The sequence below is a fragment of the Arvicola amphibius genome, chromosome 12, assembly GCF_903992535.2.
Source record: "Arvicola amphibius chromosome 12, mArvAmp1.2, whole genome shotgun sequence".
Classification (NCBI taxonomy): Eukaryota; Metazoa; Chordata; class Mammalia; order Rodentia; family Cricetidae; genus Arvicola; species Arvicola amphibius.
The window spans coordinates 150667645-150738975 of record NC_052058.2 but is presented as its reverse complement, the minus strand read 5'-3'; the positions used below and the strand labels follow the sequence as shown (position 1 = coordinate 150738975).

The 71331-nt window shown below is 49.8% G+C and overlaps 1 protein-coding gene across 1 annotated transcript; it reads left to right on the top strand.

The window, feature by feature from the left end:
* Nucleotides 1-11239: 11239 nt before the first annotated feature.
* Nucleotides 11240-32703, top strand: Rhcg (Rh family C glycoprotein). Its single transcript, XM_038314156.1, has 10 exons — nt 11240-11426; nt 21037-21223; nt 23894-24044; nt 26256-26403; nt 27226-27392; nt 28118-28255; nt 28427-28563; nt 28830-28954; nt 29177-29250; nt 32521-32703. Exons 1-10 carry the CDS (start codon nt 11240-11242, stop codon nt 32701-32703), a joined length of 1497 nt encoding a protein of 498 aa, XP_038170084.1.
* The last annotated feature ends 38628 nt before the right edge of the window (nt 32704-71331 follow it).

Sequence of the window (71331 nt, the reverse complement as noted above, 5' to 3'; positions counted from 1 at the left end):
GAGCCTCCCGGAGCAAGCAGAGCCACAGTAAGTGTGATCCAGGATGACTGGGGCTTCCTTCGAGGCTCTGGGCTGAACCCCATAGCCCGGATGAGTTATTTTCTCTCTCTGGGCCTCAGTTTCTCCAACTGGAAAGGCTGTGGTGAGAACAGTGCTCTCCAACTAAAATCCTTTTAAGGGTGAATGACTTGGTGGCTCATGGCTTTAAACCCAACCTATCAGGAGGCAGAGGCAGGTGGATCTCTGAGTTCGAGGCCAGCCTGATCTATAGAGCAAGCTCCAGGACAACCACAGCTACACAGAGAAACCCTGTCTTGAAAAGAAAAGAGTGACTATGTTGTCCACTGGCACAGCCCTATTAGATTTGTGACAAGTGTTTCATAGACACATAATTTTATAAATTAAATATTCTTCATTATATGATTTATAATTATGCACAATTATATAGTCCGCACACACATAGCTATATAGCTTATATTGTTTTTTCTTTAATTAGAAATTTTATTTATTTTTAAAATGTAAATTTTATTTTAAGCGTATGGATGTTTTGTTTGCATGTATATTTGAGAACCATGTGGGTGCCTGGGACCTGAGGAGGCCAGAGGAGGGCATCAGATCTCCTGGGGCTGGAGTTACAGACAGTTAGGAATCACCATCCATGTGGGTGCTAGGAATAAAAACCCAGGTCCTCTGAAAGAGCAGCCAATGCTCTTAACTGCTGCTCCAAATCTCTCCAGCCCCAAATGTTATATTTTATTTAAAAAAAAAAAACTTATCTATGTACTATCTTAGGGTTTCTGATGCTGTGATGAAACACCATGACCGAAAGCAAGTAAGGGAGGAAAGAGTCTAATTGGCTGACACTTCCACATCATAGCACATCACTGAAGGAAGTCAGGACAGGAACTCAAGCAGGGCAGGAACCTGGAGGCAGGAGCTGATGCAGAGGCCATGGAGGGGTGCTGTTTATTGGCTTGTTCTCCTGGCTTATTCAGTCTGCTTTCTTACAGAACCCAGGACCACTAGCCCAGGGATGGCACCGCCCACAATGTACTGGGCCTTCCCACATCAATCACCAATTAAGAAAACGCCCTACAGGCTTGTCTGTAGCCAACCTTAATGAGGCATTTTCTCAATTGAGGATCCCTTCTTTCCAATGACTCTAGCTTGTGTCAAGTTGACAAAAAAAAAAAAAAAAAAAAAAACAGCCAGCACATATACTTATGTATTAAATATAATTGCTTGCTTTGGTTAGAAACAGAAATCAGGCCTGGTGGCACGGACCAGTCATACTGCCTACTTGGGAGCTTCAGGCATAAGGATGGGAAATTTAAGGCTGCCAGGTGAGTTAGCTACAGGCTAGCAAGACCCTGTTTCCAGATATGAAGGAAAGAAAATGGGCTGCGCATGTAACTCGGAGGTAGAGCATTTGCTTAGGAGCATCTGAGAGGCCCTGGTTCAAAACCCAGATAGCTCAGCAGTTCAGAGTGCTTGCTGATTCTAGAGAACCAGAGTGCAGTTTGCAGCGCCCACATGAGGCAGCTCACAACCACCTGTAACTCCGGCTCCAAGGAGCCTGCCGCTCTCTTTGGGCATCCACACATGTGCCATACACACATGTTTGTTTGTGTGTTTTAAAGAAATGCTTACAAAACCATGCCCTGCCATCTCAGGGAGAATCCCATCCATTGCTTAACAGGAGGGACAAAGGAGGGCAGGGCGAGGAAGGGATCCCGTGTTCTCTGCGGTGCCGCACACTAGGATAGTCAGTGGTCTTTGCAAATGGTGTACCTGAAGACCTACTGCGGAACAATTAAATCAGAACTCAGTGTGGACCCGGCGGGTGTGGACTTTGGTATTCCCAGGTTCAGATGAATCTGCTGTGCCCTGAAGGTCGAGAACCACCCTTTGAGGTCAGAGCTTCCCACTCTTAGGTGCTTCTGAGTCCCCTGAAGAGCTGTGCCCTGGGTCTCGTTGCAGACTTTACTGCTTATTAAGACGATGCCAATGCATTTCTCATGGCTACATTCACAAACCACCGTTAACTTCGTCGCACAACACAAATCCTCTTCTATTCTTACCGTTCACAATAAGCCTCACTGGGCTAATCTCACTGAGTGGGGCTCATGCCACATCCGGAGGCTCCAGGGATTCTCAGGGAAAATCCTGAGTGTCTATCTGATGGGGTTTTCTAAGGTCACATGCTCATTCCTAACCCACCACTATGGACTAGACTATAACATGTCCTAACCCTGACCAGTGGGCCCAGAATGAGCTTCTTGTCAGGGAAAAGGGGGGTAGAGCAGAAACCCTCGGGCTTTAGGAATCTCCCAGAACCCAGTTAGCTCATTCATTCATGAATTCAAAGCACTGGAGACCTTAACCAGTGTAAATTCCTAAAAGTTAAAGCCTTCAAAAAGTATGTAATGAGCTTGCTATGGTGTGAGCCCGGAATCTGGGCTGGGCTCTGCTGGCACAGGCCATCTTCCAGATGTTTCCACAGTGACCTGGCTTCCAGGCCAGGAGTGACAGGTTTCCCAGACCTCTACCCTGTTGCCTTTTGGTTCTTAAAAGGGCTTGCTAGTCACACCCCATAGTGATGATGGCTTTGGTTCGGTGGGTATCGCCAGCGAGAGGCACCTGGAACTAGAGTTGCGTGGGACTTGGCAGAGTCCTTGACCTCGAATAGGCAGGAACGGGACAAATGGAACGCCTCTGTTTATGTATCCACAGTTACAGGTGGGGACAGAGCCAGCTATGGAGCAGCCAGTTCTAGGCACCCTGAAGAGCCCGGGAAGGCAGGACCTTCAGGGTTCCTCCATGCTCTGGCTCCTTACCTCATGAGGAACGCAGTAACTAGTTCTCAGGTGTCTTAGGCCATAGGTTCCAAAGAAGCTTTCCTAGAGTCTAGTGGGTGGCAGTCAGCTGTCACGCCAGAGAGACCGTGTGTCCCATTTGCCTGGGGCAGTGCTGTTTGCACCTGTTGTCTCCGTGTAATTATTAATAGTTTCCCTCTTCTTTCCGCTTTAGATGTTGCAGGCCAGGGGTCCCTAGGTGAAGCCCTTGTTCATTCTAAACTGCAAGAAGCTGACAGGAAAAGCTCGCCCAGGAGTTGGGGACAGGCATCCTTGGCTTGTCCTGTTGCTGCCAAACTGGGGGACTTTAAGCATGTCCATTTTTCTCTCTTGTGTCAGTGGCTTCACGTCTAACTTGGGGGGTTAGGTCTGATAGCCCATTATAGGTGGCTTGAGAGTGAGATGCTATCCCAGGGGCGGGGTCCACTCAACCCATAGGCCAACGAGCCTTTGACTCACTGTCCTGCAGGAACCCACGCACCTCTCTGTGTCACGACTTATTTGTGTCTCCCAGTTTCTCTCTGTCTGGGGCTCCAGGCCAAATGGGACCTGATGCCTGTCCGCCCACCTCTCCTCCCCTTCGCTGTTCCAGCCAGACTATTTTTTTTTTTTTAGCCTGCACTGCATAGCTGGGTGTAGTCAGGGACAAATAGCTAAGTCTCTAGCAATTTTCTCTCTGTATCCTAGCAGGTGATGGAGTCAGGGCTGTCACTTCAGGGATGTTGCATTAAGTGCCTGGCTCATGTAGAGATTCTCCAAGGCATTATGACATTTACTTCTCTGTCTTGCTATTGACTACCTGGAAGAGCCCAACCCCGGTCCTCACAGGGTCATTTGAGAACTAAGGGGAGTGATTTGCCAACGTGAAGCTTGGAGGCGTCCTTCCTCTAGCTCTCTGTTGCTGGAAGTTTCTGTGAAAACTCATTGCTTAGTTCCACCTTAAACTCCATGTTTTGCTGGTCTCAAAACTAATATGTAGGATGCAGCAGTCTGGACGCTTTGAACCCTTTAAACACAGCTGCTCTGGAGATCTCTATCCCAGAAAGTCCAAGCTGCCAAGCTGACCTTGAACTTCCTTCTCTAATTCCCAATCCTTCAGTCCTGATTTTAGGAGTTTTCCCTCAAGCAGAGTATCAGAGAACTTCAGCTTTATGATCTAACCCTCAACTAAATGGAGTCTTATTCCCTTCTGAACCAAGACATTTTTTTTCCTGTTTGAGAGAGGGTCTCACTATGCAGCTGTGGCTGGCCTTGCATTTACACAGATCAGCTGGTCTCTTCCTCCTGAGTACTGAGATTAAAGGTGTTCTCCACCACATATGGCCTGATACGTTCTCTCTCTTTCTCTCTCTCTTTCTCTCTCTCTCTCTCTCTCTCTCTCTCTCTCTCTCTCTCTCTCTCTCTCTCTCTCCCTCTCCCATTGTTTTTTGAGACAGGGTTTCCCTATGTAACTTTGGAGCCTGTCCTGGAACTTGCTCTGTAGACCAGGCTGCCCTCTAACTCACAGAGATCCACCTGCCTCTGTCTCTTGAGTGCTGGGATTAAAGGCATGCGCCGCCATCACCCGGTGATCTTCTTTTTGGCAAAGGAGCAATTGTCTCTGATTCTCAGAACCTGAAAGGCTTTCTGAGGTGGTATGCAGAAAGGCTCAGGCCTGTGAGAGGAGTCAACAAATGTTGTGTCCTTGCTTTTTATACTGTTCTCTTCCTGGTTGCTAAGGATATACAATTTACTGTGGGGCAAAATAAACAAGCTAGCAAGAGTCTTTAGTTTGACTGTGCATAAATGAGTCCAAGGCTGAAGCTGTGGCTTGGTCTGCGAGTCTTCCCCTAGTGCATCCAAAGTCCTGAGTTCAGCTCCTAGCACTATAGAAACAGGCATGGTGGAACCTACCTGTAGTACCAGCACCCAAGAGGTAGAGGCAGATGAGGTTGTAGAGATGGCTCAGTCTGTCCTTCCCAAAGACCTGGGTTCGACTCCCAGCACCCACATAGCAGTTCACAGTGGCCTGTAACTCCAGTCCAAGGGAATCCAATGCCATCCTCTGACCTCCAAGGGCACCGGGCACTCACGTGGTATACATACATGCAGGCAAAACATATAAACATCAAATCAAATTTAAAGGTTAAAAGAAGAGGTGGTGGCAGGAGGGTCAGGAGATTGACATGCTTCTTTGCTACTCTGTGAGTTTGAGGGTCACCTGGGATACAGGAAACCTTGTCTCGAAAAGAACAACAGCGCCTTAGCTGCTTGGAGAAATCATGTTTATGTTCATGATCTCAAGGGTCAGAAACCTGAAAAGGAACCCAGGGCAGTTACAGTCAGATGGTGGCTGTCATCACCTGAAGACTTAACTGGGCTGGGTGTACACCGTGACTCACATCCATGACTGACAGCTGATGCGGGCTATTGTCTGCAGCTCCATCCGTGACTGGTCAACCAGACCCCTGCAGAGGCCTCTCCAGGATTCCCTCCCGTTAGTTAGATTTCTTATTGGGCTTACTATCTACAATCAAACCCTAGTACTCAAGTGGGTAGGGGTTAACCCGAACTATACTTCCCTTTGGAGGGAATGACAAAGTTGCCATTGGCTGTCGTGTGGGATAGAGAAATTATTGAGTCCCTCCTCATCATATCTCCCAAGTCTTCTGAACTTGGGCTTTTGTAGCTGTCAAGATTCTTGTGCATAAGCCAGACAAAAAAGTGCTGGTTAGTGAAGACGCCATGTGGGGTGGTTTTTGGGTTCCCAGAATTAACAGAGGCTGGAAAGCCAGGATGGAAGCTGGGCCAGGACTGAGGAGCTTCAGAAGGCTGGGCAACAGGTACCCCATAAAGGAGAAAGTTTATGAACTGTTCTGTCTAGCACAGACCTATACTGAGGGACACTGATGGTTAGCAATGTCTATGACCCCAGGGCCCAGCTTTTTGACAGCAGTCTATAATGAGGGAAGCTGAAGAAGAGCAAACTGACTGGTTCGTGACAAGCTGCATTTTAACTGGGTAAGTCTGAACAGAAAGGGGTACCACTAGGACCTCTTAAAAGTTCTGTTGGCCTACTGTGGAGACTGGGTATTGTGGGAGACACTCCAAAGAAGGTGCTCTAAGGGGCCCAGAGAGATGGGCACCTGGATATTTGCAAATCTCTGTGTTCCCTAGACAACCTGCAGCCTCGGCCAGCTCCACCCCCACCTCTCCCCAATCCCCATAGCATATGGTCCTAATGGCCGTGTGTGCTAAAGGCACAGTCCCTCAAGGAACACTTCATGGAGGTACGACAGCTTTTTTTTTTTTTTCTCTCTCAAGACTAAAAGAACTATTTTTAAATTTTGTAATTATAGTTTTAATGTTTGACTAGGCAATACGGCCACTGAAAGAATATTAAAAGGAACACAGCGAGGCGGTCTGGCTCCCACTTCTGTTCCCTGCCTGCCTACTCATTTAATCCTCTTTCTCCCCTACCCGTCCTGATCTTGGGTATGTTCCCTTCGACATTTTTCCTTTTGAGGTTTTATGGAACTCTCTATGTAGACCAAACTGGCCTCAGACTCACAGAGATCCGCCCACCTCTGCCTTCAAGTGCTGGGGCGAAAGGCGGGCACCACCACGCTCACACTCAGGTTTAGGTTTTATTTTAGTAAGTCAGCATTGAGTTCATCGTTTCTCACCACCACCACCCATCTCCAGAGCTCTTTGCCCTTGCAAAGCCAAGACTCTGCAAAGCAAATCACTCCCCACCTCCTCCTTTCCCAGCCCCTGGCAACCACCTTTCTGCTTTCTGGCTCCATGGATCTGATGACTACGTGTACCTCATATAATAACACCATACTGTGCTTGACCTTTGGTAATGGCTTCCTGCACTGAGCACAGCATCTTCAAGGTTCGTCCTTGTAGCATGCTGGAATTCCCTCCGCTTTTAAGGAGTGATATTCCCTTATATGTATAAGCCACAGTCTGTCCGTCCAATCCTTCTCTTTATCCAGATGTTAGTGGCTAGCCCTTTGGCTGATGTGGATATGTGACCCATCAACACTCAAGAAGCTTCCCACGCCATTGCCCAACATTGTCCTTTCTCCTGTAGTAGTTCATTTCATCATGTTGTACATTTATGTATGTACTCTGTGTGTGCATGTGCACACATATATGTCACAGTGCATCCGTGGAAGTCAGAGAACAACTTGAAGGAGTTTGCCCTCTCCTTCCACTGTCTGGATTTGTGGGATAACCAGTTGTTCTGCTTAGAGGCCAGTGCCTTTACCCGCTGAGCCGGCCTATCTAAGCAACCCTAGTCTTCTGTTTTGATTCAGGACCCATCAAGACTTAATCAGGTATTTATGTAATTTTTGTTTAACCTCAAATGGTTCCACTCGTTTTTTTGGGTCTTTATTTTATTGACATCTTTATTTATGACGTCTTTAGTTTATTTATAGTTTCTGTTTTGTTTTATTTTGTTTTGAGACAGGGTCTCATGTAGCCCTGGGCTCTCATGATCTTGTTCTGTAGCCCATGATGACCTTGAACTTCTGATCTGCTTGCCCTACCTCCCCAATGCTATGATTATAGACCTGTGTCTCTATGCTTGGTTTATGTAGTACTGGGGATGCTTCCCAGGGCTTCAAGCATGATAGCTGCTCATACTACCAAGAAAGCTACATGCCCAACCCACACCTACAATGTTTGGAGAATCCAGGCCCAGCTGTGTAGTGTCCCTCAGTCAGAGTTTAGCGTCTTCATAATGGCATCTCGGATGCACCCTTTGGCAGGATGAGCACAGAGGCCAAGCTGTTTTCCTTGGAGCAGTGATCAGCCAGCACATCACATCCAGGGTCCTGAGGTTGGTGCTTTGACCTTTGAGCCTCCATAGCCCTTAGAAGACAGCATTCTCACTGGACAAGCCACCCACATTGCAACTGGAAGTGTGGGGAAGGGGCACTCTCGGTCACTTCAGGGGACTTCAGGGGCTGGGAACAAGACCAGGAGTCCCTGCCATGTGGCCCTGAGGCCATGAGCCTGGCTCTCCTGGGTCCACTTACTTTCCACAACTCTTCAAGAGTTCCAGAGGAGAACCCTGCTGCCCATTACCACAGAAGCCGCCCTAATGAATAGCCGAGGCACGTCTCTAGTTGCAACGGATTTTCCCATTTATTTCCAGTTGCACATATCAAGAGCTTTTGCTTCATCAGGTGTGCAGCGTTAAAGGCATCACGTGACCAGAGTACCATTGCCATTCTCATTGCATAAACGTGTAGAGAGAGGTTCAGCCAGAGATCACCACTGGAGGATGGGCACTTTGGTTCCTTAGTCAGAGTGCTAAATGTCATGCTGCATGGCCCCTTGGAGTGGTGCAGGGCAGACACGGAGGTACCAGAGCCTGGTGGTGTTGGGAGCAGTGAGACCCCAGATCTTGAATTTCTTGTAATCCCCTGATCTGAGTGCCTACAGCTGCTCTAAGCACGAGACCTTCAGGAGTTCCTGATGGCAGGAGAGTGGTTTCTGGTGGGTTTGGCTGGGGCGTGGCTATCTCTATATAATCTGCCCCTGAACACAATAAAGGGGGCATTCTTGGGGAATTCAAGGATGACCCGTGTCGCTGTCTTTCTGTCTGTCTGTGTTTGTGTACTTTACCCTCCTGCCCCTTGCCCGAAGCTCGGGAACTGGGTAATCAAGCATAGAGCACAGACATGGGGGCACGGTGCGCGGCATGGTGGGACTGTTGACCAGCCTGAGAATGTCTGACCCCCAGCCTAGTGCTCCTGCACAAGCTTTGGCTTTATGGGGATCCCAGGCAAAAATACAAGAGTGGCAATGGCCTGCAAGAAGGCAGAGCCACAGGGGTGACCAGTCCTGTACTACTCCCCCAGCACAGCCACACCGTTGAAAGAAGACAGTAGAACCGACTTTGCTCACTAAACACATCTTCCCTGCTCCCTGCCAGTGTGGAGCTCTGCCCTGCCTCTCCCTGGCTGTGGACAGAGTCATGCTCTTCCCACAGTTCTCACTGCTCAAGGCATGCCCACCTGCAGAAGAAGTTCCTCCAGTGAAGTCCTACCTGCCTGGCAGACCTGAGCAGATTCTTGAACCCTGGTCTCTAAGAACAAGCCCTGAGTTCCCGCCTACAGGCGGTCAGTAGTAGTCCTAGGCTGGAGAGAGCTGTGGGGAAGGAGGTCTATGGTGGAGGGGGCATGGGGAGGAGGGGAGTGTGTGGGTGTGTGTGCGCGTGCGTGTGCGTGCGTGTGTACCCATGGAAGCCAGAGGTGTCAGATCCCCTGGAGTGGGAATTACAGATAGTTGTGAGCTACCTGATGTGGGTGCTTGGTTTTGAACTTAGATCCTTCTGGAAGAGTAATCCATGCTCTTAACTGCAGAGCCATCTCTCCATCCCCTTCTTGAACCCCAGCTAAATGCAGAAAGGGACAACACAGATAGATGAGGTTACCCCACTTAGTTACTATGTTCATGTTCTGTCAGCCTTCCCCACTGTCCCTGGAACGCTGGCTCCAAGGACAGGCAAGTTGGTCTCTTTCATTCCCTGCTGGACCTTGGGGCGTAGCATGGTGCCTGGCACACAGTAAGTGCTCAGAGAATATTACTCCTTCCTCCCTCCATCCTTTTGAGCACTCCCAGGTACTTACTTAGTCACTACCCTGTGCTGAAGATAAGAAAGAGACTTGAAATAATTCATCACTGCTGGGAGTGAGGGGTGCTGGAGAAATGGCTCAGTGGTTCAGAGTGTTTCCTGTTCTTCCAGAGGACCTGAGTTCAGTTCCCAGCACCCATATTGGGCGACTCATAACCATCTGTAACTCTATCTCCAGGGGATCTGATGCCTTCTTATGGCCTCCATAGGCAGTCACTCCCCCGACTCGTATAAAAAAAAGACACCATCCCTATTTTTTTAAAAAAGGTATTTCAGGCCAGGTAGTGTTGGAGCACACCTTTAATCCCAGCACTTGGGAGGCAGAGGCAGGTGGATCTCAATGAGTTCGAGGCCAGCTTGGTTACAAAATGAGTTTCAGGACAGGCTGCAAAGCTACACAGAGAACAACCACCAGAACCAAAGCTAGAATTTAATTCCAGTGCCCAGGAAGCAGAGGCAGGCAGACTCTCAGAATTTAAGGCCAACTTGGTCTACATAGCAGTTCTAAGACAGCTGGGGCCACATAGAGAAACCCTGCCTCAGAAACAATGAAATAAAAAAAAAAAAACAACAGCAGAAACCCAGGTTTGGTGACAGAATGCCTGTAATTCCAGCACTTAGGGAGCAATGACAGGAGGTCAAGGCTAACACAGTGAGTTCCAAGTCAGCCAGGGCTACACAGAGAAACCCTGCTTCTACAAAATCAATCATCAATCAATCAATGTAAATAAAGACGTTGTAAAGAGCCAGAGAGATGTTTATTTATGAACTGCTGAGTAACACAAACTATCTATGAATATTACAGAGTGAAACAATCTCTCCTGAGTCGTCTCTAACAAGCTTGAAAGGCTGAACTTACATACACACAGACACCAAAATTCCAGGATTGCTTCTGCATGGCAGAAAACTGATGGTTTCAGTTTTCTTCCCTATGCTTTTCTGTACCTTCCCCCAAACTGCCGTGGTTTGCGACAGTTTCTCATAATTCCTTTGCTTTTCATTTATGCATCCCCTTTCTATTTTGTGAACTGAAAAAAAGAAAAGGATGTTAAGTGGCGGTGCTTCAAGCCGGTAATCTCACCATTTGGGAGATTGAGGCAGGAGGACTGCCAAGTGTTCAAAACTAGCCTAGATTATAGAGGGAGAGTGTCTCAAAAAGGATGGGAGTGGCTGGGTTGTGTTGGTGCATGCCTTTAATCCAAGCACTCCCTGGTGGGGTGGGGGGCAGCGGCAGGCAGATCTCTCTGGAAGTTCCGAGGGCAGCAAGTTACTGGACAGCCAGAGCTACTCAAAGAAACCCTGTCTTGAAAAAAAACAAACAAACAAAACAAACAAAAAACAAAACAAAGCAAAACAAAACAAAAAAAAAAGGATCAGAGTGGTGGCGATGTGGGTAGTGATTCCAGTCTTGGAATTCTTCGTCCTAATGTGGATGAGCGGTGAAGATCTTCTCGCTCTGTTCACCCAAACAAGGGCGAAAAGATTAGGCATCGACAGGACGCGCGGAAGTTGGGACGTTCTACTCTCTTCTTTCCGTCTGCCTTTGCTCCCATCACCTAGAGCTTCCAGGGGCGCTGGGCTCGGGGCGGCCCCGCGGGCCTCTTGCCGGTTGGGTAGCGCCCGGGGCGCGAGGGCGGTACCAGGGTCAGCTGTTCCGCGTCCGCCCCGCCTAGTGCCCGGGTCCTATAAGTGTCGCCCCAGTCTCCCGAGCCTCGGAGCCCGGCGTGCGGAGCAACCGGCAGTGCAGAGCATGGCTTTGAACACCAACCTCCGGGTGCGGCTGCCCGTCATCTGCCTGGTCCTGCAGGTGGTGATGGTGGTTCTCTTCGGTGTGTTCGTGCGCTACGACATCCAGGCGGATACCCGCTGGTGGTTGGAGAAGAAGCTCAAGAACATCTCCAGCGACATTGAGAACGACTTTTACTATCGCTACTCAAGTAAGTCCTATGGCTGGCAGTCTCACCTGTAGAGTCTCCCGGTGGTTCCTATTGGATGACCGCCTGACTGCTCTCCGCTTTAGGTCTGCCTCTGCCTCTGGTACAGGATGGAGATGAAGGGGCGATACTGGCCCACAGTTCCAAGCTGGCTCCAGAGTAGGCTCCGCACCAGGGCACTCTCCTACCTCAGACTGGGAGAAGTGGTCATATGTGCTCACACTTGCTATGGAAATCTGATTATGGGCACTCACCTGGGAGAGGTGGGCTGTCTTTTTTTTTTTTTTTTAATTGATGTTTGGTTAGTTTGGGTTGTTTCTCTTTTTATTTAACTTTCATCTCTCCCAACCATCAGACGCTCCTATGTCCCTGTCCTTCTTGGTCCTCAAAAGCCAGCGTTCCACCTCCATCAACCAACCAGCAGGTGACCTGGCTCCCATACACTTCAAATAGGGGGTTGGTCCGTTGTCAGCGGTCATAAGGATGGCATGATAACCCTCCACTTTTGTTATGGAGACAGGTTTCATGGGCCACAGGTGGTGTTGGGCCAGGAGGTCATAACACCCACCCTCTTTGGCTTTGAAGAAAAAGCTGGATACCCTTCCCTGCCCTGGGATTGTCTGCATCCATAATATTGTGGTTAAGAATGTGACTACATAGGCTGGAGAGATGGCTCAACAGTTAAGGGTGCTGGATACTTTTCCAGAGGACAAGGGTTTGATTCCTAGCACTTATGTAGTGGCTCACAACCATCTATAATTGCAGTTCCAGGGAATCTGATGACTTCTTCTGCCTTCTGTGGGCACCAGGCACACATGTGGCACATAGACACTCACGCAGGCAAAGCACTCATACACATAGAAAAGAAAAAAGAAGAAGATGACGAAGAAGGATATGGTCCTGGAATGACAGATTGTTTTTTTCTATCATGGCTTTGCTGCTTTGGGGGTGCTCTCACGCAGATGACAATCATAAAGGACCCTAACTTCCTTCTCTACTGACTAGGGGTGCTGGTGGGAGCCACCGCACAGGAGGGGTGTACAGAAGAAGTACTGGGAGTGTGATCCTCTATAACAAAACCATCAACCCCAAGAGCACTAAACACAGGCACCTGAGGACTTCAGGCACCTCTGAGGGCACAGGGAACTAGCCCAAGGTCATCCCAGGCAGCCTGACCTTGGACTGCCAGCCCAGAGTCTGCCAGTGCCCTTGTGCTTTCTGAATTTCCACTCTGTCTACCGGCAGCCAGTGACAATTCTCCTAACAGCCGGCGCTCATGTGGTCATGGGCCATTGGTTTTTGAAGGGACCCTGAAGCTCTTCTCCAACAGCTGCTAGGTCAATCTCTGTTCCCTCTGCAGCTTGTATGCTCAGCTGCAGGGCATCCTCTGTGTCTGGAAATCAAGGGGCCCCCATTCAGGGCTGTGTGCTTCAAAAGAGGTCTTGACAGCTGTGGCTTCAGAATTCACGGGGTAAATCCACTCTTCATGTTGCCGAACCTTCCTCTTCTGTGTGGGGACTTGGCAGGCAATGGGGAAGCAGGCAAGCGTAGGATTCATCCTTGACTTATTCTGCCTCATCTCCAGCTGTCTTGCTCACATCTGGGCACCATAGGTAGCCCCATAGAAAAGGATGAGGGAAAGGCTTCCTCTCGTGGGCATTTGTAGCTCTTGTGCTGACAGCACAGGGCGTCGAGACCCCACAGGAAGCTATAGAACCTCACACCCCCTAAGAAGGGATGCAGTCTTCAGTCTCCCCAACTCCTATACTGTCCCTCTTCACCCAGCCACCTGTCTTCTTTTCATTACTCCATAGGTGTTTATCTAAAGGGTCACCCAAGGGTGTTGGCCGCAATGAGTTGGGAGCAAGACATAAACCCTGACTGTTCCAGTGGATTAGGATTTATGGTCACTCTAGACAAACGAGTTGTATATCCTCTGCTCCTCAAGGACTCCTAGATTTACTGGGAACAGAGCACTGCATGCCAAAACACCCAAGGCCAGTGGTGCTGAGCTCTGAGCAGGCAGTCCGTCTCTGACAATGAGGAGAGATCAGGGCAGCCAAGGGACCTCTGAACGGGAAGCCTAGGAAGAGGGATGAGAGGTTCAGAATGGCCTAAGAGAAGGACTCGGAGAGAGAAGGGGGGAACTGCTGAGGGAGAAGGGAACCCTAAACACCAGTTGCCCTTGTCTCTAACTCCAGGGGTGGGGGGCACTTGCCCAGAAGCAGGAAGTGGGAGGGAGCTGTGTTCCTTGGCAAGCACAGGAAGTGCTGTGGTGGCTGAAACAGCTCCAGTCAAGCATGGGCTCTCTCCTTGCTCATCACTACCAACCCTCAAGGGGAGACGTTGCTACTCCCACACACACCCCATTTCACAGATGAGAAAACTGAACATATAGTAGGCGTGTCTCACACAGGTCACCCAATAAGAAACCAGGAATACAGGCAGTGACTCTGGGGTCTGAGCCTGTCCTCCTGGGTGACTCTCCCACCCCACATCTCATCTTTTGCCTCTTTGAGTTGCTAAATCATGGTGACTGTAGTTAGATGCTAAGGAACATGAAGCTTCCTGGTCAGGTGCATCTCCAGGCCCCCAGTTTCTGTATGACCAGGTAATTCCAAAGGGTGGGGGTCAGGGTAGGCCCCTGTGGTTCTTCTAGTTCTTGGCTTGTAGCCATCAGCACCCATTCAGGGCGTGCTGTGGGAACTTCATTCCTACTCAAGAGATCAGTGGAACCTGCCCGGCATCTCTGGTTTCTGGAGCAGGTCAGCACCAGGGCCTGAAATCAGCATCCCTGGCCACAGCCCCTCTCAGACAGCAGACATAGATCTAGCTGGGAACCTACCCTCCTGCTCTTGGAGAACTGAAGCACCATGTCAGCTGCTGAACGTGAAGCCTCCTCCTAGCTGCTGTGGCAGCCTCAGTGACCATGAGCTATGACAATGGAAGCTGGGTCAAGGAGGGTCACCAGGTCCTGAACCCAGAAGCCTTCTGGAGACCCCGAGGAAGGTCAAGACATGTGTTAGGAAAGAGCCTGAAGTCAAGGATGCCCAGATTTCCCACGACTCAGAGGCTGTCTCCAGAGGCCAGAGCCTCCAGGCTCGCCTGGTCCTCTGTGGATGTGTACGTCAGACTCGGTTTCCATCAGAACTCATTTAACCAGAGAAGGCAGCACCATAGCCTGATGATGATCCTCTCAGTAAAACATCTGGGTCAAATCCCTCACTTGGCGACCTAGCCTTGAGCCTCAGACTGCCTCTCTGCAGGGCTGGACTGTGCTAAGAGGAGCCAAGGCTCTCAGCGTGCCATTCCTTAGTAAACACTGTCATGGGGCTCCAGATGTTTAAATGGAGGCCCAGCATCTGGCTAGAGATGTGGCTGAGAAACATGTCCCTGGACGTGGAACTATCATGGACTTTATGTTCTTTTGTGCTCTTCCGGACTGCTGTGTGCTGCTTGCCTACAGTCAGGCAGGACGTTTCTTCTCTTCACTTTACCGCAGAAGAAATGCGGATTGGGGAGCCCAGTGCTGAGCTGGACAGTGGCATAGGAAGGGGCGGGCAGGAATAAAGTCAAACCCGTCTACCACCACAGCCTGCCTGCTTTCTGCGGTTGGTTGTCTGTGGCATTGCTGCCCCCATCGGGACACTGTGCAGTGCTGGTGTCCCAGGAGAACCAGGCAACTGCCAATAGATGTCTAAGAAAACAAGCAAGGGGCAGGTGAAATGGTTCAGTCGGGGAAAGCCCTTGCCAGGCCTGAGAACTTGAGTTTGATCTCTGTACTAACCCATTGATGGAAGGAGAGAGCCTACTTCCAAAAGCTGTCGTCTGACCTTGGCACTTACACACAAGCACCACCATCGTTATGACCATCGTTGTCATCATCATCGTCCCATGAACGAAGTGAGGCTGGGTCGGCCTCTAGGAAATGGGTTGAGAGGTCCAGTACCTCCAGGGCACCGCCCTTAGTGTCATGATACAGTAGAGGTGGGGACAGGGCCTTCAGCCACTCGCCGGGGTGGGAAACTATTATGAGCATTGGTTGAACACCAGTCTGACTGGGGAAGCCTCATTCGAAGAGTTTCAGAATGCCGGAGGTGCCCAGGAGTGGGAGAGTGGAAACAGCTGTGTAGTGTCGCCCTCTGGTGGAAGTTCACAGGGTTGGTCACTAGTACGCTGATCTTCCTTATTAGAGAGAAGAGCAGAGGACCAGCTTCCACTTACCAGCAGCAAGCCGCCTGCACCTGGTCACTCTTGACCGAGAAAAAGAGAACCACCTGCTAATACGGCTGAGCAATGTCCCTGTGCCAGGGGTTTGATGAGATCCCATCATTAAAAGCTCCCAACAGAACCTCTTGGGATAGCTGTCTGTAGACCAGAGAAGGCATGCCTTTGATGAAGTCATACAGACCAAATTTCCACAGTTACTGCTTGGATCTCTGAAGTTAGCCCCGAACCTGAGGCAACAGAACTTGATGAATGGGCGGTTCTGGAACTAACTCAGGGCCAAATAAGAAGAAAAAGAAGAAGGGAAGGTACCCAAGGGAAAGCCACATCTCTAGAGAGCAACAAAAAGGGACAGAGCACCCAAGAGACTGGGATGAGAGGGTGCAGATGGGGCGGAAGGGCAGGAGAGTCTAGAATTTCTCGTGCCTGCTCTTGGGACTCAGGGAGACCAAAGGCAGCTTCGGGGTGTGCCAGTGTACCCTAGTTCCCTTCTGCTCTTCTTCTCTGCCTGTGTGACTCCTCTGTGCCACTGGGATGGGGTCCCCACCCCTTCTTGAAAGGCCCCTCCTTGGTGACAGGACATCTTCTTCTGGGGGCTTCCCCCAGCGTTCCCTTCCGGTCCTCTAGCTCTAAGGCACACTAGCGTGTGGGGCTTGATCTGTCTTCTCTTCCACCCCACATTCAGCGGTTTAGGGCCTGCATACTAGGGGGGTGACAGTTGGTTCTCTTAGGCTTCATGCCCGGCCTCTTCCGTGGTTGGTTATCGTAGGCTCGCCACAGCCAGGATGGCATCCGACACTCAGCCTTCACCAGCTGCCTCTTCACTCCCACGGCTCTAAGTTTGGTATCGGCCCGGTCTTCATGCCGTGAGCTCTGCTCCCTGCTTGGGGACTGTCATCTGAACATGAGGCCTCTCTCTCTAGTCTGTCACTCGTCAGCTCTTCCTAGAACAACCCCCGAGATCTACGATGCATCCCTAACATTCGCTCCATTTTCTCCACAACAGTTGGTAACTTGGTAAAGCACGGGACGTGATCGTAGAGGAAATACCCACACATTTAGAAACCCCAGCCGGGATGTGTTTGCTCTGGTGAACTTAGCAGAGCTGAGTAATCCTGAAAGCCTGAAGGGGGCTCAGAGCACCATCGTGAAGTGCATGGGGTCCGGAATGTCAGTTTTCCTGTATCCATCTGTGCCTCTGTCATCTGATGGGCAGGAAGGCCTGTTCCTCTTGTTCAGTGCCTGCTGTCCGAGAGGCCTGTGTCTGGGTCTGGGTCTCGGGGAAGCCTGGGCAGGGTGGGGTGGGAGATAGATGAGGACAGGTAGGAGAAGTCACCGTCAAGGTTGCTGCCCCAAAGACATTGTTCATCACTACCTTGCCAGACTACAGGGGCTCCATGGCTTCTCAGCCCTGTGCATTAGGAGAGGGACCTCCTAATGTAAAAGTATCCCCATTGCTCCTTGACTGTGCCCAGCTGGCTGCAAAACAAAGGTAGTGAGACTGTAGTCTTTTTTTAAAAAAATTACAAATACAATATTATTTTGTTTCTCTCTCTCTCTCTCTCTCTCTCTCTCTCTGTGTGTGTGTGTGTGTGTGTAAGGGGTGTTTTGACTCATATATGTCTATGCACCACTTGCATGCATAGTGCCTGCGGAGACCAATGGGTGTTAGATCCCGTGGAACTGGAGTCACAAGCGATTATGAGCCATAATTCCATCATTTGGGTCCTGGGAATTGAACCCTGGTCCCCTGTAAGAGCAGCCAGTATGCTGTATTCTTGAGAATATCATGGAGAGAGCCCCTTGGTGCTTCGCCTAGGTGTTAAGAATGCCCTGGCGGTCAGCACGGGCACAGCACATCTTCCTGGAGCTTTCTGGTCTAGAAGATTACACAAACAAGCAAACATACAACTTCACTTTGTAATGGGACTGGGAAAGAAATGAGGGTACCAGGAGGGGACAGCCAGCCTTAGCGTAGGTGGTCACAGCTATGTGTAGTGACACACACCTTTAATCCCAGCACCCAGGAGGCAGAAGCAGGTGAATTTTTGTGAGCTGGAGGCCAGCCTGGGCTACATGGTGAGTTCCAGGACAACTACATACTGAGACCTTGTTAAAATAAAAAAATAAAAGTATGTGGTCAGAAGGCTTCTCAGTGAGGGGGCATTACTCTGAGATAGGCAGGGAGATGTGTTTGCTGGCCATTCTGTAACAGTCCTCTAGTAAAGGAAACACCAAAGCCCCTGCTTTGGGAAGCAGGTGGCCTGGCAGGCCCCTAGAGCTGCCTTTTCTTTCTCTTTCAACTTTTTCTTTGGAAATAATTTTAAATTTACAGATGCTGCAAAAATAGAGAGAACACAGAGAGGCACAGTATGCTGCAATATACTTTACCTCAGATGCAGGCATTGCTATTTCTCTCTCCAGCCACACACACACACACACACACACACACACAGCATGCATACACACACACTCATACACACTCGCACACAGCATACATTCACACACACAGTCTACGTTTACACACACACACACGGCTTACATTCACACACACATTCACACAGCATACATTCACACACACTCATATTGCATACATTCACACACACACACTCAAACACACTCTCACACACATATGAACCCTTCATCACATTCCTCATAGTCTTCCTCCCTGAGAACAGGAGTAAGGAGCACTGACTTCCAGATCAACAGTACTCAGCTTCATACATCCACATGGGTGAGGAATCAGCCCACCATCAATACCTAATTCTCTCGCTAACCTAATAACTTTTTTTAGATCTTCCCCATACTCTCTGCCAAATCAAGTGTAGATGTATTTATTAAGTATAATTGGCATATCTTTTAATCAGGAACAATTAAAAAGCCTTTTCTTTGTTTTCCATGGCTTGGTTATTTTTCAAGAGTACAGCTTACCCACCATTGTTTTGTTTTGAGACAAGGTCTTACTATGAAGCACAAGCTCGCCTCAGATTTGCAGTCTTCCGGGCCAGTCTCTCAAGTGCTGGGCTACCAGGCATGTGCCATTATGCCCTGCCTCAGCCTCAATCCCTTTTAACAATAGACTCCTCCTTCTGTGTCCAATAGTTTTTTCATTATTAAATTTGTTCCTGCAGTCTCAGGGAGAGTGCCCTATGGGGGATACCAGGGGATACCTCCTTTATAGGATGTCCCATCTGGAGGCACACAATGTCCTTCTGCCACCGTTGGACATGTTAATTTTTATTCCCCCTGTTAATATGTAACCTAATTTTTCCTCTGTGCAGTTACTATTGTTTGTTCCTCCCTTGAGAGCAATGAGTCATTTGTTGGCAGAATCTTTAAGATTTAAGCCCTGCTCTTCTTGGAATTTCCCCTTGCATTATTAGCATCACTCATGGGGCTGTTGCTGTGAAGGCAACCATTTCTCCAATCCCAACTCTCTACCCAAATTCTAAGCAGAGTCCTCAGCGTTCCATTGAGGACAAGAGTCCTCTTTGCTCCCTAGTCCATTTTTGCCCATTTATTATCAGCATGGACTCAAGAATTCCTGTATGTAAATGATTGTAACTTATTATGAGAAACCATTATTTTGGTGCTGAAATTGCCCCAGATGAGACCAACGGGAGCCCTTCTGTCTGGCTCTTTGTGTCCCATGGCATCCACAGTTCCTTTGTGTCTTATTTCTTTTAGGTTTTCACTGTCTGAGCTTTTTTTTTCTCCCCAAGACACGGTTTCTCTGTGTGTAACCCTGGCTGTCCTAGAACTCACTCTGTAGACCAGGCTGGCCTTGAACCCACAGAGATCCACCTGCCCCTGCCTCCCAAGTGCAGGGATTAAAGCCGTGCACCACCACACTTAAGTTTTCACTTGCTAAAGCTCTGTGCCTCTCTTGTTTTGTTTTCTTGGATTCTACTAAAAGCAAACAGTATTAGTGCTGGCAGAACAGCTTGGATTCCTCTCGCCCACCCCACATCATTTCAGCTCATGCTTTAGCTTTATTAGAAACTGGGGCTCAGAGTGGGGAGGTGACTTGCCGGGATCTCTGTGGGTTAGAAATCTGGTCAGACTTGGAAACAGAGGCAGTGCTTGGGCAATAAAAAATAAAGACAAAGCCAGGCAGTGGTGGCGCACGCCTTTAATCCCAGCACTCGGGAGGCAGAGGCAGGCGGATCTCTGTGAGTTCGAGACCAGCCTGGTCTACAAGAGCTAGTTCCAGGACAGGCTCCAAAGCCACAGAGAAACCCTGTCTCGAAAAATCAAAAAAAAAAAAAAATAATAAAGACAACTGCCCAGTTGGGTCACCTGTTCTGGGTGCACACTATGCCAAGAACTCTACTACCCATCTGTATTTTACCTCTGCAACATCTGTGAGGCATTATAAAACATGTTTGAGAACAGCTGTCCGTTAGGAAGATGAAACATCGGTGTTCCAACTTCTCCACTGCATGGTTGGAGGGTGTGCATTTGCTGTGTGTGTGTGTGTGTGTGTGTGTGTGTGTGTGTGTGTGTGAGAGAGAGAGAGAGAGAGAGAGAGAGAGAGAGAGAGAGAACTCCTCCCACTGCATGGTTGGAGGGTGTGCATTTGGGGTGTGTGTGTGTGTGTGTGTGTGTGTGTGTGTGTGTGAGAGAGAGAGAGAGAGAGAGAGAACTCCTCCCACTGCATGGCTGGAGGAGGTGCGTTCGGTGGTGGAGGTGGTGGACAGGATACACGATAGCTGTGTGCACCAATGCTTGGCCTCCCGAGGTCCTGCTTATTCAGAGTAGCTTTGATTCTTCTCCCCTGAGGAAAAGGTTACAGTGGAGAGGGCGAGACTACATTACCTGAGATGATCTCTGCTCTAGACTCTGGACCCAGAGTGTAACTCATAGCTTAGCCTTAACTTTAAATGCCCAGGGCCCGTGGAAGAAGCTCATGGATAAGGCAATGAGTGAAGGCCCTGCATTCCGCAACCAGCAAGGCTGGGGGAGGGGTGGATGGGGGGGGAAAGCATGTGGACCAGCAGTGCCATCCAGATGGAGGGTGGAACAAGAAAAGTGTCATCTCCCAAGGGCGCTCTCAGTCATCTTGATCCTATTACCCAGAGGTCTAATCTGGAGACCCACCGCTAGTCCCCTGGCTCCCTCCAGAGAACCTGAAGATGAAGGTAGTGGCTATTTATTTATTTATTTAACCCATCAAGAGGCCTCTTGTTACGGCCACCCAGATGTAGTCTGGTTACCGGAATAGAGGAGCAGGGATGAGGGGAAGAGGGAGTCAGGGCTCCAGGCTCTGTCATGGTGGCTGAAAATACAGGAGCTGTCCTAGGCTGTGCTGGCCTGTCAGACTCAAAGCCGTGGTGGACCTTCTCTAGGCAGCAGTCACCTTCCACTGCGCCCTCCCTCCCGGCAGGTTTCCAGGATGTGCACGCCATGGTCTTCGTGGGCTTCGGCTTCCTCATGACATTCCTGCAGTGCTATGGCTTCAGCGCTGTAGGCTTCAACTTCCTGCTGGCAGCCTTCGGCATCCAGTGGGCACTGCTCATGCAGGGCTGGTTCCGCTTCTTTGAAGAAGGCCACATTATCCTGAGCGTGGAGAAGTGAGCCTGGGAGAGTTTGAGGGGAGGGGTGGGAGGCATGGACCGGGCGGTGTCCGGCGGGGAGGGCGGTCCGGCCGTGGTGGGGCGGGCCCTGGGTGGGGACGGGGAGAGGTGATGGGAGTGAGGGGAGGGGGGCTAAAGGGAGTGGGCAGGGACAGGAAGACAGGAAGAGGGCGATGGGCTCTGAGGGTTTGGGATAAGGTGGCTCTTCCTTCAGGACACCTTGGTCAGGTGAGTTTTCTTATCGCTACTCTCCAGATAAAGATTGTAAATAATGTTATTTAGGTACCGTGGGAGGGTCTCTCTCCCAGGATGGGGGATAGATAGTCTTTTCTCCAGAAGAGGAAGGAAGAGTCCAAGTCCCACTTCCACACAGGGAAATGCTCTGAGATAATGCAACCCCAGGGACGCAGGAGGGCCGTTCAGATGCCTGAGCCGTCTCAGAAGGTTCCTTGCTGAGAACAGCAATGGGGAACTCAGCCAAATGGAGCCCCCCCTCTCCTTGCACACCACCTCTTCTGGTGGAATAAGAGCTAGAAGGCTGGTGTGGGTTTGCAGGGTGGGGCACCAACCTCTTCTCCCACCTCCAGTCCTCTAAGTGACTTCTGTGATAACTTCTCAGTTTGATGAGTGTCACCAACCCTTTCCCACCGGGTACCTCCCTCTCCTCTTTAGAGAAGTGGCCAGTTACTGACACACGGAAAGAAACAGGAAAGACAGTTGGCGAGATAAACTGCCTTCAGTAAAATCTGTGACATGCACAAAATAGCCTCAGTACCATAGGCCCTAAGCATGAGTCTACCTGTTATATATCTAATTAGCCACTTCGGTAGAATGGCCATGACACATGAGAAAGTATACCATCATTTTTATTTTCAAAAGAGGGGTTACAAACCCTTAGTTAGCAAGTTTGAGGTGAACTACTTATTCAGCAAGCTGGTCACTTGATAAATAGAGTTTGGGCAAATAGGATCTGGGAGATTAGATTCCAGCCACTGGCCTGGAGCAGATGTTGGGAGCCGATCCAGCCCAGATCTAGACTGTGGGTTTATAGGTATGATACACTTCTGACATCTGCTCTGGTCATACTCACCTCCCACACTGGGGCAGTTCTCCTCTGTGAGCTCTGCTCGGGCCTCCCTGAGACCCCTAACCTGTGGTAGCCGGATCCACCTCCCGGGTGTCAATGGGCAGAAGCCCGGCTTTTCTGTTCTTGCTCTTTCTCCCTCCTAAGGGGCACCTCCATCAGGTGGCTCTTTGGGATGCAGCTGGAGAACTCTGGCTTAGTCGCTGGGCCTCTCTGAGCCTTCGTGTCAGAGTGGTGAGATATTGGTGATGAGGAGTACCCACCTTTTGTGGTTGGAGATGATTCAGGAGGCCACGGGACTGCTCACCCTTTCAGGCAGATCCCACAGACACAGTGCGAGCAAGGCTAGCAGTGGTGGGGGGATCACCCTGTAAACGTCCTCTGGAGAGGTTCTGCCCTCATTCCGAAACTGGACCTCATTGAGATTGTTTCACCCTGAGTCTGTGTTTTACACACACCCTCACACGTGTGGAGGCTCTCTGTATTCGACAGCCTTGAGGAAGCAACGCTGTTTTCCCTATGCCCACCCCACTGACAGCGTTCATGCTCTCCTGAGCTACACTGGAAGTCGGCTTGAGAATGCCGGGTTGCCTTGCTGCCAGCAAGGCAAGGGGACAATACACCCGGCAAAACGGGTGGTGGGCAGAAGCAAGGCCTCCTGCAGGTGTAGGCATTGCGTGGCTGCAGTAGGTGACCACGCCTCCTTGACCCCCTTGCTGCGGTGGCCGAGCCTGGGCATTTCAGAATTGAGGGGAGCTTTTGTGCCACCTTTTGCCCCATCCCTTCTTTGGGCCTTCCTGCCCCCTCCTTATGCCCAGCACCATGCTAGATCTTTACTTCCTGTGGGAAGGTCTTTCTGTCTCTTGTGTGGATGTTGACTTTTCCTTGTGGGTGCAGTGATAAGGAGAACCCAGAAGGCCATGGCAGGGGTAGGGACAGGTGAGTCTGGAGTGAACTTAGTGTCAGGAGCAGGGGCCACATGGGGGAGGGGGACTGAGGAGGGCTTTTGGCAAACAGAGACAATAAGAGGAGGTTCTGGAAAGGCAAGCAGAAGACAGGGGGCAGGGTTGTACCCTAAATACAGGGCTTGTTAAAAAACAGTGGATGGACCACTTGGGTCCCTGAGCATAGAGCCCACAAAGCTGTCAAGGGAAGACACGACGCCCACTGCTACACAGGAGCCTCCCTGGCACCTCCCTGTGGAGGAGAATAGTATTTGATCACTTTGTACATTTCCAAGTCTCCTCTTCTACCTTTGAGCCCAGCCTGGAACACTCCCTCCCCTAGGGGAGGAATTTAGACCACCTTAAACTCCAGTCAGTCACTGTGCCATTTTGTTTTAGCCCTCAGCCACCGACTCTGTCATCTCTGACCCCTGTCTAAGCTTGACTCTGTCCTCTAAGTCAGGCCGGTCTCCACCAGAAGCCAGGTGCACTGTGCATGTATGGTCCTAACTAGGATGAGCCCGTTGTCCCGTTATCACAGAGAGTGAAAGCACCAGTCTCAGTCCACAGAGGACCAAAGGCTTGGAGTGTTGCTTCTGGATGTAGCTGCAGCTCTTTGCTGGTCTTGTCTCTCGATAGCATCATCGAAGCTGACTTCTGTGTGGCATCTACCTGTGTGGCCTTTGGGGCAGTCCTAGGCAAGATCAGCCCGGTCCAACTGCTTATCATGACCTTCTTCCAAGTGACCCTTTTCGCAGTGAATGAGTATATCATCCTGTACCTGATAGAGGTAAGCAAAACTTGCTTAGAAGGGGGAGGGAGGCACTGGGGGAGATAGAAAGAGAGGTCAGTTTCTTCATCTACAAAGGAGGAATCATGATGCTTCCCTAGCAGAATCACTGTCTAAAACATCTGCCCAGCATCTGGGCAGAGCAAGCCTTCTCTGAATTTGGGGTTTTGTTCTTGTCTTTTTTTCCCCCCTTCTCCTTTCTTTCCCATCAGATGGGAAGAGTGGGACCTTCCTGCACATACTGGGGCATGCATCCATCCCCAGATCTTTCTCCCAGGAGAAAAACTCAGTGTGTTGAGGATAGATCTGCCAGGAGGGATCCCAGAGAGGTGATCCCATACAACTGCACTGGTGGTGAATGCCGCAGCCTCAGGAACTGCCGTTCACATGAACCGTGGCGAGAACACTGGGCTTTGGGTTTGGCTGAGTCCGTGCACTGGCACACAGTGCCTTAGGCATCTGACTCTCAGGAACCTCCCTGATGCCTCAGTGTGGAGGAGGATATTATTTGACTCCCATATGCATTTCTGAGCCTCATTTTCTACCTTTGAGCCCAGCCTGGAACACTCCCTACGCTGGGGGGAGAATTTAGACCACGCTAAACTTCAGTCAGCCACTGTGCCTTTCTCTTTTAGCCCTCAGCCACCGACTCTCTCATCTCTGACTCTGTTCTCCACCAGAAGCCAGAGCAGGCTTCTCACCAGACACGGAGGATCGCTTCCCCGATTGAAAACTACCAACAGCTTTCATTTCACTTAGGATACTTAAGGCTCTGCAAATTCTGGCTCCAGCTTCCTCTCCCTCCAAAACGTAGGCTTGGCTCTGCTCTTTGTCGGGACCTCCTTTATGCCCCCAGTCGCATGGAGCTTGATCCTGTCAAGAGCTTCGCCCTTGCTATCTTCTCATCCCGAAACAGCCATCTTTATTCTTTTCATGAACCACATATCAATTTAAATGTCACTTCAGTGAGGCCCTACATGCTTTCTTCCGTGTGGTCCCTTTCTGGCCCTAGCATGGCTTGGGCCATTGCTTTGCCTTGCATGGCTCTTACATTGTTTTTTTTGTCTGTTTTTCTTCACAGCCCTTGGGGGCCTGTTTGAGAAAGGAAGGTTGTGCCTTAGCACCCGGCCAGTGTATCAGACATACTTAGATTTCAGAGTCTGAGGCTCTGTTGAGCTAGACTAAAGGCTATAGGCAGAGGGGAGCGAGCCACACTGAGATAAACCCCAGAATTTACAATTCAGTGAGGGGTCCAAGCAAAGAGGCACTGAGCATGCCCTGTGTTAACCTCCAGGGCTAGGCAGCCCAGCAGAGGGCGCTACAGAGCATACGCCAGGAGAGCTAAGGAAGCCAAGGAGAGGACAAGAGGAAAGGGCCCTGGCATTTTGTTGGCTAGCCAGTCAACATCCCTACCTCCCTCTGCTCAATTGGTTGCTGTGGGGACCGTCTTAGGGTTTCTATTGCTGTGATGAAAAAATCTACTTGGGGAGGAAAGGATTTATTTTGCTTAGACTTCCATTTGACAGTCCGTTATCAAAGGAAGTCCTGGCAGGGACCTGGAGACAGGAACTGAAGCAGAGGCCGCGGAGCAATGCTGCTTCCTGGCTTGCTTCTCAGGACTTGCTCAGCCGGCTTTCTTACACAGCTCAAAAACCCGGCTACCCAAGGCTGGCCCTCCTACATCAAGAAAATGCCCTACAGATTTGCTTATAGACCAGCTGGATGGAGGCATTTTCTCAATTGAAGGTTCTTCTTTCCAGGTGACTCTAGTTTGTGTCATATTGACAAAACAAATGAAAAACCACACACACACACACACACACATACACACATACACACACACACATACACACACACATACACACACACATACACACATACACATACACACACATACACACACACACATACACACACATACACACACATACACACACACACATACACACACATACACACACACATACACACACACACATACACACACACATACACACACATACACACACACACATACACACACACATACACACACACACACACACATACACACACACAGAAAATAGGGCACCACGGACAGGGAACTAGGCCCTATGTTCCACAGCTGGTGTCAGAGACAGCTAAGCGTGTGTGCGTATGTGTGGGGTGGGGAGTACTGTGAGGAAGGAGGGGGAAAGGGTACCAGGCCCTGACAGGCCCCTTGCACTCCAGGCAAAGGATGCAGGGGGCTCTATGACCATCCACACATTTGGCGCCTACTTTGGGCTCACAGTGACCTGGATCCTCTACCGAAAGAATCTGGAGCAGAGCAAGCGGAGACAGAGTTCCGTGTACCACTCGGACCTTTTTGCCATGATTGGTGAGAACGAACAGCTGTCCTGTTGGTGAGGGCCGCCGTGGTGGGGGAGGTCTTCCATGTTGGTGAGGGCCGCCGTGGTGGGGGAGCGCTGCTATACCGGCTGCTATGATGGGTCAGACGGCCGTGAGTGGGTAAGACCAACTAGGAGTAGCTGGAAGGCTGCCGTAGAGAGTGCAGGTCACCATGATGAATGAAGAGCGGAACACCTGTCATGAGTAAGAACAGCCATGCTGGGTGAGGGCCACTATAAATGTGTGAGGGTCTGCATGGTGGGTGAGGATTGTCGTGTGCATCCCTGGTCTCCACATAGTCAGTGGGTGGCTGCTGGTTCTCTGGGAGGAAGGGCAGAATGAAGTGCCCTGTAGATACTTCTAGACTCCTGGGTGTCCGATTCTCTTCCTCCTGGAATAACCCAAGGCAGACAGAGTGGAAACAGGAGCTGGTCGCTTGGTCCCCATGACATGTGATGTCTATCAGACCCAGCCCTCCCTTCTATCACCCTGTAGACTGAGAGACGGTAGTGCCACCAGCTAATCTGTCTACAGAGGGGAGAGACTCTCCCCCACGATGTTCTAAGAGTAGGCGACAGGTAACCAGTCCTAGGGTTGGGGAGACAGAGAAGGCTTTGTGACGTGGCATGGGAGGCCAAGTGGGATCTAGGTGAGTTGGGCCAGGAAGGCCTTCCAGAAGGAGCACTCATGAGAATAGGTCGGAAGCAGCCAGCCATCTCTGGAGCTGAAAGGCAGCGCCTCCGCTTGGGCTCTGTGAGCCTGGCCTAATACCCCCTCTCCTGGCCCCTGGCCTGCATATGTTCTGACCCAGGCACCCTCTTCCTGTGGATATACTGGCCCAGCTTCAATTCAGCCAGTTGCTCCCACGGAGACACCCAACACCGAGCAGCCCTCAATACCTACCTCTCCTTGGCGGCTAGTGTGCTAACCACAGTGGCAGTGTCCAGTATCATACACAAGAAGGGCAGGCTGGACATGGTGAGCAGGGGCTTCTGGGGGGGGGTACCTCACTGACTGTCACATCCTGTCTGCACCTCGTTGTGGCAGGCAGCTTCTAGACTGGCACACCCAAACCTGGATGTTCACAGTGGGCCATCCCTGCCAAGTGTTCTTGTCTTCCCCACAGCCTGAAATGCTATTAGCCAGTGCCAGCTGTGTGTCATAGCAGGCCTGCCTGGCAGAATTGCCAGTGTGCATGCGGATTCCCCTCTGCCAGGTCTTTATCCTCCTGATACCACTGGCCTCTTGGGCTTTTTAAAGCTGTACCAGTCCCCACACTTAGAGGAGCCAGCAGCCCAGGACCTGCCACGGCTGACAAAGAACATTGGTAGCAGCTGGGCATGCGTGGGGGCCCACAAACCTCTGGTATAAATACAGTGTGCACTCAGATATGCCCACTAACCCACATGTAGACATGGAGAGAAAGGGAAGGGGCAGATAGGTCTCTAGGGTCCATGGGCGTGTCCAGCACCACACTGCCTCACGGACACAGAACATGTCCAGCCCTGCTGGGGGTCGTGGATGACTTACTTGAAGAGCCCACGAAGCAGCTGCGTTCAGCTGGGGCCAAGGCCAACCTGCTCCTGGCCTGCTGAGGCAGAATCTGAGCTGTTCCCCGCTCCCAGCTTTGCGTGACGTGTGAAGGCAGGCCACGCTCCGGGAACAGAACTGAGAGCTTGCACGCTTTGTCTACCCCTGCCCAGGTGCACATCCAGAATGCCACACTTGCAGGCGGGGTGGGTGTGGGCACAGCTGCGGAGATGATGCTCACACCTTACGGCGCCCTCATCGTGGGCTTCTTCTGTGGCATCTTCTCCACCCTAGGATTCGCGTACCTATCGGTGAGGACCCTGGGGCTGGGGCTGGGGATGCAGTGGGGGTTTTGCTCCTGAAAGTAGGGAGAGGAAGGAGGGGTGAGGCCTAGGGAACACTAGATCTGTGGTTTTTGAAGGCCTCCCGTGCCCCTGCCACAGCCGTAGCCTGAGCAGCGCCCCCTTCCCTCCTCCCCGCAGCCTTTCCTGGAGTCCCGCCTGCGCATCCAGGACACATGTGGCATTCACAACCTGCACGGCATCCCTGGCATCATAGGTGGCATCGTGGGTGCTGTGGCAGCAGCCTACTCCTCTCCTGATATCTACGGAGAGCCAGGGTAAGTGTGGAGAAGTAGGGCTTTTCTCCTTCGTTCTCTATTCTTTCTTTTTGTGGGACCGGACGTGTCTTCCTCCTCTTCATGTCCACTCTAGACCGTTCACTGGCCTCTCTCCCCACCCTCAGACCTGCCACAAGGGTCCGAGAGAGGAACAGAGTAATTGGGATGAATGAGGCCTAGGGTTTCAAGAACACATGGGTGGGGTAGCAGTAATCAGTTCCCTGGCCTCTCCATGGGGTCCTCACTTATTCCTGTCTCTGTCCCAGGCTGGTCCATTCATTTGGCTTTGGGGGCTATAAGGCAGACTGGACCAAGAAAATGCAGGGCAGATCCCAGATATTTAGCCTCCTCCTGACCTTGGCCATAGCCCTGGTGGGCGGCATCATTGTGGGTGAGTGAGAGTGGTTACACTAGAAAAGATGGGGTCCTGGCGGGGAACTCGCTGAGGGGGGGAACCCAAGAACATGTCTCAAGGGTGGACCTGGGTCTCCCCAGAATACCTGATATCTGTATTGTCCTCTGTGGGACTGGGAATGTGGGGTCCATCTGAGGGAAAAGGTTGGGGTAAACAAAGAGTGTGTGTCCTAACCATTGTGTCCTCGAATCTATTTAGGGCTCATTTTGAAATTGCCATTCTGGGGACAAGCTGCTGATGAAAACTGCTTTGAGGACACCATCTACTGGGAGGTAATTTCTAGAGACTGGTGTCCATACAAGGATAGCTAGCTGTACCCCCACCTTGTCTCCATGCAAGAATAGCTGTACCCCCCACCTTGTCTCTATACAAGGATAGCTGTACCCCCCCCCATACACCTTGCCTTAACCTAATCTATGTAGGGCATGGTGTCACCTGTAAATTGAAAACTTTTCCCTACCCATCTTTCTTTCTTTCCCCTGGGGACCCTAAGGTGGCTGTGTATACCTTTCTTTTTACACACTCTGGGAGTGGAGTCACACGAGCAGCCTACTATGGGGCCTGAATCTGGTGTGTCAGCCAACTGTGTTCTAGTCGTAACTTCCAAAGTCTGTCCCCGACCCTACCAGCAGCGGTGTCACCTAGCAATCCTAGCCTAAAGGGAAGAGGCTGAGGCAAGAGGATAGGCACAGGTCTGAGGCCAACCTGGGCTGCAGAGTGAGGCTCTGCCTCAGCAAACAGAATAGCAAAGGCTGGGGCTATACCTCAACTGGTAAAATGCTCCCCTATGCATGAGGTCCCGAGTTGGATCCCAGCACTACACTATTCCAGCACCCTGGAGATAGAGGCAAGAAGAACCGAAGGTCAAAGCCATCCTCAGATACATAGTTTCTAACACAGAATTCGAGGCCAGCCTGGTAGATATATGTGGCCCTATCTTAAAAACAAAATAGCAAGTCTTCCTACCCAGAAGTATTAAGAACCTCTGAGTGACATTGGCTAAAGCCCCATCTGAGAACCTCCTTGTTAGGTTGGTGACTTTTTACCCTTCCTGGCATCTGAGAGTCACCTGGGAAGGCCTCTGGGGCAGCTCAGAGCTTCCGTCCAGCAGCTGGGGTCCCACTGCTCTGGGGGTGTAGGGTTTGGACATGAGAATGTTTTGTAAGGGCTTCCCAGGAGACTCTCTTCTTGGTGAAAGAATTGGTGTGGTGCCCAACTTCAGACTCCATAATGGTCACCTTGTGAGATTGCCACTTGATGCCAGCCAGGAGGGCCTCTTTCAGAAGGACTGGGAATCTACGGATGGCCAAGCTCCCAGGGCGTTCTGGCTCAGAAGTGGAAACTCCACCACTTTCAGCCTGTCTGTAGAAAACCCAACACGGAGGTGTTCCAGAGAGTCAAACACCAGAGTACAGCAAAACTGTCTCTCTCTGACTCTCTCTTCCTCTCTCTCCCTTCTGTGTGTGCTTGTTCACTCTTGCTCTCTCGTGTCTGCTCACAAGTGTGTGTGTATGTATGTGGGGGCACACATCTGTTGGAGGTCAGAGGACAACTTGTAGGAGTCAATTCTCTCCCATCATGTAGGTCCCAGGAATTGAACTCAGGTCACCAGGCTTGACAGCAAGTGACTTTATCCACTGAATCATCCTGCCAGTCCAGTACTCTTGCTTTACAAACAATTTGGGCCTCTAATGGCATCAGGGTTTCTCTCCCTGACAGTAATTCACAATACATTTACATGATCCTTTCAAGTCTCTCTCTCTCTCTCTCTCTCTCTCTCTCTCTCTCTCTCTCTCTCTCTCTCTCTCTGTGTGTGTGTGTGTGTGCATGTGTGTGTGTTCTGTGTTCTGGAATGGGACTCAGGTCATCAACCTGATGGCAAGAGCCACCACCCACTGAGTCACCTTATTTTAAATTATTGCTTATTTTAAATTATAAAATTACTAGAAGCTCATTACAGAAACAAATCAAGAAATATGATCACAAGGACCAGAGGGTGTAGTACAACGTTAGAACACAGGTTGCAAAGTTCCGGGTTCAGTCTCACCACATAGATGCACACTGCAAAAACACAAACAACCCTCCTCGAAGCACCACTAATACTTTTCGGCATGTTTCCTCTCGTTCTTTTCTCCGTGTAGGTTTTCCACGTGCTGTTGAGATTTGATGGTCCACCCTGCTCTTCCTCTTTTCCTATCTGGCATACAGATTACCTTGCATATTATAGTCTTAATAAACTTTTCTTTTATTGAGCATGACTCTTTTCATCCTCTCTTTAAAGCCCACACCAACACAATTTAAGACACTACAATTAGAAACACCTGGGCATAATGCTAATAAAATGGACCCCAAATCTCCATACATAGGAGTTGCCTCTGTCTGTCTGTCTGTCTGTCTGTCTGTCTATATATCTGCCTACCATCTATAATCATTATCTGCCTGCTTGTCTGTCATCATCCATCTTTCTATGTGTATGTCTGAGTGTACATCCGTGTGTGCCCACCCAGATATATGTACCTATGCGTTCAGAAAATGGTGTTGAGTTTCTCTGTCACTCTCTGCCTAGTCCTTTGATACAGGGTCTCTCCCTGAACCTGGAGCTCATATTTTCTTTTTTCTTTTTTTTTTAAATATTTATTTATTTATTATGTATACAATATTCTGTCTGTGTGTATGCCTGCACGGCAGAAGAGGGCACCAGACCCCATTACAGATGGTTGTGAGCCACCATGTGGTTGCTGGGAATTGAACTCAGGACCTTTGGAAGAGCAGGCAATGCTCTTAACCTCTGAGCCATCTCTCTAGCCCCCTGGAGCTCATATTTTCACAGCTAAGCTGGAAGACAGTAAGCCCTAGTGGTCCTCCTGTCTCCACTCCTCATCGTGCCAGATACCTGGAGTGTCACGTGGTGCTAGGATCTGAACTCCAGTTCTCATGGCTGCAGGGCAGGTGCTCTTTAACTACCGAGACATCCCTCCATCCCATCTCGCATTGTTAGGACCTTTGTAATTCATGCCAAGTTCACCTCTTCCCCCAGCAGTGCTAGGTCAGGAGGAAGCAGAAACTGTCCTTGCACCTCTGGGTTGTCTGCCTGTGTCATGAGCCGGCTTCCCAGGGGAAGGGGTGAGACAGCTGCGGGAAGGCAGGGCTGAGCAGCCCCACCCACGCTTCACTTCCCATATCCCTTTCCAGTCTTTGCATTCCCTTGTTCTACGTTTGGATACAACTCTAGCTCTGAGAAGTCACACTGCTCATCTTTCAAAAGCCCCCCTCATGTGCTTGTGAGAGTCTAGAATGCAGTCTGAACTCTATGCCACCCAGCGTTTCTCTTTGTGGGACAAGGACCCTATTTGGTTCTTGCCTTGCCTGAACACCCTGACAGTCCTGACAGGGCCAATTGCAAACTATAAAGGAACGTTTGTGTTATGCAATTTTTAACACGACCACAAGATGGCACTCGCTACACAGTGTTTGCAGCCTTTGGCTCGCCCCCAGCACCTTTAGTTCCACTAGGCATACCGGGTCCTGCCCTCTCTCCACAGATTCCTGAAGAGGTGAACACTGTCTACATTCCTGAGGACCTCACCCACAAGCATCCTGCTCCTCCAGTACCTTCAATACCCTTGGTACTTCCAACGCCTTCAGCATCCTTGGTTGCTCCAGTACCTCCAACACCTCCAGTATCCTTAGCAACTCCAGTACCTTCAGCATCCTTGGTACACTAAGCTCCCAAGGCAGGTGAGAAGCAGGTAAGCCTTCTCTTTGGGGGGATGGTGCTCTGGTTCTCTCAATAGAGGCCCAGGTCTCAAAACCAGATGAAAGCGTGAGCTCTCCTGCCCCTGAGGTGGGATAGGCAGGCTAGCCTGGAGGAACATATAGAAAGAGACCCAGCCACACACTTGACTTTGTGACTGCTTGCTGCCGTGTGACTTGGAGACTCTCTTCAACCTAGAGATTGAGCTTTGGTTTCCTCATCTATGATCTGGCTTTACTCGGTTAGATCAGGCTAGACCTTCCTCCTTCCTTCCCCTCCATAGAGCACAGTGTATTGCTGGGGTGCTATAATACCAACCAACCCTTGAGAAATTTCCACGAAGCAGGGCAATTGCTCATATCCCAGGCTTGCCTGGAACTAAGAAGTATCCTCCTGCTTCAGCCAAGTGCTGGGATTACAGATATGTACCATCCCAACCAGCCACCCCAACCCCTTTTAAAGACAGGATCTCAAATACCCCAGGCTGACTTTGAACTCACTATGTAGCCAAGGATGACCTTGAACTCCTGATCATCTTGTCTTACCTCCTAAGTGCTGAAATCACAGGTACATACCACTACACCTCGTTTAAACAATGCTGGGCTTCAAATCCAGGACTTTGTGCATGCTAGGTACACACTCCATCAACTGAGCTACATTCCCAGCCCCCTTCTTTTTTTTTAATAGCTGGAGAAATTAAGGCACGCGACTCAAGCCACATGGCTAACCAGTGGGGGAACTGGGGTCTTTCAAGGTCATTGTCACTGATCTTGGAGGCGGCTAAGTCTAGGGTAAAAGGCAAAGGGTCATGTCAGGAGAGAAGATTTTGGGGAGTACCAGAGCCAGACTGTGTCCATTGCTGCTGGCCTCCGTGTCGGGGAAACTGCAGCAGGCCTGGTAGGGACACCACACCCGTTGTTGTCTCTCTCTCTCTCTCTCTCTCTCTCTCTCTCTCTCTCTCTCTCTCTCTCTCTCTCTCTCTTCAGTCTCTCTCGTCTCTCCTCTCGCATCTCTTCCTCTCAGCCTCAAGTCTCTCCATCTCTTATCTCCTCCATCTCTCTCTCTCTCTCTCTCTCTGCAGGCTTCGCAGACTGTCCCCAAGCTCTGGAAGGAGGTGGAGCGACCTAGCTAGGGACTCAGGAGCAGGGCAGCTGAAAGGCCTGCTGACCTGGACCCAGCACCTCCCACACCCCCTTCATCCCAGGGGGCTTGCCTGAGAATGGAGGAATTCCGACAAAGTGAGCTCCAAGCCAGGGTCAGCTGCAGAAGGTCTGCCCCTGCCTGGGGTCACCATGCTCAATAGCCTATGAAAGGCAGCGTGGACAAGTGGCTGGGGCGGGAGTGAGCTTGACCCTCCCAGGGGGTACCACTTCACGGACTCTTCCAGCCCTGCCTGTTCCCCAACCACAGTTCCCATGCTCCTGGGGACCCCAGACCACTCTATCCTGTGTAGTAAATAAATGTTGTTGATGTTCTTTGTAGAATGGGTGTGAATTCTCTAAGGGCCCCTGTGAGAAATACATGGATCCAGAGGACCAGGTCCCCTGCCTGGCCCTGACCTTTGCCCAAAGGGCCACTCTCTCTACAAGAAGTTCATCCAGCCTGGGAGGCCCGGGGGGGGGGGGGGAAGGGCTCAACCCGGCTGCATTTTATTTCTCCAAGCACCCCTTTTCCCTTACATTAATGGTCCACCCTGGTGAGAAGGCCACTGACTTGCTCTGCGTGTGCTCCAGCAGGCTAGGGAGAGGGAGGCTCCCCTTCCAGTCGGCTTTCCCAAGCCCTTCCCTTCCTCTGCCAGGCCAGCCCCACTCCTGCTGTACAATGGGGAAAGTTCAGGGTCCTTAAATTCCCAGCCTTGCAACGGACAGGTAGACTACGACAGGAACGTTTGGAGAGGCAGTCTGTGGATGGGCGGTAGCCCGGTGGGGTTGTGGAGGCCGAATAGTTACTAGAAGAGTAACAAGGGGAGATAGCAAGGACAAACTCACGGACAGGAATCATCACGTTTGCCTTTAGCTAGCAGAGAGGGAAGGGAAAAGTTTGGAGACTTGAGAGCAAAGGAACCCAAATCTTTTGTGGAGCAAAGGTTCCTGGGAAGGAAGGGATAAAGAGAGGAAGGGACTGCTCTCGCCTGCCACTGACTCGACTCGCTCTCCCCGCCTCCCTGGCAATTCACACGTACACGCGCATACACGAACACTCAGGGCTCCGTGCCCCTTTGCGGAGCAAGCAGGGGGAGGGGGAGGAGAGAAGGAGGAAGCTGAAGTGCCACCTATTCATGTTCCGCGATGTAACACCCCTTATTTTCCATGCTGGGTAAAGACAAAAACCCTTTACAACCTGTTTCTGGAACTTGTCAGCAGCTGCCAAGAGGAGCATGTTAATTAAACGTCGGCAAAGATGGAAGCCGGAGGCCCCGGCTCTAATTGGACAGTTTGCTTCACCGGATTGAAAAACATTGTGACAAAGGAGGAGGTGCGCGGCGGCTCGGCAGGGGGACAGGGTGGCGGGGGAGGGGGCGGCGGCTTTGATTCCAGCTGATCGGCCCGGCCCCTCCCCCACGGTCGCACGATCCCGCCCCTCGGGTCCCTGCAGGGCCAGGGCGGGTGCAGGGGCGGGATGTGGGAGTGGCGCAGGTGGTGAGGTGCAGAGGCGGAGTCTGGGAGGGGACAAGAAATGGGGTGCAGGTGGCGGAGTGCAGGGGCGAGGTGTGGGAGGGGCGCAGGGACAGGCTTGGGGTCTGGGAGGGGCAGTACAGATGGCGGGGTGCAGGGAGCGTGGGAGGATATCTGCGAAGGATACAGGGGGCAGGATCCACAAGAGGTGCAGAAGGCGGGGTGCCCTTGGAGTGGAAAGAGCATGATCCTCCAGAGGGCCACATCTTGGGTCTCTATGAACCGTCTTCCAAAGTGATTAAAAGCCAATGGTGGGCCAGGCTTCGAGGGAACTGTGGTACGACGCTCCCCGTGATCCCCTGATCACAGGGATTGGACACCAAGGACAGAGACGGACAGGCTTCTGCCCTCGGGCAACATCGGGCTGGCTGCCTTGGAAGCGGCGCCCAACCTCTTTCTGGGAGCGAGTTAGGCAGAGGTCTCCTCAACGTGAATGAGGTCTCACGGCGCTATGGGCTAGGGCATTGTACCAGAAAATTGGACTGTAAACGTTCCCAGGGAGCTCACAGGTCCACTAGGGCTACCCTGCCAAAGTCCTATGGATGTGTTTCAGGTTCTCTCCCCTGTGTGCACTGAGCGCTAAGCTGGACACTCTGCGGAAGACTTCCCTCACCCACCCAGTCATTTAACTTTCCAACAACCCCGACAGAGTGCCTGTAGTCTTCCAGACTTACCACTGCTGGGGAAACTGAGGCCGAGAACATAACACCTTACTTAAGGTCACAGTGGTGGGATGGAGAGAAAAGGTCTCACTATATAGCTCAGATTGGCCTGGAATTCCACATCTAGCCTGCCTTGGTCTCCCAAGTATTAGTGTTCTTTTTTTGGTTTGTTTTTCAAGACGGGGGTTTCTCTGTGTAGTCCTAGCTGTCCTGGAACTCACTCTGTAAACCAGGCTGGCCTCAGACTCAGAGATTCACCTTGCCTCTGCCTCCTGAGCTCTGAGATTAAAGGTGTGTGTGCCACCACCACCCAGCCCAATAAAAGTTCTTAAAGATAGCCTAAGGTGAGACATAGGCCTCTGATTCTGATGCCTGCCCCGGGCACTTATTCCAGGCTCTCTGACTCCAGGCTGAGCCTTCAGTGCCCCCTTTTCAGGATGTTCTGAACTGTGTGGGGTTCCTACATGCAACGACTGTTCTTATTGTGCTTCTAGGCTGGGGTCTCCCAAGGATAGTGCATCAAGTTGAAGGTTACCCTGGAGGGTCCCACACATGTATACAAGCCTTATGCCTAGAGAGGGGCACTCAGCTGCAGTAGGGAAACACTGGGGGTAGGGGCCAGACTGAGGCTGGTGACAGGCAGCAGCAAGGATGGGAAAAGGGCACCATTGTGGCTGGGCCCAGGGAATTAAGAGATCCCAATTGGATATGAAGTGCTTGGAGTATTGACTGGCATGAACTGAGTTCCCAGGCGGGGCTGGAGCGGACTGCTCTGTGTCCAGATTGCCTGCTGAGCCTAATCCCCTGGGAGCCAGGCCCCGGGAACCCAGACAAAGCTGCTGGGGAGACAGTCTGCTTTTGCTGGGGTCCCTGCAGACTGGTCCTGGGTGCTGAGAAGGCCACCTGGAGGAGGGATGGGTGGGCCTGAAGGAGTGTGCACAGCTGCTCTGGCCTGGGTGTTGTATGTATGTAGGACGCTTTAAAAATAGGCAGCCTAATATACCAGTGTGCGTGCGTGCGTGCGTGTGTGCGTATGCGTGTGTGTGTGCGCGCGCGCGCGTGTGTGTGTGTGTGTGTGTGTGTGTGTGTGTGTACTTGAGGGCTGATCGAGCAGGGTGCTCAAGAGCAGCCCTTCAGAGGCGGCTGGAGGGGCTCTGCAAATTGTAATCAGATTAAGGGGACCAATCACTTAGGGCTCTTGAAAAGGCCACAAGGTCCCTAATCAGCCCTGAGCGCCCCAGCCTACAAAGCCGGGAGGGACTCTGCAGGAGCCACCCTCTGGGGGGCCAAGGGGTGGGGGCGTCTTTCTTCCCAGTCTTTGGTAATTATGTCAATTTGCTAGCCAAATTGTTTGCTCAAGTGGACAGGGGGGCATGTGCCCCATTCATGTGGTAATGTGGGAACCAGCAGGATTCCTGTCTGGGAAAATAGGAGGGACTGGGACCTTTCTCCGGGGAGCAGACAGAGCAGGGGCATGGGGTGCCCAGGTTTTGGGGGCTCCCCTCACTGGTATGGGGCTCTCCCCTCACACTCCTACGTCTGACTATGGAACCCCGGGCCCACATTAAAGAATCCACTGAGCTACCTACCTCTCCAGGGCCTTTATTTAACACATTCCAGAAACTTCCAGCCTAGATTGTCCTCTGGGGAGACCTGAACTAATGGGTGAGGTTGACGATGGCGAGGGAGACAGGGCCATGGAGAGAGAATTGGCCAGGCGAGGCATTCCTAAGAGACCTTCATGAAACTGGGGCAGGCAGCAGCTGACTGGCTCTCCAGTAGGACAGGCTAAGACTTGAGCCATTTGTGAGAGTCAGGAGAGCTGAGAGATGAAGTCTTGGAGGATGAGTCCCCCAAGTGGGACTGATAGCGTCAGGCAGACCCAGATGTGGATGGAGACTTGGAGGAGGTTCTTGCTAGTTTCTTGAGCCTTTATGACTGCAACTGTCAGCGTACCGTAGGCCCTCATTCACAATCCAGAATCCAGAGACGCAGAGAAGCCAAGCCATCTGCCCAAAGCCGTGCTGCTCATGGCTGAACAGCAGAGATCTGAGTCTTTGCTGTCCCTCTGCCCCACCCCACTCCATGGACTCATTCTTCCCTTCAAACAGGAACTATGTCCCTGTCCCTGACTTGGATGAGGCACTGAGACTTTGGAGGCCTGAGCTGACTCAGGTAGGAAATGATCACAGGGACCTTGAACACTAGGAACACACCACTATATCCTGTGGTATGTCATCTGGCATGGGGCACACGAAAGGCCAAGCGTTAGACACCGCACTTAGGGACAGTGTTCACTAAGAACGGTAGTGTCATCAGGTCCAGACACAGCACACACACCGCCTGCTTTCTCCTGCCTTATGGACTCCCAGAATCCCCTTCAGTGCATAAACACCCTTCCCATCTGCCCTGGATCTGGCATCCCAATACTATTGTTTGGCCCACCCCCACTCCATTGCCTCCTAATTTTCCCTTCTGAGGCTGTTAGGATCCGCCTGCAAGGGACTGGGTACAGGGAGAGGATGAGGTGAGAAAGAGACCTCAGGAGGGGAGGGTCACCAGCCAGGGTCACGCTTGGGGAACAGGCCAGGGTCAGTGTTTGTAACTGTATGGTGGCCAGAAGTCCTGTCTGCTTAGAACAGATCTGTATGGTGGCAAAGTTACCACAGCCTCAGCTGGGTCAGGAGCTGTGAGGCCCAGAAGTTCTAACCTAGTTCCCCAGCCCTGGTCAGAGAAACTAAAACCCAGAAGTTAGTAGCTGCTCTGGATAGGAGCTAACTTCTCTCGACAGCCAACATGGGAGCATTGCTTGGTGCCAAGCTATGCTAGGCATCGTTGTACATTAACTTGACAAATCGTCATAATCTATGTGGCAGGGCCATTATGATACCCTTTCTACTCCACAGAGAAACAAAAAAGAGGTTGAGTAAGTGTCCCAAGACCCTAAAGCTGACTGAGTAACACACCTCCGGCCTCCCACCCGTCCCTCCTGACAAAGCCACTAGGAACCCATGGATTTGAACAGGAGAGCAGAACGTACAGATCTGCATCCAGCCACCCCAGAGGCCGTGTTCGAGCCAGGCCCTGAAGGACCAGTGGGAATTTCTGAGACAAAGGATTGTGGGTGAGGGAACTGGAGGCAAAATATCCATCTCAGAAATCGTGAGGCCAGAAAGGACGACAGAAAGCTCCCTCACCAGGGGCAAAATGGGATCTTACAGTACTGTCTAGGGGGATGAAGACCAGAGCTGTAAGCAATCACGTGACCGAGAACAGCTCTCTCCACTCATTGCCAGGCAGTATGCCAACCTCGGTTCCATCCAGTCCTAGAGATTAGTCTCACTCCCTTCGCCCTCAGAAGCTTCACTTAAGCTACATCCTCTGCCTGGAACAGTGGTTCTCAACCTGTGGGTCGTGACCCCTTTGGGGTTGCATATCAGATGTTTATATTACAATTCATAAGAATAGCAAAATTACAGTTGGGAAGTAGCAACGAAATAATTTTATGGTTGGGGGTCACCACAACATGAGGAACTGTATTAAAGGGTCACAGCATTGGGAAGGTTGGGAACCATTGGCCTAGAATGTTCTACTTGTCATGCCCCATTCCTACTTGTGTCCTCCTTACCCTTGCCTTTCCTTCACGGTGCTCGTCAAGTCTGAAGTGTAGCGTGTTTCTTTGTGTGGTCAGCCACCTGCCAATCTCTCCAGGGGTACGTGTACTACACCAGGACAGGTGTATACCAACTGCTGGTGGGGGGGGTGTCCCAAGAAGAGCTTAGAAAGGGGATTGTGGGTTGGAAAGACAGGTCAATACTGTGAGTGTTCACGGCTCCTAGTTTCCAGATTCAAATGTCTAAGAAACCACACTCGGGGAGTTCATTGTCCTTTTGTTTCTCTGCCTTCTTTCTCTCTATTCCGCAGGTTGTGGGGAAAAGAGAGCCCCTCTCTCCTGTTCAGCGTTTGAAGACACCGTGCCTTTGCGTGCCAACCTTCTCAACACTTCTGGAGGCCTCGGCTCTGGGGAGCAGGAGTCGGGAAGGTGGGAAGGCTACATCTGCTTTGCAGGAAAACCATTGAACCAGGATGGCCGTGGGCAGAGCAGACTGCCCTCTGAACGGGGACGAAGGGAAGGGTGGGAACTGAAACCTTCCTTGGACTGGATAGCACAAGTGTCATGAGGAACTTCCTGGGGTGGCAGATGCAGAGACACCAAGTAAAGGAGAGCCCAGAGACATCCAGCTGGCCTCACTAGACTATGTATAAGACGTGATTCTTGTCTCATGTGTTCCCATCTCCGTGTTGGGAAACATGTTGGGTATACTTACGTTCAAATGCATCTTTTCTGATACTTTCTCTTTTGATCTTGGGCAGGCCTCCTCACTTCCCTGAGCTTTCAGGTCCTCATCCACAAAATGTGGAAAATGAAGTTCACCTCGGAGTCAGTCCTGAGCTAACGTTGTTCAAGGAATAATTAGCAGATGGTAGCCGGATGACAAATGGTAACAGCACTGATGGACGTCACACTGACAGCCCAGTACAACATCAAGATTATACGTGGAGATGGCGCAGCGATTAAGAGGGCTTACTGCTTTTCCCAGAGGGTGTGAGTTCAGTTCCCCGAACCCATGTCAGGCAGCTCACAACTGCCTGTATCTCCAGTTCCATGGGAGCCAGGACCCTCTCCTGACCTCTGAAGGCACCTGTACTCATGTGTGCAGATCCTCCCATACACACAATTAAAAATAAAATAGAACTAAAATCTTAAAAGAAAAGATTATGTGTTCTATGAAGTTTAATAAATGTGCATATATACAGATGGTCTTACAGGTTTTTGTTGGTTCTTACTTTCTGTACATAAGAAAAATCAAACCCTGTGCGTAGAAGCTACACCTTCCCCCAATATGCTCTTACACAGGGGAAAACAGTGGGTCCTTCACAGCATTGCTAGACTGCGATGCCCAACAGCTTAAGTGCATTCCATGCTTCTTGTTTGGTTTTGTGTGTGGAGGGGTTGTTCATGTGTGTGCACATGCATGCATGCATGTTTATATGCACTTGCCATGGGTGATGGGTGTGTCTGAAAGCCAGAGGTTGATGTTGGGATGTTTTTGCTCAATTGTTCATTTATTTTATTTCATTTTTTGAGACAGAGTCTCTCACTGAACCTGGCTATTTTGGCTGAACTGGCTGATCAGTGAGCATCCAGGATCCTGCTAGATCCATCCACAGGGCTGAGATTACAGATGTGTGTGTTGTTGTGCCCAGCTTTCCTGTGGCTTCTGGGGATCTGAACTCAGGTCCTCATGCTTGTGCAGCAAACACTGCACTCACTTAGCCCTCTCCCAAGCCCCAAGTGCATTTCATTTTTTTTGACTTTATGTGTATATAGATGATTTGCCAGCGTGTGTGTCTGTGCACCACACTCATGCCTGGTGCCTGCAGAGGCCAGAAGAAAGTGTTGTGTTCTCTGGAACTGGAGCCACTCCCTCTATGGGCACTAGGAATGGTAACCAGGTCCTCTGGAAGAGCAGCCAATGCTCCTAACTGCTGAGTCATCACTCTGGCCCAACTACATGCACTTTTGACTTAAGGTATTCTCCACGCACAATGAAGCAATCAGGTTGCAACTCTAAGTCAAGGAGCACATGTACATTATAGCACATATGTCCACATATATCCACATGGCAGGTACTTGAGCCATCTCCTTCCCTTCTCAAACTGCTTCCTGGTTTTCTTTTCTTTTTAAAATATTTATTTATTTATTATGTATACAATACTCTGTCTATGTGTATGTCTGCAGGCCAGAAGAGGGCACCAGACCCCATTATGGATGGTTGTGAGCCACCATGTGGTTGCTGGGAATTAAACTCAGGACCTTTGGAAGAGCAGGCAATGCTCTTAACCTCTGAGCCATCTCTCCAGTCCCTGCTTCCTGGTTTTCAAGCCATTTTAAAATCCCATTTCCTGTTTGCTATGTGGGTAGAAACTGTAACTTGCTTCTGATCGATATACCATAACAAAGGTGATGGGGTGTAGGTGATTCCATACATGTGGCTGTGTGGTAGAATCACACAGGGTTGTGGCATGCATTTTCCTGGAGTCTGTTACACCCTTGCTGATTGGGATATGGCAGATGGCCATGCTGGGGTCTAGCTGAGAATGGCCTCCAGAAAGTTAGGGGATCAATCAAGGGGTGAGACCTCAGTCCCGACAGTGCAGGGAGCTGACTGAGCCAAAGGCTGCGTGAACTCGGAAGTAGAACCTCCCCCAGTTGAGCTTTCAAATGAGGACCCCATTCTGTATACGTTTTTTAAAGATTAGTATTTGATGTGTGGGGGTGTTTTGTCTACATGAGTGTCTGTGCACCACTTGGGTGTCTGTGCCCACAGAGGCCAGAAGAGGGCATTGGATCTCCTGGAACTGGATTTATAGACAGTTGTGAACTGCCGTGTGGGTGCTGGGAATTGAACCCAGGTCTTCTTAAAGAGCCTCATAACCTCTGAGCCTTCTCTTCAGTCCCCGCTTTACATTTTAATGGCAGGCTTGCAGGGGCCTAGCCAAGCCATTTTTAGGACAGGAGCTGTGAGATACTATGTATAATACATATTAGATAATACATATAATATGTATGCCTTATATTGCAGAGTTTGTACTAATGCTATCATGTGGAAATCTGTGTCTGACCAGGCATGGTGGTACTCACCTTTATTAATCTCAGCACTTGGGAGACAGAGGCAGGCAGATCCTTACATCAAAGCCAGTCTGATCTACATAGTAAGTTCCACATCAGCTAGAGCCACACGGAGAGACTCAAAAAACAAAGCTAGGCCTGTTCATTAATCATCTACATATTTCTATCTATCAGGTTATAAATGGACATTCATACATGGCACCCATCTCCTTAAGCACACACCTGGAGCAGATAAGGGTAAAAGTCAAGATAAGGGTAAAAAGAGCCAGGTGTGTTGGCGCACACTTTTAATTCCAGCACTCGGGAGGCAGAGGAAGACGGATCTCTGAGCTCGAGGGGAGCCTGGTCTACACAGTGAGTTCTAGGACAGACAGGGCTTACAAAGTGAAACTTTGTTTCAGAAAAAATCAAAGGCAACCTGGCTCCTTTCCTGGGTCTTTGTAGATGGAAGCAGAAGGAAATGGAAGCTTTCCTTTTCCTCTAGCCTTACGGATGGCAAATCCTATGTTTTCTTACTGCACGGAGGAAACAGCACAACTGGGTCACAGAAGAGAAGACTTGAGACGTACTGATTGGCGTCTTTTGAGTGACAGCCACGGCGTGCCTGATGCCAGCCGTCACCAGGTTTCAGTTGTGTTAGTCAGAAGCTCCATCTTTTTGCTTTTCTTGTCTCTCCATACCGTAGCCAAGCCCGGAATTCAAGACACCTGACACCTTCCCCACCATATTCCCCCATAACCCAGCTCAGAAGACTTTTCCAGAAAAGTCTTTTCCATGGCTGGGCAGAGGAACCCCACTATGCATCAGGTGCCTTAAAGACCGTTCATCTATCTGATCCCATTTGATCTCATGTAGCTTAGGCTGACCTGGAACTATGTAGCAGAGGATGGCCCTAAATTCCTGCTCTTCCTGCCTCTACCTCCTAAGTGCTGGGATTGTGCACCACCGTGCCCAGGAGTGACCCTATTTGATCTATTCAGTCAGCCCTACACAATCATAACGTGCCAGTTTGATGGCTTGGATTCCAAATAACAAAATATCCACAGAAAGCATGAAAAGCTCTCATTTTTCCAACCTACAAAATCAAAACTCTGAGAATGGAGATGGACAGTTTGGGTTTAACCAGACTACTGCGAATTCTGAGGCAGGAGAGGCTGGAGAACGTGGCCCTAATTTACTAATTTCCCACTGACAGGCATTTACGTTTTTCCCAATTTCTTCTATTATAATATGGCCCTTTCCATTCGGTTTTACATTCTGTGAGGACATTTTCCTCTCAAGATTTTTTCAAATTTATTGTTTCTCTCCCTCTCTCCTTCTCCTTTCTTCCCCAGCAGGTGGAATTCAGACATGCTTGGTAGGCCAGCTCTCTCCCACTGATCCACACTTCCCACTCTTACAATGACTTCCGGAGAATGCTGTGATCTGCTTCTAAGTTCCAGTCACAGTGGCATTGTGTTGGATATGTCTTACTTTAGGAAGGACTGGCATCTTTTTATAAATATTTATTCATTTATTTTTTATATGCATTGTGTGTTATGCCTGTGTGTATGTCTGTGTAAGGGTGTCAGGGACTATAGTTACAGACGGTTGTGGGCCACCATGTGGGTGCTGGGAATTGAACCCTGGTCCTCTGGAAGAGTAATCAGTGCCCTTAACCTCTGAACCATCTCTCCAGCCCTAGGACTGACGTCTTAATGTTGAATTTCCTCATCAAATGCTGAAACCCTGGATATGTTAAGCATGTCACATAGCTGTGAGTCATCTACCCAGGTTTGCCATCTTCCTGCATGTGCACAGGACATAGGGTGTGGGCTCCTCCTTCCCTCTGAATTTTGTGCAAGTGAGAGCCATCATCTTGAAGAATCAGGCATGTTCCTCACAGAGAAAGTTTGTCTGTCATGCTGGCCTCACAGTGGTGAGTCGGTTAAGTTTATGGCTCCCTTCGAGAGCAAAGAAGCCTGTCCCAGGACTCTCCTAAACACACCTCTCTCTATGTTCCATGGACTGTGAAACATTTAAACCATGGTCCCTAAATTCGTTGGCATTCCTCCCTTTGAGCAGTAAGGCTGATGGTTTTCTTTGAATCAGAGCGAGTGACCTCCTGGCCCACAGAGTAGGAGAACAGTGGCTGGTTTGCAAGCCCACGTCTTAAGAGACACCGACTTCTGCCTCTGTTTCTTGGACCCCCACCCACTATAGCGGAGCAGTCAGGGACCCAGACCAACATTCCTGGGCTGTGACTAGCCATGAGGACAGGGCCTGGGAATTGGGTTCTTTGCTCAAGTCCGACCTGAACCATGGCAGATGTGCTGGACAAACACTTGTCAGCCATCATTTTCAGTTCTGAGGGTGTGAGACTGCCATAGACCACAGTCTATCATTCGCTGCCTGAATCAGTCATCAATGTGGGGATGACTTACACCTTCTAGAACCTTCTCCCTGAGGCTACCATAGGGCTGCAACAGGATTCTCCTTCCCTTCGACAGAGACAAAAGCAGACTCTGCCATCAAGGACAACAAAGAAATGGCTGCTGTGGGTCCTCAGAGTGAGGCAAGTGGCCCAAGGTCACTTATTTAGAAAATGACAGGGGCAGACTTTGAAACCAGGCTTCCCCAGGTTGGCAAGAGCAATGTGGAAATGGCTTCTGTTCATAACCGCTCTTCTTCCTACTCAGAACTCATGCCAGTGTTTCTCCTTCCAAATCCTTCCCGGAAGCCATTTCACACATAGCATGTGTCGTCATAGAGCACCATCAGGACCATTTCATACACCGCATTTGTCGTCACAGAGCACCATCAGGACCATTTCATACATAGCATGTGTCGTCATGGAGCACCATCAGGACCATTTCATACACTGCATGTGTCGTCATGGAGCACCATCAGGACCATTTCATACACCGCATTTGTCGTCACAGAGCACCATCAGGACCATTTCATACACCGCATGTGTCGTCATGGAGCACCATCAGGACCATTTCATACACCGCATTTGTCGTCATGGAGCACCATCAGGACCATTTCATACACCGCATTTGTCGTCACAGAGCACCATCAGGACCATTTCATACATAGCATGTGTCGTCATGGGGCATCAGCAGGACCATTTCATACACCGCATGTGTCGTCACGGAGCATCATCAGGACCATTTCATACACCGCATGTGTCGTCACGGAGCATCATCAGGACCATTTCATACATAGCATGTGTCGTCATGAGGCATCAGCAGGACCATTTCATACACCGCATGTGTCGTCACGGAGCATCATCAGGACCATTTCATACACCGCATGTGTCGTCACGGAGCATCATCAGGACCATTTCATACATAGCATGTGTCGTCATGAGGCATCAGCAGGACCATTTCATACACCGCATGTGTCGTCATGGAGCACCATCAGGACCATTTCATACACTGCATGTGTCGTCATGGAGCACCATCGGGACCATTTCATACACTGCATGTGTCATCATGGGGCATCAGCAGGACCATTTCATACACCGCATGTGTCATCATGGAGCACCATCAGGACCATTTCATACACCGCATGTGTCGTCACGGAGCATCATCAGGACCATTTCATACATAGCATGTGTCGTCATGGGGCATAAGCAGGACCATTTCATACACCGCATGTGTCGTCATGGGGCATCAGCAGGAGGTCCTGCATCCCCTCAATAGACGATATCTCCACTACTCAAGCCTGTCTCTGGCACAGAGTCGAGTTTAGGTGCTGTGGAGTCTTACCCTCTGTGGGGATTAGAGTCAGTACTCAAAGCAACTTGTAGAACAGTTGGCTCTCTGAATCCTCAGGCTCCATGCTGGAAGATTCAGTCAGTCTCTACAGGTAGCAAATTGTCTGCACTGAACACAAATTTATTTTTTCCTGGTGAGTATTCCCTACTCGATATACAGCTAGTTTCCATAGCATTCACATTGGGCTGGTTAAGTCATCTAGAGGGCATTTAAAATACACAGGAGGTTGTGGGTGGGTTCTATGCAAATATGACACCATTTTATAGGAGGGATCAGATCTTATTCAATAGATGTGGAGGGCTCCTGAATCAATCCCTCAAGGATACCAATGGACAAGTATATAGTCAGAATTACCTTTAGTAGGATTTTTTTTTTTTTTTTTTTTTTTTGGTTTTTCGAGACAGGGTTTCTCTGTGGCTTTGGAGCCTGTCCTGGAACTAGCTCTGTAGACCAGGCCCTTTAGTAGGGTTTTAAATAGCCCAGCAAGCTAGGACATATGATTCACATATACAAGTCTCAGTAGGAATGTATGGTAAATTCATGCAATATACATAAAGGAGTGTTTTTGTATGTACTTTACAGTACTTTTGTTGTGGGGGTGCACATGGGCCACAGTGAGTCTGTGGACATCAGAGGACAACTTTCAGGAGCTGGTTCTCTGGTCAGGCATGGTGGGCACATGCCTTTAATCACAGCACTCAGGAAACAGAGTCAGGCAGATCTCTGTGCATGCAAGGCCAGCTTGATCTACTGACTGAGTTCCAGGACAGACAAGGCTATGTAGAGAGACCCAGTCTCAAAACCTAAAAAAGAAAAGAAGGAGCTGGCTCCCTCCTTCCACTGTGTGTTCCAGGAATAGAACTCGGATCTTCAGACTTGGACAGCAAGCCCCTTTACCCACCGAGCCATCTCATCAGCGCCCCCTTTTCAAGATTTATCATTACTATTGTTTTTTATTTATGTATTTATTATGTATACAATATTCTGTTTGGGTGTATGTCTGCAGGCCAGAAGAGGGCACCAGACCTCATTACAGATGATTGTGAGCCACCATATGGTTGCTGGGAATTGAACTCAGGACCTTTGGAAGAGCAGGCCATGCTCTTAACCGCTGAGCCATCTCTCCAGCCCCATTACTATTATTTTTAACTTGTGTGTTGGTGTACGTGTCTGCATGTGGATTTGTGCATGTGAGTGCCAGTGCCCATGAGGCCAGATCATCAAATGCTCTGGCGCTGGACAGACAGCTGTGAGCCGCTTGATGTGGGTGCTGGGAATCGAACTCAGATTCTGTGGAAAAGCAGATAAAGGGTTTTTACCTTGGAGCAACCCCTCTCTCCAGCCCTGGTCTGTCCTTTACTGGCATATTTTGAAATGAAGTCTCATGTCACCTCAACATTGACATGTAGTTCAGGCTGACTTTGAATTTATGGTCCTTTTGCCTCTCTTTTCCGGGTGTTGAGATTACAGGCATGAGCCATCGTGCCTGGTCAATTTATATGATACTGGAAATTGAGCCCAGAGCTTCATGCATGCTAGGCAAGCCCTCTGCCATCCTGATACCCACAAACTTTCTTTCTTTCTTTTCCTCCCTCCCTCCCTCCCTCCCTCCCTCCCTCCCTCCCTCCCTCCCTCCCTCCCTCCCTTCTTTCCTTTCCTTTTCTTTTATCTCTTTTTTCTTTATTTTATTTTTTTGCAACAGGGTTTCTTTGTATAGCCCTGTCTGTCCTGGAACTCACTTTGTAGACCAGGCTGGTCTTACCTAGATTTGCTTGCTTCTGCCATAACCAAGGTTTTTTTGTTTTGGTTTGGTTTTGGTTTTGCGTGTGTGTGTGTGTGTGTGTGTGTGTGTGTGTGTTTTGAGTTTTCAAGACAGGGTTTTTTGAGTGGCCCTAGCTGTCCTGAAACTAGCTTCATAGACCAGGTTGGCCTTGAACTCACAGAGATCTGCCTGCCTCTGCCTCCTGAGTGCTGGGATCAGAGGAGTGCGCCACCAACTGCCCTGCCAGGTTTTTCATTTTAAAACATTCTGAGGATAAATCATTACATGCACTTCAGTTAACTGTGTATAAAATAAATGCCGCTCTGAGTAGTTCTTCCATTCTTCCTCTGCCTGCCTCCTCTCTCTCTCTCTCTCTCTCTCTCTCTTTCTCTCTCTCTGTCTCTCTCTCTCCCTCCCTCCCTTCTTCCCTCCTGCCCCCCTCATCATTTTGTGCCTCTCTCCCCTTGCTTTCCTCCCCTCCCTCTGGCCCTCTCTGAGGGGTGCTGTGGGATCACTTCAGGCCCAGAGGGAAGGTCAAAGTATCTGGAGGGCACCAGCACAGACAGCCATTAACCTGTCACTGCTGCCTCCAGCTGGGAAAACAGAGGGTCAGGGAAGGCAGGAATTGCCTTCTTTGGAGACAGGACAGCCCTGCCACTACAAGTGACAGCAGAAGCCAGCAGTGAGGGAGCAGTCTGGGAGCCAAGGGAAGGGATCTGGGTAGTGCACTCCCTTTAGACCTCTGGGTAAGGAGATGGGGAGATAAGAGGGGCTGAGACCCAGTTTCCTCCTCCTGTGAGACAGGAATGGAGACCTCTGCCAACACATACCAGAGGCTGAACTTAGCAGCACCTAGTGTAGTGTGCTCACAATCCAGGGACTTCATACCATACCAAAAAAAAAAAAAAAAAAAAGCATTTCCAAGCCACTAAATTTCACATTTTAAAAATGGCTTGTTTGCCCGGGTGGCAGCGGCGCACACCTTTAATCCCAGCACAGAGGCGGATCTCTGAGTTCCCTCCTGGGCTGCTGATGGGGCCAAAGAGGCCCTGTGCCCTTGTTAGCTACCAGCTAGAACTGGCAAGCTTTCCTGGCTCTTGTGGGCTTGTGTGATGCATTGTTGGGGAGACAGCCATTAGGAGACTCTGTAGCTCATAGCCCAGCACTACTGAAAGCAGAACCTGTTCTCTGACTAACAGCCACGGACCAGCCCTGGGTCGCCCCTATGTGGGTGCTTGAGGTAAATACAGGTGGGCTACGTAAATCTCTGTCTATGGATTACCTGCAGCCCAAATACTCTGACCCAACCAGTGGGCTATCTGGGAGTCCACGTTCCCGTCCTTCTACTTGCACGGTGACATAAGGGTTGGACCAATGGCGCAGAGCTAATAAGGGAAGGCAATGCCGTTGTGATAGTCATGGCGTCCTAGGACAGGACACAGTGAACTGGGCTGTTTTCTTAAACTCCGCCCCTCAGGTCTTCTGCCCCAGGAGACTCATCTCCAGGCCACGTTGGGCCTCCATGCTTCTTAAAGAGTCCTTCAGGATGCCCAGCAGCACCTGACCACTGATCCTTCAACCACTACGTCATATCCTAAGCTAAAGTCAATGCGACCCCTCTGGGGGTGGAGGGAAGATTCCATAATGATGACCCTCTTGCTTTCTAAGCACCTTCCAGTACATCCATCCCTGGAGAGGTGTGTTCATGAGCAAACACCTCAAAAGACCCCTGCATACCAAAACAACCATCCCTAGGGAGGTGTGTTCCTGAGCAAACACCTTAAAAGACCCCTGCATACCAAGAGAATTCCCACCATGTTCAAGGCATAATGTCAGCTGACGGGAGGAGGCCGATCACACCCCTAGGCCAGCCTGTCTGATACGACTAACTCTGCCACTTACCAGCCATGAGACTTAGGCCCACCAACCCATCTTTCCATGCCTCAGCTCCTAGACTTGTCAGTGAAGCGAAGGTTCTATCCTGGAACACATCTGGCTCCCTGGAAGCTAGGCAGAGCTGGGGACCAAGGCAGGTGGCTTTGCCTTCTGAGTTTACCAAGCCCTCAGGAACGTGCAGTCCCACTGTCCACCTAAGACTAGTACTGTAGATAGTATATAAGTATATACAAGGATATACAAGATCGATGAGGGCATATAAGATCACTTATATTTAACTTGTTAGTTTGAGACAAAGGCTGGCCTCAAACTACTCTGGCTTCCCAAGTGCCGGGAACATTGGTATGCACCACCGTGATGGTTCAAACACAATTCTTATTCTTTATTTGTATACAAAAGGTTATATACCATACTGTACCCTCTCCCTTTTTCTCCTCCTCCTCCTCTTCTTCCTCCTCTTCTTCCTCCTCATGACCCAGGGTCCTAGGACTCCTTGGGATATTTGCCTACAGAGCTCCCTGGCCTGACGCTGGTCTTTCTCTCTGAGTCTTGTTTGTTTCACAAATATCACAACAGCAAGTAGTTCTGCACATGGTTCAGCTGAGCACAACTGCAGTGTAAATTCCCAGAAGTAGGCTGGCTGCTTAAAAGAGGATTCTCCTTGGCAACACGCTGACTAGTCCTGCTCCCTGCCTAAGCCCAGGGTCCATGCTAATCTCTGCACACATCTCAGTCTGGTTTTCAGGGCACAGGCCTTGCAGGCCGCTGGCCCAGTGCATCCCAACAGGATCTTCACAACCAACACTCATGAAGCCTGATTTATACCCTCTCCCCCATTCCTGGAAAGTATTTCAGCAGAGTCTAGGCTGTGGTTCTCAACCTGTGGGTCCCAACCCCTTTGGGGGTCTTGTTATGATTTGTGGTGCCAGTGACCCTGGTGGATTCCACTGCCAGGGAAGGGGTATGGGGAAGACCACAATGGGTAAGGGGACAGACAGATATGCTCCATGCAGAAAGAGCTTGGGTTGGAGAATTTATTTAGTGGGTCTTGGGAGAGTATAAGGGTAGGGGGGATATAGGGGGGGAAGACAGAGAAAGAGAGAGAAAAAGAGAAATAGAGGGACATGAAGAGAGAAGGAAGAGGAGAGAGAAAGAAGTAAAAGGGGGAGGGAGACAGAAAGCTGCCTCTTTGGAGGGGGGGGGCACAACATAGGCAGACTGGGAGTGGGCGGAGCTTGTCTCTTAAAGGGACAGGGTACCCAGGTGACAGGGCAGACCAGCATAAAAATCAAAACAGGTCTCATATCAGATATTTATATTGTGATTCATAACAGGAATGAAATTACAGTCATGAAGTAGCAATGAAATAATTTTGTAGTTGGGGATCAACACAGAATGAGGAACTGTTTTAAAGGGTCTCAGCATTAGGAAGGTTGAAAATCACTGGAAAGGAAGAAGCATGTCTTCGGTGAGCTTCTCTGAAGAAGCCATGTCGGTCCTGCAGACTGGTGACTGGCAGACATCTTGGCCATGGAGAGGAGGATGCTGCAGATGGAGAGCCCAACCTGACCCTTCCCCTGTCCTTGTTAACGGCTGCTCACTCCCACCTCTGCCTCTGTTGCTGCGTATTTATTTACTTACTCTGGAGATAGGATCTCAGCGTGTCGCTCAGACTGACCTCAACCTCGTGATATAGGCCGGGCTAGCCTTGAACTTTTGATGTCCCTGCCTCTAGAGTGCACACTAGAACGCACCCGCAAAGCCCCACCCTTGACCTCACAGCCTGCTCTCTAGTAAGGACACTTCTGGTGCGTACTGCAAACCTAGCAGATGTCCATCCTCCAGCGATGCCAAAGCTAGGTGATACCAGACACCGTCAGAATCCAGCTCTGCAGCTCGGTTGCAGAGTGCTTGGCTGGCCTGAACAAGGCCTGGGGCTGATCGCCAGCACCGCTCACGCTAGAGTTCCCAGAAGAAAAAACGTCTCACTTATTTCAAGTTCTTCAAGACTGATTAGAACCTCAATGTTTGTGATGAGTTGGGACGCTGCTATCCAGAGCCAAAGTATCCTGGGCTGTCCTCGTCTTAAATAACCAAGTATTTATTGCCTACCTCTGTATTTGACCTAACGTCTTGTGACTATTAAGCAAATCCTTTGCGATGTACAATCAGACCTACAGCTTCAGGGCTTGTAATAGAGATTTCTTGCTTTGTCGTAAACTGCCTGGTATACACACACACACACACACACACACATATATTCATGTGTGTAACTGTTTGGCCTGTGTATGTGTATGTGTATGCACTATGGGTATGCCTGGTGCTCATGGACATCCGAAGAGGGTGTCAGATTCCCTGGAACAGGAGTGACAGATGGTTGTGAGCTGCCATGTGGATGCTGGGATCTGAGCCTGGGTCCTCTGCAAGAGTAGTGCATGATGTTAGCATGATGTTAGATCTGTAATGTAAATTCTAATTGGTCTTAATAATAAAAACTTGGGTCAGGCGGTGGTTACGCACACCTTTAATCCCAGCACTCAGGAGGCAGAGGCAGGTGGATCTCTGTGAGTTCGAGGCCAGCCTGGTCTACAAGAGCTAGTTCCAGGACAGGCTCCAAAGCCACAGAGAAACCCTGTCTCAAAAAAAAACCACAAAAACAAACAAACAAACAAACAAACAAATAAATAAATAAATAAATAAAAACTTGGAGTCAGCTGTCAGGGGGTGAAAGCAGAATGACTAGCTACTAGAACTCTTACCTCTACCAATGCTCAGATCAAAGGGGCGATCCTGCCCTCAGGCTGCCTGCCTGAACTACACTGAGCTCCTGTCTCCTCCCGTCTTATATTCCTCTCTCCACCCAGCCATACCACTCCTGTCTCCACCTCCTTAGTGCTGGGATTAAAGGCATGCGATCCCAAGTGCTGGGATCACCTTTGTGGGAGCTGTGTTTCTCTTTTAGACTGGATCAATGTCATATAACCCAGGGTGACCTTGAGCTACCAGAGATCCACCTGATTCTGTCTCCCCGTCCTGGGATCGAAGGTGTGCGCCACCACTCCCTGGCCTCTAATGGCTTAGCTCTACACTCGGATCTTCAGGCAAGTTTATCACTACATTTTCAGCCCTTCCACTGATAGAATTTTTAAATGTCTTAGTTTATGACTTTGTTCTGTTACTGTGAAAACCACGAAACTGTTACCACATGGAAACATGAAATTTGGGGAACACGAACCCACTTTCCCGCACTATCCTCATGCATATTTGGCTCCAGAATGCTCTATTGCTCCCTTGGAAGTGAGAAATGTATGGTTTGGGTTTTTTCTGCTGACAATGCAGAAGCTGCACACCTGGGGTCCCAGCACTGCAGGGGCTGAGGCAGGATGATTAGAAGTTCAAGGTCCTCCTCGGCTACATATTAAATTGGAGACCAGCAGGGGCGAAAAGGTTCTGTCTAAATGAGTAGGGGACGAATTGGACTCTGCACACAGGGTTCCCTTGCTCAGTTGATGCCAGTAAATACACTGCTTTACAACACCCTTTTGTTCTGTGGCTGCAAAACAAAGCCACACCACCTCATCCACAACAGAGCGGGAGCGTGTTGTCCAGAACAACCTACAGCCATATTTCCCAATCAGGGTTCTCTGTACCTATTCCATAATAAACTATTCTGTTCTCTTTGAAACAAGAACTGCTTTTGTATTGATACATTTCAGGCTCCCTCACCATCACAGACCCTGGAGACCCTGCTAGGCATCTGGGGCCACAGCCAGCGCTGACACGGGCCCTGTGTGGTCTTGCCTAGCTCATCCCCAGATCCTCTGGAGTACATGAGGGTTGTGGACCCAGCGGTTCCCAAGTTCTCTTCTAGCCTTGCCCAACCTGCCACCCCCAAATCAGGGCGTGAACTCCTGCACCTATCAAAGGAAGAAGAAAGCTTGGCTGACCCAAGATGCCCCACCCCCCCACCCCCCCACCCCCGTTTGCAAGGTTGGCTGAGAAGAGATCAGTCAGGACAACCCTTTGTAAGCTGGGGAGGAACTGCAGAGGTTTTCCCACCCTTGTTCACATGAAGCATGCCCTTGACCCGTTGATGACTTGAAAGAGGAAACTGAGCTTGAGTTTTGAGTCCACCAGAGCTTGTTCAAGGCCTTGCTCTGACCACCCACCCACTGGGTGACTCTGGGCACTCAATCCTTCCCTTGCCAAAATGATACGCTCCTCCTCTTGGCTGTTGTGGAAAAAACTGGAGAAGGCCTGACTCCTCCGGTTCCATGGTAAGTGTTCCACGGAGGTTGACGTCTTTCCTAGCAGTTCCCAGGAGCCAGGCCGGGGCTGCCAAGCAGGGGCAGGGGTCAGGCCTGGAGGCAGACTGTCCCGATGCCCCCAGCCAAGCCGCTGGCGAGTCTGGCGCCGCCGCTCTCCCGCTCTAGGGAGCAGGGGCCCAGAGCTCTCTCCTGAGCGTCTGGACGGGCCGAGGAGGCAGACGAGGCACAAGTGACAGCTGGGAAGGTTTAATTGCTCCTTAGTGGCTTGGGAGCACCTCCCTCCTTTGCCAGCGATCTGCATTTCAATGTGGGAAGAGTGGGAAGTAGGATGCTGCTCAAAGGGGTTACAATGATTAATCATTTAAAAAGCAAGATCTTAATTACAGGCCGCAATTTTTGCTATTTAAGGAGTCCATTAGTTGCCAGAAAGAAGAAGAAAAAAAATTAGCACAGGTTATTCTCCTCCCAAAGTAGAGTGGAGCAGGGAGGGGCAGCAGGGGGAGGACTCAGCTGCTGCTTTGGATGGGGGGGCAGGGGTCCCACCCCTGCAAGAGGCCTAGCCAGAGACAGGCCCTGGACTATCTAGCAGGAAGTGGAAAGCACAGAGACCTGAGAAGGGCCAGTTAGGCAGAAGCTGGAATTCCACCTGTGGGTGCCCCTGGAGGCCTCCTCAGTCCAAAGGCTGGTGGGGTCTACTCCTCCCCCACGCCCACTGACCCCTGACTGCATGTGTAGGATGTTGGGTTAATTACCAGGCCTTCCCCTCTGACCTCTCTGTGAGTTTAAGTCTTGTCTGGGTTCTCAGTCCCCAGGGTGAATGTACAAAGGGGACTTGGGGTGGAGGTGGGGGAGGGCTGCATTGAGTGTTAGATAAAAACAACCAAGTTCCTATAGTGGATTGATTTACTGATCCTCAGTGGGCTAAAGGGTCGGAAGGTCACGGTTCCCTGAGACCCCAGCACCCTTCACGTTGAACACACCTCTGTTCAGGAGGCTTAGCTCTGTACTCCATGTACTTCCATCCCAGAAGACACGACAGGCAGCAAAAGGGAGATCCAGTACGTCTGTACTTCTGCGGCTATAGGAATGTCCATTCCCACCCCCCCTGGTGTGGATGTGTGGACCCTACGAGTCCCATTAAAACCATTAGCCCGGAGGAATGAAAAGCAGAAAGTCAGCTGCGCAGGGCTTCCTTCAGACTCTCCTCTCCCTGTGACAGCCTAGCACTAGAACAAACTTGCAAACAAGTTGGGAAGTTTACCGGCCCACTCGAGGGAAAAAAAGTTTGTTCCTCACAGGCCTCCTTGGACTGAGAGTGAAAGAAATGGAATCACGTCCATAAACCGCCGCCCCTGCCCCTGCCAGACTGATTAAATGCCTCTGAGCATGTGTGTGAGCCTGGTAAGAGCCTCGTCTGTTCTCCTGCGCAGTCCCCCAGAGGGCAGGCGGCTAAATTGGATTCGGTGATAATCCTAAGAGTTTGAGGGGGGTTGGGAGGAGAGACCCCGGCCACAGACCAAAAATATGGGTTTGAATGCAAAATACCTAACCTGGCTTCTTGGTGACTCTGCCCTGTTCTCTGTGTTTACTGTCTTCTGATCCACCCACCAACCTCTTGGTGGGGGACAATGTTTGTCCCTATAATTGCCAGGCTACCTCCTAGGGTAGGAGCTGGGCAGACCTCCCTTCCCTTCCATGCTGATTAATTGTATGGTTAGGCACCCAAAACAAGCTGGGCCGCATTATTTCTGATGCCGGCTCTTTTCACTGGGCCCTGCCTTGAGCCACGATAATCAGCAGCTTTTAGCGTGTCACTATCTTGACACTCTTTACTTAGACCGGGAAACAGCACCAAATGTGACGGAAATAATAATTTTATTATCTGTGTCAGTAGACCCGAAAGCTGGGGAAATGAGCAGAGAGGGTCCTGCGGGCAGAAGCTGGGACGGGAGGAGGGCAGGATGCTCCAGCCTCTAGAAGATGCTTTCTGCTGGAGACAGGTGACAGGCAGGGCCCTGTGTGTGTGGCGAAGGCTCAGAACGTCAAAGACTCTCCATCGGTCCATGAAGAGGTCATAGATTCAGATTTCTGACCCTCTTGAACTATGTCCTGTTCTCACTGCCTCTAAGAACTGGCTAGGTCTGAAAAGTCCTCTGATTTCAGAGAATTTTGGAGGATTTCCGGGTACCAGTATCCCTTCTTTCCTGACAAACGCGAGTCCCATCTACCAGCCCAGGTCATGGTTTTTTTTTTTTTTTTTTGAAAATTGGGAAAGCGCGCCCCCTTGAGGCAGATGTAGCTTTTTTTTTTTTTTTTTTTTTTTTTTTTTTTTTTTTTTTGGTTTTTCGAGACAGGGTTTCTCTGCATCTTTAGAGCCTGTCCTGGAACTAGCTCTTGTAGACCAGGCTGGTCTCGAACTCACAGAGATCCGCCTGCCTCTGCCTCCCGAGTGCTGGGATTAAAGGCGTGCGCCACCACCGCCCGGCTCAGATGTAGCTTTTGCAGGCACACAACTTCCAATCAAGAATGGGCGGGATTTTTAACCCACCCGGTGGCGATGCTGCTTCCTTCCCTAGTCTTCAAGATACAGGCAAGGTGTTACCTTGTCCACGGGACTACTGCTGCCACCGGTTCTATGGTCCTTCCAAGGTTTAAAACCCAATGACATCTCCCAGGGAAGACACATCCAATCAGGCACCAAACAACCTCACAAAACCCAGCCATAAAGAGCAAGTGATTCTCAGTCAGGCCAGTTCCGGATCACAGCCAGCCCCGGATCACAGCCAGCCCAGAGTGACACCTGGGGCCTGCGGGAGGCAATGAGGACTCAGAGTCTCTGCCCCGCCCCCACATTTCTTCCCAGCCCTCGCACATGGGCAAGGCCAGATTACCACTACAGCCCGTTCTACCTTTTCATGGGGTACCCCAGTGCCGCAGAACCTGAAGGACAAGTGACATGGGCCAGGCACAGCCAGCATCCCCAAGACATGGGGACCCGTAACTGCTTTCCTTCCACAAACCCACTGGCTGCCCCAGGAGCGTGGGAATGGGGTTGTTCCTCACCAGGAGATCCACATCAGGTCTGGACCTGGAAGCTAGTAGAAAACCAAATGTTTGTGTTCTTTTAATTGCATTTTATTTATTGTGTATATGTGTGGAGGTCAGAGGACAGGTCACCAGGCTTCTGGGAAAATGCCTTGCCATATTGAACCATCTCACCAGCCCATGTTGTCATTTATTTGAATATTTAACCGTCCCCAAATGTTCCAGGCACTATTCAACAGCCCTTGGGCTGTGTTAGTTATGGACAAGGATATGCTTCCCTTCTGGAGCTTATACACAATGGGTGGAACTGCCTTCATGATTGCCCCCCATGTGCTCTCAGGGGTGAGGATGAGCCCAGGAGGGCCCTTCTCAATCTCTCTTTGCGTAGAGAGTTAAGAGGTCAGTGCATGTCAAATGGCTTCCTGGCCTTTTACCAGACGAAAGGACTAGAATACCCAACATCTTCCTGAAAACACAAACAAGAGTAGCCACTCCCAAGAGGACTAGCAGAAGAAGCTTCCCGGTGCTCCCTGCATCCAGAGAGTCTGAGAAGACAAGAAGCCAGGTGTCTGCAGCCTTGGTGTTCCGGCTTCCTTCCCTATGGGATAGGTAATAACCAAGACTTAGGGCCAAAACCCCTACTGGGTTTTGAATCTCTCTTGATGACCTTGAGGAAGCTAGCTGACTTTTAGCGTTGGCAGTTTGCTCGGAGGGTGATCCCGGGAGGAACAGGGGCAGCAGTGCGGGCCTCGGCTTGCACGCTAGTACCCAGTGGAGGAGAAGGCAGCTGAGGATGTAACTCAGGCAACAGAAGGCTTGCTTAGCATCTTGCACACAGCCCTGGGTCCCTTCCCCAGCAGCAAGGAGATCAGATGCGGTAGTGGGTGCCTGTAACCCCAGCACTCAGGAGATGGAGGCAAGAGGAACAGAAGTTTAAGGCTATCCTTGGCTACACGCAGAGTTTGAAGCTGGCTGGGCTACATGAGACCCTGTCTCAAAAGAGAGGAGAAGAAGAGAAAGGGAAGCGGAGGAGGGAGGAGGGGGAGGGGGAGGAAGCTGTCCGGTTCCTTCGCTGTTTTCTCTTGGCAACCAGTCCAACTACAAGGGCCCTTCTCATATACCCTCTGCCCGTCTAGCTTTGCCCTATCTATGCTCTGGTCCCCGACCCAGCCCTTCCCATCAACCCACCTGCGCAGCGGACACCACACTCAATGTTCTGAGGGGCTTCCTCCTAATGTTAAGCCTGGGAACTGCTCTCTGTGTGTCCAGGGATGGGTGCCAAAGGAACAGTGGGCCTGTGGTCTGTGTGAATGGCCAGACTGGGGGTGTGGAGTGGGGGGAGGTAAGGGAGGGTTCGATGAATAGATGTTGGGCATAGAAAAAGAGGATATGGGTCCCCAGCTGCCTAGGAGGGGCAGAAGGCTGCGGTCCAGGAGCCTGGGAAACCCGCTCCCAGCCAGGCCACAGGCAAGGGTGGGAAGTCAGGGCCTGAGGGGGCTTTGTACCCTGCACAATTGCAGCCGCTCTTCTGGATAAAGGGGTGAACAAAGGGGCCTTCGGAAGTGGCCACGCTGCTCAGCACCCGGGGAGGCCCCAGGAAGCCACAGCTCCCTGGCTGCCCACCCAGGCATCCTCCCAACATCCCCCCACTGCCTGATCCCCGGGGGCCAGCTGGGCCCCAGCCACCGGCAGCATAGGCAGCTGGCCCAGGCGTTGGTGAGAGCTGAGAGAACCAACCACCCTTCACTGTGCAGGGCCTGAGAAGTTCCAGAAGAGCCACAGTGGAGGCAGCTGAAAGGAGAGGGACTGCTTTCTCCTTTTCCCGGACAGTAGCAGAACTGATTGCTGCCCTGTGAGGTTCATCCGGCATCCCACTCGGATGAAGGACAGCCCTACTTCCGCCCTCCTCATTCCCTGACTCCCAGGGAGACAATGGTTTCCAAACAGCAAGCAGAGGCTGAGAAAAATCTCCCCTGATACCACCTTCAGCCATGGATCCAAGCTCCCAAGCTCCCTGTTCTTGACCCGCTGGCTGGCCACATAATCTTCTCATTCTAGGGATAGGAATTCATGGGAAGTGCTTCAAAGTTCCTCAGCTCAGAGTTAACTCAACCAGCTTCATCTCCCCACCAGAAGCTGAAGCCAGAGGACCTCTTGAGCAGGGATTCAAAACCAGCCTGGGCAACGCAGTAATTCTGTTTGTTGGATGGGTGTACATGGCATGAGAGAGGATGAGGATTTACCCCGACATACATGATCTGCCTTCTCAGTGGCAAGGACCACCAAGTCTAAATGAGTTGTGCTCTAAAGTGATCTCTGTCTAACCAGCAATCTTAGTAACAGACTGTGTATTGGGGGTAGAGAAATGGGGTTAAAGCTGGGTAGGTGAGGAGCTGGAGAGATGGCTCAGTGGTTAAGAGCATTGCCTGCCCTTCCAAAGGCCCTGAGTTCAATTCCTAGCAACCACATGGTGGCTCACAACCATCTGTAATGAGGTCTGGTGCCCTTTTCTGGCCTGCAGACATATACACAGACAGAATATTGTATACATAATAAATACATATTTTAAAAAAAAGCTGGGTAGGTGATACCCACCTATGACTTGGGAAGTGGAAGCAGGAAGATCAGGAATTCAAGGTCCACCATGACTACATATTAAGTTCAAGGTCAATGTGGGATACGCGAGACCCTATCTCATAAAAACAGAGAAGGGGGGTGGGGTAGAAAGAGACCCATGGAATGGGGGAAATAGTGACTCCTTCTACAGTTCCCACCCACATTTTTGTGATAGCTTTACGTGGCACTGACTGAATGGAGCTTGCACGTACCCGTTGCCCAGTGTCCTCCTACCCTGACATTTTTACACATCTGTGTAAATTCCTCACAACTGAGGAATTAGTGTAGGTGTGAGAACGTGAACTAAATACCAGACTTCCTTGTTTTTATTTATTTTTTATTTTTATTTTTTGGTTTTTTTGGGGGGGGGGTTGGTTTTTTTCGAGACAGGGTTTCCCTGTAGTTTCTAGAGCCTGTCCTGGAACTAGCTCTTGTAGACCAGGCTGGTCTCGAACTCACAGAGATCCGCCTGCCTCTGCCTCCCGAGTGCTGGGATTAAAGGCGTGTGCTACCACTGCCCGGCTATTTTTTAGTTTTTTGAACAGGGTTTTTCCGTAGCTTTGGAGCGTTTTCTGGAACTAGCTCTTGTAGACCAGGCTGGCCTTGAACTCAAAGAGATCCACCTGCCTCTGCCTCCTGAGTGACAGGATTAAAGGTGTGCGCTGCCACCGCCCGGCCCTTGTTTTTCTTTTCTTACTGCTCAAACTGCTCAAGATGGGGTCTTATTCTGTAGTGTAGGCTGGGTTTAAAGAATCCTCCTGTCTCAGGCTCCCAATTAGCTGGGACTAGAGAGACGTACAGAGCACCACACCCTGGAGTACTTCCCTGTGCTTTTCTCTGTAAATATGGTTGGTCCAGCACGTCGGCATTTAGCTTTCTCTTTTGTTTTAGTGTGTGACTTTTTATTTACTTCCTCTTTTGTTTTAGTGTTTTGAGACAGGATTTCTCTCTGTAGCTCTGGCTGGCTTGGAACTTGCTCTGGAGACCAGACTGGCCTCCGTCTTGGGGAGTCACCTGCCTCTGCTGCCCAAGTACTGGATAAAAGGCGTGCACTACTACCACCAGGCTTATTTGGGTTTTTTGAGACAGGGTCTCTTGTAGCCCAGACTGGCCCTCAAATTTACTATGTAACTAGTGATGACCTTAAATTTCTGATCTTCCTTCCTCCCTTTCCCCAATGCTGGGACTCCAGGTGTGTGCCACCACACTTAATCTCTATGGTGCTGGGAACCGAGCCCACGTGTGTCGGTCCCCTTTCCCCTTTCTGTGATAAAGTACTCTGACAGCAGGGATCTAAGGAGAAAGGGTTTCTTTGGGCTCACAGCTGGAGGTCCAGTCATTACGGTGACAGGACCCTGCCATACCTGTTGTATCGCATCCCACTGGAAGCAGAGAGCCAAAAATGCTGATCCTGGGTTAGACTTCTCTCTATTCCATCCTGGATTCCAGTCTATGCAGTGCCGTGGCCTACAGTTAAAACATGCCTTCCCCAGGGCTGGAGAGGTGGCTCAGTGGTGAAGAGCAATTGCTGCTCTTCCGGAGGACCTGGGTTCAATTCCCAGCACCCACATGGCAGCTCACAACTGTCTGTTACCCCAGTTCTGTGGAATCCAACACTCTCACGCAAGCAAATATGCAGGCAAAACACCAATGCACATGAAAGAAAAATATTATAAAAAAAATGTCTCCCCATCCTAATTAATCTAGATAATCTGAGGCTTGCCCAGAGCCTAACCTAATCTAGATAACCCTCACAGGGATGCACTAGATGATTCTAGATGATTCTAAATGCACTAGATGATTCTAGATGCACTAGATGATTCTAGATGACTGCCAACCTATCGGGTTGGCAGTCATCATATCAGGACTTTGTGAACATTAGGCAAAGACTCTTCCAAATGAGCCACACACCCAGTCCAGGTCCCTGGCTTTTAATGCATATAAGAACAGTAATGATATTCTCCATTGGTTCACTTAAGTTCATTTCTATGGTGGAATCAGAGTTAAAGAACATTCTTACCTAAGTCAGGTGGTGGTATCACGCACCTTTAATCCCAGCATTCAGGAGGCAGAGTTTAAGTTCCAGAGCTACACAGAGAACCACCCACCCCATGTTTAAAAAAAAATAATCAAAAATCAAACTAAAACAACAACAACAAAAAGCACCTTCTGCACTTTCCCCTGTGGGAAGTGGATTTGCTAAGATCATTAGCATATGTGGAATTCCCAAAGCAGAGCTCCGGATCAGAGCCAAGATTCTGTGCTCTCTTGCTGATTTGAAGCCTCTGAAGTCCTGTGCCCTCCTACTTGGACACATCCTGTGGATACTCACACAGGCCCATGTAAGACTTTCAGGCAGAACAGAGGCTGATGCTGAATCCAGAACTCTGACCCTTGGAAGAATGGGAGGCATGCCAGTTTTCCCTCCTAGCTGAGTACTGGTATCTGGGTTCCGGGTCCCAGCCTACCCTGGAAGCAAAGAATTAGCCAGGCCTCCTATTGCTGTGGATGGAAGTCCCATTAGAGCTGGTGGCCAGGACAGTGCCCCCTTCTCCAGGCAGCTGGCAGGGTATGCTAGGTCCTGGGCATCTGAATATCCCTCAAGACAGACACTGGAGTCTGTATCTAGACAGTCTGTGCCAATATCCACCCCCACCGAGGAAAAGCAGCCTTTCTTCCCTGCTGGCCAGATCTGAGACTTCCAAAAGACCATCAGAGGCAGCTAGGCTGCCCTTTCTCAGGAAACAGACATCCTGGCCATCCTTGCTCTTCTCTTCCTGAGAACCTTCAAGCTGGGAGGCAAGCGTTTCTAAGGGCTCCCCTTTGTGAGCCAGACTGCAGGCTTCCCACCTGCCCGCCCTGTACCCTCCCCTGCTTGCTTCACCCATGGCTCTGAATGGGAAGGACCTTCCGCAAAACCCTGCTGCTGCCCTTGAAAGGGGCCTGCACTGAAGGCTGCTTCGTGGTAATGTCAGAAGGAAGGGACAAGAGATTTGAAGGCAGCAAAACAGAGCCCCAGTGGTGACGATGAGCCCAGGCTCAACAGCTAATGGGACAGACACAGGCTGGGTGTCAGATGCCAGTTTAGGATTTTTTTCTCATGCGGCTCAATTGTCTTTAAGGGTCCAGGTCTCAAGCTCTGTGTGCTCAGGAGATCCAGGGTCTTTTGGGGGCCTATGGATGAGCAAGTATAGGGCTAGCTGGGACTTGGGAAAGACTGCCACCAGGAAGACAAGTCTAGAACCATTTTGGTGTGACTGTTGGGCAAACCAGACCTTGGGGTGCCCCCTCACAGAAGGCTGGCCCCGGGAGAACCTCCACCGGAAAACAGGGGTGGTGGCACCCCACCTAATAGCCACACTCCAGGTCAGAGAAGGAGCCAAATGGAGATTGCAATGTGCAAAGAAGACAAGCACAAACAAGCACAGAAGGGTCAGCTACCACGAGCCTCCCAGAGAGCCAAGGTGAGAACAGAGCTCACAGGAATGAGCACACAGAGATAACAGTGGGTGAGCCTTTTTCAGAACACTGTAGTCAGTGTCTGACGCCCGTGGTCTCACTTAATTGTCATGCAACACGTTGTAGGCAGACTTACCGAACGCACAAAGACAGAGAGACACACACAGCGCCAAGTCAAAGACAAGCACTCCACCCCACCCCATCCCTGACCCAGACACACACAGAAAAGGAATCTGAGCTACCAAGATAAACAGACAGGTTGTCCCAAACACCAGGGGACAGGGCGGAGTTAGCCTGGGAGCTGGCCAGTACCAACAAATTGAAAGCAATGGGAAAACCTAGGAGGGGAGCCCATGCTTGTAATCACAGCACTTAGGAGGCTGGAGCAGAAGATCTCAAGTTCTAGGCCAGCAGGGGTGACATAGAGAGACCCTGAGTTACTATTTCCCAACAAAACGACAACACTCATCTTCAACTTGGCTTTATTTTCTTTTTAAGTTTTAGTTTTACTAGAATTATTTATTTGAGGATCAGTCTATCTATGTAGGCTTGGTTGTCCTGGAACTCATTCTGTAGACCAGGCTGGCCTCAAACTCACTGAGATCACCTGCCTCTGCCTCCCATGTGCTGGGATTAAAAGCATACACCATTGCATTTAGCAAACTACAATTTTTAAAGAATTGTTTTATTGCATGTATCTGTGCATGTGTGTGTGAGGGGGTGGCAGGTTCACATGTATGTAGGTGATGCCCTTGGCACTGGAGTTATAGCAGCTGTGAGTTGTCCAGCATGGGCTCTGGGGACTGAATTCCTTCCTGAGAAAGCAGTGCCTGCACTTAACTGAGTCATCGCTTCAGGCCTGGATTTTATTCAGTGTTTTTGATATTTGTTGGGCTGTGTGGGGGGGACTCAGAGGACAACTTGCAGGAGTTGCTTATTCCTTCCATTGTGTGGATCCTGGGCATCAGACTCAGGTTATCAGGGTGGGTGACAGCCACCTTTACTTGTGAGCCGTCTTCCCTGTTCCTTTGTTTGTTTATTGTTGTTGTTGTTTTTCTTAATCTAATTTTTTCTACTTTTATTTATTTATTTATTTATTTATTTTTATATTTTGGTTTTTCGAGACAGGGTTTCTCTGCAGCTTTAGAGCCTGTCCTGGAGCTAGCCCTTGTAGACCAGGCTGGTCTCAAACTCACAGAGATCCGCCTGCCTCTGCCTCCCGAGTGCTGGGATTAAAGGCGTGCGCCACCACCGCCCGGCTTCTATTTTTTTTTTTTTTTTGAAGCAGGGTTTCATCTCTCCCAGACCAGCTTCGAACTTGTTCTCTAGCTGAGGGTGACCTTGAACTCCTGATGCTCTGGCTTCTGCCTTCCAGTCACAGGCTGGGAGCCTGGAGCTGTGGTTTCAGTTTGTTTTGGCCCTTGTATTGTCAATGGCAATGCTTTTGTTGCTGTTGTTTTAAGAATTAATTTTTAAAAAATTTATGTGTGGGGGCTGGAGAGATGGCTCAGAGGTTAAGAGCGTTGCCTGCTCTTCCAAAGGTCCTGAGTTCAATTCCCAGCAACCACATGGTGGCTCACAACCATCTGTAATGGGGTCTGGTGCCCTCTTCTGGCCTGCAGACATACACACAGACAGAATATTGTATACATAATAAATAAATAAATATTTTTAAAAAAATTTATGTGTGTGTTTTGCCTGCATGTATGTCTGTGGACGTGGGCATTGGATCCCCTAGAACTGGATTTACAGACAGTTGTGAGCCACTATGTGGGTGCTGGGAATCAAACCCAGGTCCTCTAGAAAAGCAGCCTAATGCTTAACTGCCGAGCCATTCCTCCAGCCCCCACAGTGGCAGTTCTTTAGCCATGTCAATGAAAAGATGCTCCTCCTTCCTAAATCTTTTTCTTAGTCTAACCTACTGAGGTTTTCATGTTTCTAAAATTGTGCGTGTACGTATATAAATGTGGGTATGTTTTATGTGTGTGTTATAAAGTTTACAGTTTTAGACATTTCCTTTCTTTTGTGATACTGAGAGAGAGAGAGAGAGAGAGAGAGAGAGAGAGAGAGAGAGAAAGAGAGAGAGAGAGAGAGAGTAAGAGAGAGAGAGAGAGAGAGAGAGAGAGAGAGAGATGCTGGGATTGAACTCAGGGCTCCGTATATGCTAAACATGGATTGTGCTGCTGAGTTGCTACCTCAGTCCGACTTCAATCACTTTAAAGTATCTAGAGCAGGCCTGGGGATGTGGTGCACTGGGACAGCACTCGCTGAGCAGTCAAAAGGCCCTGGGTTTGAACCCCAGCCCCAGGTCCCCAGGACCCGCATATAATGCAAATTTGGTAGCATTAAATCATTTACAGTGTTATAACTGTCACCACTACGTCTTCACAGGACCTTAAGACAATAAACCTAAGGAAAGCTCGGAACCTATTAAGCAGTAGCTCTCCACGTCCTTCACCAAGGTCTGGTAACTCCTATTCTGCTTTCTCATTTATGGCATTTGCCTGTTCAAGGGATCTCATTGAAACGAGACAATAGAAACATGTGTCCTTTTGCATATTAACCTGATTATGCATGTGTTCATGCATGTATTATTGTGGGGGACACGTGTGTGCCATAGTGTGAGTGCTTACATGTATGTATTATTATGGAGGCATGTATGTGCCATGTGTGTGCATGCATGCATGTATGTGTTATTGTAGGGGGCATGTGTGTGCCATTGTGTGGGTGCTTACATGTATGTATGTGTTATTGCGTGGGACATGTGTGTGCCATAGTGTGAGTCCTTGCATGCATGTCTGTGTTATTGTGGGAGAGTATATGTGTGTCATATATGGAAGTCAGGAGACAACTTTGTGGCATCTGTTCTTTCATGGGTTCCATGGATTGGGTTCCAGGCTTTGAAGCAAGTTCTTTATACCCACTGAGCCATCTTGATGGTTCTAACTTACTTTTATTTTAATAATGAATATGTATGCTTCAAATAGGGAGGTAGACGCACGATCAGGAATACAAGTCCAGCTTCAATGTATATCAAGTTTGATGCCAGCCTGGGCTACGCCAGACTGTCAGAAGAAAAGGAGGAGGAGGAGAAGGAGGAGGAGGAGAAGGAGGAGGAGGAGGAGGAGGAGGAGGAGGAAGGAGAAAAGGAGGAGGAGGAAGCAGGCTGACCTGCTGATCCACACTTTTGATTCCAACACCTGGAGACAGGAGGCTAATTGCTGTGAGCTCAAAGTCAGCCTGGGCTATGTTGGGAGCTTTAGGTCAGTTGGGGCTGCCCAATGAGATTCTGGTTTAGAAGAAAAAGGAGGAGGAGAAAGAGGAGGAGGCAGAGGGGTCTAATGGTTGGAATTTTGAGCTATTTTTGGTATAATTTGTATTTTCAAGCCCTGCTTTAGTGAAATTGAAATTTTAGAAACAGAATCTGAATGCTTCCTTTCTTTTTTTTTCGATATTAAATTTTGAAACAGGGAGTTGGGGGGGGCAGTGTATAGCACACACTGAGCACGCGCAAGGGCCTGGGTTCGACCCCAGGTGCTATATTCTAGAAATATAAAAGAACTGGGGATACAAATCAGGGACAGAGCGCAAGGGGAAGCCCGGGGTTCAACTCTAGCACCGAAAAAGTCTCAAGTGGGACCAGAAAGTGAGTTCTGAGGCTCTAACAGTTTTGCTTGGAAAGTACAAATAGTAGGTTATACAGAAAACATTTAATACATTTGAAGAGTATGTTTAAAAATTGAAGTTTCAGCCGTCTGGTGGTGGTGCACGCCTTTAATCCCAGCACTCGGGAGGCAGAGGCAGGTGGATCTCTATGAGTTCAAGGCCAGCCTGGTCTACAGAGCAAGTTCCAGGAGGGCTCCAAAGCTACAGAGAAATTCTGTCTCAAAAACAACAAAACAAAACAAACCCAGGAGTTTCTTCTTTTCAAATTCTTAGTCTTCTACTCTCAAATTTCAATCTAGCATTGTTTAGTACTGGGAGACAGCGAGGTGTAAGTACATGCCCCCTCTCTTTATCACAAAATTAATGTCAGGGCTGGAGAGATGGTTCAGTGGTTATGAGCACTGGCTGTTCTTTTAGAGGACTCGGGTTCAGTTTCCAGCACCCACACAGTGGCTAACACATGACTATAATCTTAGCTCTGGGGTATCCAATGTCTCTGCTGGCCTCCTCTAGCACCATGCTTGCTCATGGTTCATAGACATACATGCAGACAAAACACCCATACACAAAACGTAATAAAAATAGTGTTTAAAAAAGCATTTCATTGAAAGGCACTTGGTCATTATTTTCCTTTTGTGCTATAATTATTTCTTAATATATTAATTTCCCAACTATCATAAGTTCATACACAAAATTCAGTAAAATAATATTTTGGCTGCCAGCCATTTATAGCTATTCATTTGTGATTATTAGTGTCTATAATTTTGTCTTATACAGAAAAAAAATGTGGTGCTAACGGAAAGGAAAAGAAAAACCAGAACACAAGCAAAACAAACCTGCTTCTGAACCTCACATGGTGGCACAGGCCTGTAATCCCAGAAGACAGGAAGTTCAAAGCCGGCCTTGACTGTATGAGATCCTTGCTCAAAAAACCAATAAGCCAAATCTGCTTGGGTGTTTGTTAGGCACACACACACAACACACACACACACACACACCACCTGCCAAGGCACAAATCTACCAATCACTAGGTAGGTGCACCAACGGCAATCCGGATGGTGGGAAGATGGTTACAGCGCCATATGCCTCGGGTATTTGCAGACAAGGAAAGATCTTGGGTAGAAGGGTGCATGGTGGTGCTTCTAGGAGACTTCCAGATAGTACCGCCTAAGGTCAAATGTGCCCCACCCCACCCCCACTCCACTGTTCAGTACCTGCTGTACTTCTGAGGCCCACCACGACGTGTCGCTGTGACAAAGCATTCGGACCCCACTGCTCCTCGGAAGCCCTCTGTGGGGGTGTGTGTTTATCCCGTTCGCCTGGAGAGCAGGCTCTGGCCAAGATTGCACAGGACTGCGCAGCCTGGATGACCTCCGGACTCTGGGAAAAGGTCAGGAGGATTTTCAATCCTAGACTAAAGACCCCGCGGGGCCATACACTGGAAGAGAGGTCAGATACACTCCTTGCGCGGGGTGTATGTGAGGGAATAATCAAAGTTTGGCTGGATGAAGGGACTCACGCCTGTAAAACCAGCACTCCGGAGGCTGAGGCAGGAGGATAGCAAGCTCCAAGCCAGTCTGGGCTACAGAGAGCATTTCCGCTGGAGCTGCATAACAAGAAACAAAACAAAAAAGAAGATGAGGAGACTATTTATTTATTTGTTGTTGGCATTGCTTTAAAAAAAAAATGCAAGCAGAGTGTGGTGGAACAAGCCCGTAATCCAAACACTTAGGAGGAAGCTTGGATGTTTAAAGCTAGACTTGAGTTTGAGGCCAGCCTAGGATACATGAGATGCTGTCTCCAAAACACACAACAAAAACATAGATTTAGGCAAAACATTGGCACACATAATAGTTTTTAAAAGTCAATATTTTCAAAAGCATAGTGGTGAACATCCTTCCAATAAAGAATCTGTATCCTGGTGAATTTTGTAGAACGTATGTATGAAAAATACACAAAAAGGCTTTAGTTTCCTTCAGGATTAATCCAGGCTGAGCCACAGAGCAGAGGTAAAAAAACTTTCGTGTTTAATTTTGAGCCATTTGAGGAAAAAAAAAATACCATTCTGAAAAGAGAACTAAACTAAAATTATTAAATAGATAATTGTAGAGCACCTAAAATTAAGCTCACAGGGACTGGAGAAACGGCTCAGCGGTTATGAGTACTTCTAACTCTTCCAGAGGACCCAGGTTCGGTTCCTAGCACGCATATCCTATGGCTCACAATCACCTGTGGGTCCGTATCCTGGGGATCCAGTGCCTCTGACCTCTGAGGACAACTACGCTTACATGCACACACCCATAGACAGACTCACATCATACACACGATTTGAAAATAATAAGAGCAAAAAGTTAGAATTAAGCTCACTTAGTCGAGCATGGTGGCATGCGTCTTTAATCCCAGCTCTCACGAGGTAGAGGCAGGTGGATCTCTGAGTTTGAGGTCAGCATGGTCTGCAGAGTGAGCTTCAGGACAACCAGGGCTACATAGAGAAACCCTGTCTCCAAAAACCAAATAAAATAAAATTAAGCTAACCTAAGAGCTGGGTGGGGTGACTTGGAGAGACAGAGTTCAAGACTTCTGGAGCCAGGCAGAGGAAGTAGGACAAGGTGGAGTCAGAAGGCTCCTATGTGGGGACCAGCACTGGGCTTGATTTGTGTGTTCAGGGGCTACAAAATATATGCACATGAGAAACTAAAGCATGGAGACATCCAGATGAATAAAGGTTTAATATAATGCAGACAGATGCCCAGCAGGCAAATGCTCCGTAACCCAGAGACTATATGTAACATGTGATGTAAGTAGGTATTTGTTTATTTATTTTTTTAGTGGGTATGTGGTGTTTCCCCCCCCCCCTGCACCAAGTGCATGCAGTACCCCTGGAGGCCAGAAGAGGACGCTGGATCCCCTGGGACTGGAGTCACAGACAGTTGGGCACTACCATGTAGGTGCTGGGAATCGAACCTAGATCCTTTAAGGCGAAGCCAGCACGCTTTAGTGCTGAGCCATCTCTCCAGTTCTGTAAGCATATTTTATTAATAACACTTGATGTATTAAGAGAAGGAGTACCCAAAAGAGGGGAGGAGTAGATCCTGGCTATACCAGGGCTGGACCAGTCACCAGGGAGCATAGACTCACACCTCTACCAGAAGCAAGTTTCTGGGGCTTCAGATATTCCCAGACATCCTCACAACAAAGCCTGCCCTGGGCCAGGTGATGAGCCCCAAGAGGGAAATGTGGAGAAGAGTTGTGGGACAGTAGCAGCAAAAAAACACCTGGCCACCATGATGTCTTAGAGCCCTTCCTAAGCAGAAGCACAACAATGGAGGGGTGCTGTGATTTCTAGAAAACTTCCTGCTAAGATATCCAGTAGGGTTCAGCTCTTGGGTTAGATTTTTCTTGCATATTTCTATATAGTGGAACAGAAAAACCCTTTACAGATACACCTAGAACTGTGTCTCCTAGGTGACTCTAAATCATTAAATTGACAGTGAAGATTAACTGACACAGGGCTGGGCAGATGCAGATCATCTGACTATATTAGCCAAGCTATCCACAAACTCCCAGACTCATATCCTCCTCCCCCAACCCCCCAAAATTATTTGGACTCCATGTTTATGCCACAAGGCCAGTGTTTGGTTGTTTTATGGTTAGAACTTTATATTGATTTTTTTAAAAGGTTTTAATTATTTTGATATTATGTTTATAACTGTTCTTGTCTGCGTGTATGTCTGTGTGCCTGGTATCCCCAAGGCCAGAAGAGAGCATTGGATCCCCTGGAACCAGAGTTACAGATAGTTGTAAGGTGCTGGTGTAAGGTGCCATGTAGGTGCTGGAAATCGAATCCAGGTCCTCTACAAGAGCAGCAACTGTTCTTAGCTGCTGAGCCACTTCCCCAGCCTCTTTATTTATCTTGATTCAATATGTGAGTTCCGTGTTCTTTAGCTTTCACCAGGACAGGAATATTTGTTATGGAAACATTGAATCGGCAGGATTAAGAATGACTGAACCATGCGGGCCAATGGATGGCCCTCCCCTTTGATAGTTACGACTCTGTGGTTTGGTGGAACATAATTTACTCTTTGAGGGAAACCA

Coding starts and splice junctions, on each gene's coding strand:
- Rhcg (XM_038314156.1), top strand. CDS start 11,240: ATGGCTTTGAACACCAACCTCCGGGTGCGGCTGCCCGTCATCTGCCTG. Junction 21,224..23,893: donor ATTATCCTGAGCGTGGAGAA/GTGAGCCTGGGA, acceptor GTCTCTCGATAG/CATCATCGAAGCTGACTTCT. Junction 24,045..26,255: donor TCATCCTGTACCTGATAGAG/GTAAGCAAAACT, acceptor CTTGCACTCCAG/GCAAAGGATGCAGGGGGCTC.